The 72,089-nt window shown below is 40.8% G+C and overlaps 2 protein-coding genes across 4 annotated transcripts in view; both read right to left on the bottom strand.

Moving 5' to 3' along the window:
* Positions 1 to 14,206: 14,206 nt before the first annotated feature.
* sting1 (stimulator of interferon response cGAMP interactor 1) lies at positions 14,207 to 28,490 on the bottom strand (the record flags this gene model as incomplete). The annotated part of the gene is made up of 6 exons (XM_079557100.1): positions 14,207 to 14,493; positions 16,400 to 16,586; positions 22,224 to 22,468; positions 24,002 to 24,110; positions 26,086 to 26,269; positions 28,267 to 28,490. The coding sequence occupies 6 exons, from the start codon at positions 28,488 to 28,490 to the stop codon at positions 14,207 to 14,209; spliced, it is 1,236 nt and encodes a 411-aa protein (XP_079413226.1).
* A 26,010-nt stretch (positions 28,491 to 54,500) lies between these two features.
* Positions 54,501 to 72,089, bottom strand: part of LOC306962874 (protein phosphatase 3 catalytic subunit alpha-like) — a 95,784-nt gene continuing 78,195 nt past the window's right edge. For 2 of the 3 annotated variants that reach the window (XM_079556237.1, XM_079556238.1), the window contains exons 6-14: positions 70,477 to 70,616; positions 66,185 to 66,262; positions 64,376 to 64,470; positions 64,121 to 64,246; positions 63,865 to 63,942; positions 63,698 to 63,786; positions 60,046 to 60,139; positions 57,589 to 57,636; positions 54,501 to 54,886 (exon numbers count right to left, since the gene is read on the bottom strand). In XM_079556237.1, coding sequence (XP_079412363.1) covers positions 54,708 to 54,886; positions 57,589 to 57,636; positions 60,046 to 60,139; positions 63,698 to 63,786; positions 63,865 to 63,942; positions 64,121 to 64,246; positions 64,376 to 64,470; positions 66,185 to 66,262; positions 70,477 to 70,616 — 927 coding nt within the window. In that variant the 3' untranslated portion in view covers positions 54,501 to 54,707. The remainder of the gene's footprint in view (positions 54,887 to 57,588; positions 57,637 to 60,045; positions 60,140 to 63,697; positions 63,787 to 63,864; positions 63,943 to 64,120; positions 64,247 to 64,375; positions 64,471 to 66,184; positions 66,263 to 70,476; positions 70,617 to 72,089) is intronic. The other variant, XM_079556239.1, reaches the window with a different exon arrangement.

The following is a 72,089-nucleotide window of genomic DNA, read 5'->3' as shown; positions in this document are numbered from 1 at the left end:
TTTGACAACATGATTTATATGTTTCTCAAATTTAAATTCATTGTCTACAAACACACCGAGATTCCTTGCAAAAGGGTGACAGAAGGAAGCGAGTGGGCCAATGGCGCTGTCACAGTTGTCAAGAACATTAGAATTTCCAAATATTACAATTTCTGTCTTATCTTTGTTTAGACTTAAAAAGTTGGCCTCCATCCATATTTTAACTTCTTGAATACAATCCAACAAAGGATTCAATGATCCCTTAGAGCTAGACTTAAGTGGCATGTAGATCTGCAGATCGTCAGCATAAAAATGATAATTAACTTTGTGTTTCTCTAAAATCAGACCAAGGGGTAGAAGATACAGAGAGAATAACAGAGGGCCTAAAATGGACCCTTGAGGCACTCCACAATGAATAGGTGACACAGATGAGAAGCATGAGCAACAAAACATGTGAGAGCCGGGGTGAATATGACAAATGTATGTTTATTTATTCTTATATGCTCGAGCGTGAATTCTCCCTCCTCCCTTAAATGCAGAAGCGGGGAGGCCATGTTTGTTCTGGGAGAGCACAGAAGGGCCACCGGTCTGGCCTCTCAGTTTTCTCCTTAACCTCTTAACCGAGCTTTGCCCAAATCTAAAAGCTTAAAAGAAAAGCATCAAAATAGAGACAAAAACATGACAAAAAACTGACCAAATAAAACAATGATTAAGCAATAAAAAAGTCACAAAAAAGTAAAAAAAAAACATGACAAAAGACAACAAAAACAAGAAGGAAACGCAACAACAAAGTAATGAAAGAAAGCAATAAAAAACCAACAAAATAATGACGAAAACAACACAATAAAGCAATGAAAAAGCCACAAAAAAGTCACAAAAACACAACAAAAAAGTCACAAAAAAGTAAAAAAAAAACGTGGCGAAAAACAACAAAGAGAAGAAAACGCAACAACAAAGCAGTGAAAAAAAGCAATGAAGAACCGACAAAATAGAGACAAAACCACAACAAAAATGAGACAAAAACATGACAAAAAACTGACCAAATAAAACAATGATTAAGCAATAAAGAAAGTGACAAAAAGTGACGAAAAAGTGATGAAAAACCAACAAAAACATGACAAAAGACAACAAAAACGAGAAGAAAACGCAACAACAAAGCAATGAAAAAACAACAAAACAGTGACGAAAACACAACCAAAAGCTACAAAAAAGTAATGAAAAGGCAACAAAAAACAAGAAAATGATGCCAAAAATGCTGCGACAACGTGACAAAAAGTTACACTTTTGTGGGTCTTAGCTTTCAAATGTTGCTAGATTTGGGTCAAGCCGAACTGGAGAAAATGCACTGGGTTCCGGCGGGGGGTAAGAGGTTAAAATATGTCTTTATGGAAGCAGGGGCGGACTGGGACTGAAAAACAGCCCTAGACTCTGGTCAGCCTGGCCCAAATTAGCTTAAATGTGACAATTCCACAAATAACCTCGCTCTTACCACCTTAAAGGGGCTAGATGCAAGTTAGTCATGTTATGCTCACTACTGCCACCTCAGGTCATACGTGTAACTGCAGGTTCTATATTAAAGGAATAGGCCACCGTTTTTACATACTAAAATATGTTCTTACCTCACTTTAGACGTGTTAATATATCCCCGTCTGGTCTTTGTCCGTGCGCTCTGTCACGCAAACGGAGCACATACGCAGCCTCTCCCACATGTCACATAGCTCCGAAAAAGCTCGCGATAGAAGCTACCAAGCTCTTCCACGTGTTCCCTATTTAAATAAAGTTACGTGAAGTGTTTTCATGCGAAGTATATTTACACAGAAATGTAACATGTCGATTTTATAAGCAGATAAAAAGGGGGACTATATTGTGAGGCGTAATGATACGAGGAGTAAAACGTCTGCGCAGTAACTCCTAAAGCAGGCGTCTCAGACATGCGGCCCGGGGGCCAAATGCGGCCCGCGAGGTATTTTTTTGTGGCCCGCTAGAAGATTTCTTATTTATATTATATGCGGCCCGCCGGTAAATTGCATTGAACACATTAGAACTACATTTTCCATGAGGCACCGCGCGGTAGTGCCAATGCCGCTCTTCACTCCAAGGACTAGCATAGCGGACCGTGCGGACGTGAGAATAACAACATCAGACAGAGGAGGGAGATGCGGCGCCTCTGCTAACAACTTATCAACTTTTTGATAAGTCGTTAGCAGGACTAAAAGCAGTGGACTGAGAGAGAGGAGCTTCTGAAACAGGTGGAGACGTCAGAACGCGAGGGAGAAACTTTAGTTGTTCAATTAACATGTGCAAGAAAAGTTACAGAATGACAAAAAGCACCTTTACCATCTTTACCTTTATGACTTTACAAAGCGAACACATCGTAATTAGTGTTTAAAAGCGTCACAACAGTAAAGTAAGGAGCCTTTTCTCTCCAACTCCAAGAAGCACATCATGTTAAATCATTTACTCTTTATTAAGGACACATGTGCGACCACATGATCCATAGTTACATTAAAAATAGAGAATATGGAAATGTATAAAAAATACTGCAAATAATTACAGCAACATCCATCCATCCATCCATCCATCCATCCATTTTCTCCACATTGGTGTGTCCTGAGATCAGCCCAGTCTGTATAATGGCATTTACACATTCATTGTATTTATTTGACAAGATAATTGTAAATAAACACAGTACAAAATAAGTTTGTTGCTGATTTTCAACTCCAGTCCTTGGTTGGGCCTTTCGACACTACATTAAAATGACATCTGTAGTACATTTTGCATTCCTTAGACAGAGACTGGACCTTACTCCTGACTCACTGATGCCCAGAACCAAAACTAGATTTATTACAAAAACACTAACTGTCTGAGTCTTAGCTTAAACATGCTTAAAAAGAAGCTTAAAAATGTAATGTACCGTTTATTTTAAGATATATTATAGCAAAAAGTTGCTAAATCATGATTGGCTTAATAAAAAAAGGCTAAATCTGATGCGGCCCCCGACCAACACTGAGTTTGCATTTTTGGCCCCCGCTCCAAATGAGTTTGAGACCCCTGTCCTAAAGGTTATTGACGGAAGTGAGCGGGGGAAGTCTTTAGGAGTTACTGCGCGGACGTTTTACTCCTCGTATCATTACGCCTCACAATATAGTCCCCCTTTTTATTTGCTTATAAAATCGACATGTTACATTTCTGTGTAAATATACTTCGCATGAAAACACTTCACGTAACTTTATTTAAATAGGGAACACGTGGAAGAGCTTGGTAGCTTCTATCGTGAGCTTTTTCGGAGCTATGTGACATGTGGGAGAGGCTGCGTATGTGCTCCGTTTGCGTGACAGAGCGCACGGACAAAGACCAGACGGGGATATATTAACACGTCTAAAGTGAGGTAAGAACATATTTTAGTATGTAAAAACGGTGGCCTATTCCTTTAAGCTCGTGCATGACGGCACTCCGGACCCAAATTAACACCTTTTAAAGTGACTTGAAGTGATTTTAGAGGCAGTTGTGGTGAACAGGTCTGAGCTCATTCTACACATGAGGACATGTAGGAACATGTAGGGGGAGGAAAATACTTTTAAGTAGTTTTAACATTTTTAGACTCCTTATAGCCCCTTTAACCGAGAGCATTTTCTCCAGTTCGGCTTTACCCAAATCCAAAAGCTTCTTGACTGGAGAGCAACACTGTAACGCCTCATTTGAAAGCTAAAATCTAGAAAAGTGACGGTAACATTTTGTCACACCTGGCATTTTTGTTTGTTGATGTTCGTTTTTGTTGCTTTTTCGTTGTGTTTTCGTCTCTGGTTTTTCGTGTTTTTTTGGTCATGTTTTTGTTGCTTTTTCATTACTTTTTTTGTGGCTTTTTGGCGTGTTTTCGGCACTTTTTTCGTCACTTTTCCGTTGTGTTTTCATCTCTTGTTTTTCGGTTGTTTTTTTCATGTTATTGTTTTTTCATCGCTTTTTTCATTACTTTGTTGTCATGTTTTCGTCACATTTTGTTTTGTTTTTGTCACTTTTTTGATGATTTTCCAGCACATTTTTGTTTTTGGATGCTTTTCTTTTTAGCCTTTAGATTTGGGTAAAGCTCGGTTGCGCCCGGGGTTAGGGTACGGTAAAGTGAGGCGCCAGACCGGTGGCCCTAGAGCCAGGGGCCCTTCTGTGCTCTTCCAGAATGGACACATGGCCAGTCCGCACCTGTGTGGAAGTGCTCGTTTACACACAACACACAATGTCAAAAAGGTATAATAACGTTAAACATTAGATAAATATGTTACACGTTGGTAATAAAGCGAGATTTCTTAGTCAGGGAATTATCCTTCAAACTTTTCCACCGACTGATTATTAAACCCTGAGTGAAGTGATGATTATTCTTATGAAGTCAGTCATTATCGTTCCTCTGCTGACGTGACCTGGGCCCAGTCACGGCAGAGGAAACGTTTCTCAAACTCAGGTTAAACGCTCACTCATCAGACTCTGAGGAAATCTGCTGAGGCTGATGCCATCGCCCTCGACCAATCAGAGACCAGACCAGGCCCAGAACAGGAAGTAACTGAGAGTGGGAAAATAAAGGGGAACTGCACCAGCATTACAGTATGTCACCAGCCTGGAACTACAGTATGTTGTATATTTTATTCATGTTCTGTGTTTTAGTGGTTTAGACAAGCTTTACACACAGTTTTCACCCAATTTTAGTCTATTTTAGGTCTTTTATAGACTTTATAGAGCTTGATCCGGGCCTGGTGGCACTTTAAAGGTCAAATATTTGATCACTTTAAGAACTACTGCAGCTTTATCACTGGTGGTGGTGCAGTAATAGTAATTGCAGAGGTGGTAATCATGTACGTTGACTGTACTTTAAGGAAAGCCATTCGAATGGGCCCCGTCCAGATCATTGTTGCTCCAAAAACACGACAGTCTGACATGGTCCACAGAGATGGTCTGTACTGGAGGAACAGGCATTATGTCTGGGTCAGGGGTTCCCAAAGTGTGGGTCAGGACCCCCCAGAGCACGGGCACAGCGGGGTTGTGAGACGACAAAACAATATTATTTTTTATTTATATCATTGATGTAGTTTTGAAAGAATGTATGTTTGTGAAAATAAACCATATATCAAAATGGGTCCCAATAAACATGAATAAATCCGATTTTAGAGAGGGGGTATTCTGCTTTTTTCAATCACATAGCTCCAGTCTATATCACACTACAATGATGACCAAACCTTCTGTTGGTCTGTAAATGCAGTAAATTAGAATAACTGCCTTGTATAAAATGTCTCTCTCAAAATGGCTGTAGTGAATGTCTTGAAATAGGCCTCTGTCTCTTTAAGAACCTCTGAGCCTTTCCGACACGCCCCCTCCACACGCTGTCTGTGGCATCAGTGGGGAGGGGGTTCTGCTGAGGAGCAGTGGTTGGTTACTCGGCTGGTGACGAAAGCTCGGAGGCGTCTCCAGGAGGTGGGGGCGTTCCTAGGAGGACTCAGGCAAACCTGTCCCTAAAATGGCCGCCATCAGAGTTTTTACAGATTACTCAAACATACGTGAATGTGCCAAGGCAACACTTCAGGCATGTTTTTAATGAGGGAATGACATAATAACATGATGGAAAGCTTGAAAAAGTCCATTTTGCATAATACCCCCCTTTAGATGCAAAATGGTTAGATTTATCAGTCACCTTGAGTCTCTCTCTCTAAAACCAAAAAATCAGGTTAGAAGCTAGGAGTGATCATGGACTCAGACCTGAACTTAAACAGCCACATCAAAGCAATAACATCAGCAGCTTTTTACCATCTGAAAAACATGGCTAAGATCAGAGGAATGGTGTCAAAACTGGACTTAGAGAGACTTATCCATGTGTTTGTCTCCAGCAGGTTAGACGACTGTAACGGCTGCTCACTGTCAGAGCTGCAGAACATCCAGAACGCTGCTGCTCGAGTCCTGACAAGAACCAGGAAATACGACCATATTAGTCCAGTGCTCCGGTCTCTGCACTGGCTTCCTGTCGCTCAGAGAATAGACTTTAAAACAGCTCTGCTTGTTACAAGTCTTTTCATGGTTTAGCTCCAAAGTACATCTCTGACATGTTACAGCTGTATGAACCATCTCGGGCCCTGAGAACTTCAGGGAGGGGCCTCCTGGTGGTTCCAGAGTCAGGACTAAACACGGTGAGGCTGCGTTTCAGTTTCATTCAGCTAAAATCTGGAACAGTCTTCATGAGGATGTGAGACAGGCCTCAACTCTGACAATGTTCAAATCCAGGCTGAAAACAGTTCTTTTTCCACATACATATGACTGAAAGTATTTAATCTACACTCTTGCCTTTTACTGTAATTGATTAATTGTATGTTGATGTTTTTATTGAATCTATTTGTTTTCTTATATTTATGCAACTGTGAAGCACTTTAAAATGCCTTGTGTATGAATTGTGCTCTACAAATAAACTTGCCTTGCCTTGCCATTTAAAAATGAATCAATCAACACAGACATTTATATGGTTAGTCTGGTTATAAGTGATTTGCCTCAGGTGCTCTGTGCTTGGCTCAGACTGTTTTTAATGCAGGCTACTAGTTACCATAGACATGCACTAGCCTAGCACTAGCCTAGCACCAGAAAACTCTTCAAATAAAAGGACTGCATGAATTCATAATATCTGGTTGTTTAACGTTTCTTTCAGGATCTGCTCCTATAACATATGTGCTGTGATGTATAATGGAAATCCTCAGTGCATAATCAGTGCATGTGCCTCTATCTGCAGGTGAGAAACAGGTCAAACCAGTGTCACGTGTTTCTGCAGGAGCTGCTCAAAACCTGACCCTGAATAAACATCACGTGCAGAGGAGACACAGATCCTTATCTTATCTTTAACAGCACAAAGTCTTAAATAGACAAAAATAGCATCAAACTCTATTTCATCCTATATTCGAGCGCTTTTTGTCAGGGTAAAAACATGATCAGCAGTGAAGCCTCTGACCCCAGGTTATTATTGTGGGGCATTTTTCTACAAGTTTTGATGAAAAGTTGCAGCTTGTGGAGATTTTCATTGCATCATCAGTTTATAATAAAACAAGACTCAGGAAACACACAATAAATGTATAAATATTTAAAATTGATTGAATTCTCATCTAAATCGGGTTTAAACCAGGTCACTTTTTTTTTTTTGTCACTGTTTTGTTGACTTTTCTTGTCACTTTTTTGTCACTTTTTTGTTGAGTTTTTCCTACTTTTTTTTTGTTTAATGTTTGTCACCTTTATGTTGAATTAATATTATTTTTTTTGTCACTTTTTTGTCACTTTTTTGTTCAGTTTTCCCACTTTTTTTGTTCAATTTTTTTTTTTTGTCACTTTTTTGTCACTTTTTTTTTGTGTGCGTTTTTGCAACTTTTGTGTTGATTTTTTTTGTTTTAGTTTTTCTCACTTTTTTTTTTATTTTGTCACTTTTTTGTTGAGTTTTTTTATTTCTGTAACTTTTTGTAGAATTTTTTATTTTAGTTTTTGTCACTGTTTCGTTGACTTTTCTTGTCACTTTTTTGTATTTTTTTGTTGAGTTTTTCCCACTTTTTTGTTCAGTTGTTTAATTATTGTCACTTTTTTTGTTCGATTTTTCGTCTTATTTTTGTCACTTTTTTGTTGAGTTTTGAGATTCATCAAAGAGACTCAGGAAACACACAATAAATGTATAAATATCTAAAATGGATTGGATTCTCATCTAAATAGGGTGTAAACCATGTGTAATTTAGATGCAAACTAAGCATAAATGAAGTTATCTGTAATTAAAATGAACAATGTCTAAAATTGCAGAAGACTCTAGTGACGACCATGTGACAAGAACTGTCCGTACAACAGCTTGAAAACCACTGATATAAATTAAATGTGTAATAATATGAAATAGCAAAGATAAAACCGTCACATCCACGTGCAGTAACTCCTAAAGACTTCCCCCGCTCACTTCCGTCAATAACCTTTAGGAGTTACTGCGCGGACGTTGTGCTCCTCGTATCATTACGCCTCACAATATATTCCCCCTTTTTATATGCTTATGAAATCGACATGTTACATTTCTGTGTAAATATACTTCGCATGAAAACACTTCACGTAACTTTATTTAAATAGGGAACACGTGGAAGAGCTTGGTATCTTCTATCATGAGCTTTTTGGAGCTATGTGACATGTGGGAGAGGCTGCGTATGTGCTCCGTTTGCCTGGCAGAGCGCACGGACAAAGACCAGACGGGGATATATTAACTCGTCTAAGGTTAGGTAAGAACATATATATACGTTTTTACATACTGAGATATGTAAAAACGTAAGGCGTAAGGCGTAATAATACCAGGAGTAGTTCGAAATCCGCAGTAAAGTGAAGATTACTGCGCGGATTTCGAACTACTCCTGGTGTTATTACGCCTTACAATATAGTCCCCCCTTTTATCCACTTAGAAAATCCACATTGTTTAATTTTGTGTATTATACTTTGTAGTGGAACACTTCACGTAACCATATTTAAATAGGGAAAACGTGGAAGAGCTTGGTAGCTTCTATCTTGACCTGTTTTGGAGCTATAGAGGAGAGAGGGAGAGGCTAAATGCTAACGCCGTCTGCGCTGTGTTTACGTGACTGAAGGTACGGGGGAAGATCAGACAGGTCCTAAAGAACTCGTCAAAGCTCAGGTAAGAACATATCTCAGTATGTAAAAACGGTGGCCTATTCCTTTAAGCCTGTTTGCAATTATTATTTTTCTTTACCTTTTGTAACTGTGTTTTGTCGTCTGGACTTAAACAGTCTTGTTTTGTCTATTTGAAAACATTCAACAGGCTCATGCAAAGTCATCTGACGCAACTTCACAGAGCAAAGGAGTGTGAGCGTGAGGAGTGTGAGCGTGAGGAGTGTTCACGTGAGGAGTGTTCACGTGGGGGAGGGTACACGTGACAGACTGTATTCTTTTTTTTTTATTCAACAGTTATCTTAATGTTATAAAACATTTATGCCAGGGGTTTAACAAAAAATAAAATAATAAAGAAATAATAAAAAAAAGACACACAAATGACAGAGGCAGCCCTTAGCAGCAGCACCCAAAAAAGGTTAAAGCATCAAGAGTCTTAATCGCTTTGGGGTTTGAAGAGGAACGCATTGATTCTTTATATTGCATCATTTCGAGCAAGTAGAGTTTAAAAAGGGGATTTTTACCGGAAAATTTACATTTATGAATATGAAATTTTGCAAAAATAACATAACATTCTTTTCGTTTTGAGCCACAGGGATTGTAAAAACCAAAAAGCACATCACAGTATGTAAGTGGAAAGTTATTAAGGATATAAGTGTGTATATAACGAATAAAGTCTTTCCACAAAGCTACAGTGAAGGGGCATTTCCAAAACAGGTGGATGAGAGTTTCATTGTCCTGATGACAAAAGGAGCAGCTACAGTCCTTGTGTAGAGATTGCTTTGCTGGTAGCACCTGTGGAGCAGTTTAAAACACATATCCTGAAATGTGTTTGTAACCAGGTATTTAGAAGGTAAAGTCCATACAGTCCATTTGATATCAAGTACAAACTGTCTCCAGAATGACATACGGCACAGTAGCAATATCTTTCTGAAGTAAAGCTCTAATTTTTTTGTTACTCCTGGAAGGACCGGAGGCAAAACAGATTTTACCCACAACAGTCTCAAAGATTGACAAAGAAAAAGCAATTGGCCTCTCGATAAGTGAATGAACCCCACCCCGAAATAACATGAGGACAGACTGTACTCCGTGTGTCTGTTCAGTCAAAAATAGACATTCATTTCACGACTGTATCGAGTTGTGCGCACGAATAATAATGAACCTCTTACACCATGGTCTGGGTGAATGCTCGATTCTGATTGGCTGGTGGGTGTCGGTTAAGGCGAGACACTGCAGGTGAATAGGGAAAAAGTTTTTTTTTACAGATATCAATTTGAAAGTGTTGCTGTCGATCACTGGCATAAATGTGAGAGAAAAAAATACATTGCAAGTTTTCTGTCATTTTATCTTTTCATATAAGAACAAGGTGTTTTATGCCTAAAAATGCCCCAAATTTCCCAGCTTTTCGGCGACGAAATCTGATGGATAGAGCTACATTTAAATTCATGGTTTCATTTTATTGATAAATGAGTTGCCAAGACTTTTTCAGAGGGGATTTTGGATTTCTTGTTTAGTTTTAAGTGGAAAAATGTGTAAAAATTTAATTTTCGCCTTATTTTTTGACATTAAAAATTCAATAAACGGGGCTTAAACAATAAAAAAATCCCTCTGAAAAAATCTCCCAAATATCATTCAGTCCAAGGCTGGAAAATGTGAAGTCTTTAGGTCCGACTGACGTGGACATAGTGTCGCCACAATGACAGAAAAATGTGTTTTGAGAAAAAGGCCCTTGAAATTGTGTTCTCCCATATAAGTCTATGGGGGAACATTGAATCAGCGCAATATTTAAACATGTTATTGTGAAGATTAGGTATATTTTCTGTTTCCGGGTGAAAGCTTGTATGTTCAGAGACCAATTTGGCCCAAAACCTGAAAACTGAAAAAATTTAGTTTTGCCTGTAGTGTCTCCCCTTAAAAAGTGATGCAGTACACCTAGTCCGGCAACAGTTAAATCTAGGCATAGATACAGACGGCATCTCGTCATAGAAGGGGGCGTGGCCTCACCAAGGGAGAAAAACAGAATCTTTTGGGAAACACAGTTTTTCTCTCTTTTTAGCCATTTTCTGGCAAAATTTAAACTTGTTTATCTCACACAAATAAAAGTCAAGTGTAAATCGGGTCCATATGGATACTTTCTCACAGCAGATTGTTCTGTAGAAGTGAAAAAGACGGCAGGCGTAGCTAGTGCTAGCTAGCATTAGCATTAGCAGGGTGCAAACATGTAGCATTATGTTAGCATTCTCTGTTATTTATGTATAGAGTTCGGGAATGTCCATGGTTACCATGGAGATCCGCCATCTTTGCAGCTGTTAGCATACATTTCCATTGACTAACATTAGCAAAAAACAGTATAAAAAGTGGAGAAAAAAAGCCATGGAACAGCTCCGTTAGCTGCTGAGTTACTGCTGGTAAATACATCTAACACACTGTGGTTTCCAAGTGTTTTAATGTGAACAATAACTCCAGTATTTTAACTTTTAAAATCTCCATTTACCATGGCTGCTAATCCCATAATGCTTAGCGATATGACATCACATTCCCGAACTCTATTTATGGGCTGTTAAACCACTTTGCTTCTCTCCATGTCTTTGTATCTTTATTTAGTTGAAAACTATATTCATAATACTGGAAAGTTTAGATCTTTCTCCAAATAGTTTTCCCCCTTAACTGTTTTCAAAAATGACCATATGTGGACGATTCTTTCTCTAATTATTCAAAAAGTGCTTTAACAAATGCTGAATTATGAATATAGTTTCTACACTACAACTGCTGTTTTTTCGCTTCTACTGAACAATCTGTGAAAAAAAACAGTAGAACGACTCTGTTACGCCCTCTTTGCTCTAGGGTACAAAGGACGGAACACAGTAGATTGAAATACTAAAACTGCAGATTTTTATTCTTACGAAAAAAGGAAAAAGGGAACAAAAGGAGGCCCAACGGGTAAAACAAAAATAGCACTAACGAAAACCAAAAGATGAAAACGAACAAAATAAGAACTACTTAGAAAATTTACCAAACAAATATTCAAATTAGTTCCTAAAACAACAAAGCAACCTAAGGAACTAATAACAAACAAAGCGTCTTAACTAAACCAAACAAGTCCCTAACAAAGTGAGGCTAGCCATATAGTGACAGAAATTAAAGACGCAAAGGCGAACTGGGTTGCTCAACTCCCCAGCCGCCTCGAACAAGGGAAAAGTCCTTGGATTTAACGGGAGTGGCCGTCCAGGTGTTGTGGCCCGATTGGCAAGCTGGGTGACGGCCTGGTCTGTGGATTGGTCTGCCGTGGGGGAGGTTGTCCAATCTGTGACGAGCCGGCGGAACAGGAGCGGAACAGGAGCGGACCAATCACGCGGCGGGCCTCGCCGAGCGGTTGCGCATATACATTAAAACAAAACACAGTTTTTGAACAGAACCAACGGGAGTGCAACGGGGCTGAAAATCCCCTTCCGTAACAGACTCCATTAGCTGCTGAGTTACTGCTGGTAAATACATCTAACACACTGGTTTCCAAGCATCTTAATGTGAACAATAACTCCAGTATTTTAACTTTATTATTACAATACATAACTGAACACATTTTCTCCAGTCCGTTTTTACCCAAATCTAAAAGCTTCTTGACTGAAGCCTATAGGCCAGTTTAATGCCTCATTTGAAAGCTAAGGCCTACAAAGTTAATCGAAACTTTTTCCTTGCGTTGTTCCCATGTTGTTGTCACTTTTTAGTCGCATTTTTGACACATTTTTGTTGAGTTCTTGTTGCCTTTTCATCACTTTTAAGTTGCTTGTTTTGTTGTAAGCTCTGTGGTTTTGGTGCTACTGGACCTGACTGCTGCATTTGACACCGTGGATCATGCCATCCTCATCTCCCGACTTCAACACACTGTCGGTCTGCAGGGCATGGCTCTCAGATCGTTTTCATCATCTCACAAACAGAACTTTTTCAGTAATGCTCAATGACTGTTCCTCCTCTGCTGCTCCTCTGTCATCTGGTGTGCCTCAAGGATCCATTCTTAGCCCTATTCTGTTTTCACTGTACATGCTGCCACTTTGTCAACTTATCTCTAATCACAACGTCCACTTTCATTTCTATGCAGACGACCTCCAGATCTACCTACCTGTGATTCTGAGCAACAGTGCTGCGTTGGACCCTCTCTATAACTGCCTTCACACCATCAAACAATAGCTCTCCCAGAATTTCTTTCACCTGAATGAAGGAAAGACTGAGTACATCCTGTTCACCCCGGACTCAACTCACAGTTCCCCCAGTTTTGGTCCTCCTACACCTCAGTTTGCCCCCACCATCCGTAACCTGGGTGTTATTTCTGACAGCGGTATGACCTTTGACAAGCAGATAGGTGCAGTTGTGAAAGCGAGCTTTTACCAGCTAAGGCTCCTCAGTAAGATCAAGTCCTTCTTGTCCCGAGCTGACCTTGAAAAGGCCGTCCATGCCTTCATCAGCTCGAGGATAGACTACTGTAACGCCCTCTACACTGGACGGAACCAATCACTCCTCAATCGACTTCAACTGGTGCAAAACGCAGCAGCTCGTCTCCTCTCCAACATCACCCCAGTCCTCCGCTCTCTCCATTGGCTCCCGGTGGCGTTTAGGGTGGACTTTAAGGTCCTGATGTTTGTGTTCAAGGCCATCAATGGTCTGGCCCCGGCCGACCTCGCCGAATTAGTAACGGTCTACGAACCAGCCAGAACTCTGCGCTCTTCTGATCACACCTCCCTCGTCACTCCCAAGTTCAAATACAAAAGGTTTGGAGGCTGGACATTTGCTGTGGAACGCACTTCCGCTACAGCTTCCAAACATCACAGAGTTGACTGTTTTTAAATCACAGTTGAAGACACATCTTTTCAGAAAAGCTTTCGATACAAAGCCACTGACTCGACTGCTGTTTTTATGTGTTTTTGTATTTATTGTTGTCTACTGTGATTCTTGTTTTTATCCTGGAAAGCGCTCTGGGCACCTTCTGGTTGTTGTTGGGCGCTATACAAATACAATTTGATTGATTGATTGATTGATTGATTGTATTTTTGTAGCTTTCCCTGTGCTTTTTTCTGCTTTTTGTTGCGCTTTGTTTTCAACGCTATTTTGACGCTTTTTTTTCAAGAAGCTTTTAGAGAAAATGTCCTCAGTTCGGGTGGGGGTTAAGAGGTGAATAACATACAGTATGTCTCTGCTGTGAGTTGGCACCAACACATAAAACAAATAATCACTGACCTCTTGTGGCTGCAGTGGGTATCACAAAGCGTCACAAAAAGGACATGAGGTGAGGTATTGCAGGTAAAAAAAGTAAAAAAAAAAAAATGAACAGAGAGAGACTTTAATAATGAGCTGAAATCTATGACATAATTTAATTTAAATAGTCGATTTGATACGGAATAGAAACAGGCTGACCAAATTATTACTTCCTGAACTTAAAGAGCAGCTTCACTTTGAACATTGCACAGAGAGAAATAAAAGGAAGAACAATGAACACAACTAAACACAAGCTAAAAAAAACATGGCGTCAGGAGTCCCGGTTTACAAAGACTAAAAAGAGGCTGATTATTAACATCTTAACTGATTAGTTTAATTGAATCTTTGCCTCTCCATTGTACATCATAGGCCCCGTCCTGCAGGGGTCGGACACCTCCACTGGCCCCTTCAGAGACCTGGGTTTGTCCAGACTGAACATGAGGGTGGGGTCCCGGCTCAGAGTGTCCCCCACGCCCCCCCACCGCATCGGGGTCTGCTCCAGCTGTGGCGGGGGCGTCGTGGGAGTTAGGACCATGGGGTACTCCTCGCTGGCCTGCTGCTGGAGGTGCCTCAGGATGGACTTGGACAGGTAGTGAGGGTCGTCTTCATGTTCGTCTGAGGAGCAGAGAGGAGGAAGTGAGTGAGCGGGGCTTTGTCAGCGAGTCCACTTTCTGTTAGAATGTGGGAATGTGTGTGTGATAGTGTGTGTGAAGAGGCAAAGTCAAAGAGAACTTAGTGTTATTGCTGCACACTTTCAAAAATATTAATGTTGATTTTTTTTTTTGTGCTACTTTTTTTGTTCAGATTTTTTTCATTTTAGTCACTGTTTTTGTCACTTTTTTTTTTAGGTTTTTTAGTTTTTCTCACTTTTTTGTTGAGTTGCTTTATTTTGTCACTGTTTCGTTTACTTTTCTTGTCACTTTTTTGTAACTTTTTTGTTGAGCTTTTTTTTTTTTTTTTTTTTTTCACTTTTTTTGTTGAGTTGTTTAATTTTTGTCACTTTTTGTTGATTTTTTAAAATTATTTTTGTCACCTTCTAGTTGAATTATTATTTTTTTTAGTTTTGTCACTCTTTTGTCACTTTTTTGTTGAGTTTTTTCATGTTTGTCACGTTTTGTTGATTTTTTTTTTGTTTTTCTCACTTTTTTGTTGAGTTTTTTTTTATTTTGTCACTTTTATGGAGAATTTTTGTTTTGTTTTTGTCACTGTTTCGTTGACTTTTCTTGTCACTTTTTTGTTGAGCTGTTTAATTTGTGTCACTTTTTGTTGATTTTTTAAAGATTATTTTTGTAGCTTTTTTTTTTTTTAGTTTTTCTCACATTTTTTTTTCGTTGACTTTTCTTGTCACTTTATTGTAACTTTTTTGTTGAGTTTTTTCCAATTTTTATGTATATGTTTATTTGATAGGGACAGAACAAGAAGCATTGTTACAATAACCGATGCCATGTTCATAGGCCATATAGCTAAAAGCTAATTCGCAGACCTGGTCCCTAAGACATAAAATATTAACATTTACATAAATCATTACAAATAATACAGTACAAAATTACATTACAAATAATACAATTTAGAAAAGGTTTGCAATAAAATATTATAAACTTCTGTTGTGTCCACAAGTTTGATTCAGTTTGAGCCACTGTTTAACTTTACTTTTAAACTGGCTCAGGTCTGTTAAAGTTTTCAGATCAGCAGGTAAAGTGTTCCAGATCTGTGGCCCTTGTACCGCAAACACTGCCTGTCCAAGAGCCGGTCTGCAGTCTCCACTGACAGCGCCCCTAGTGGTGATCCCGTGAGCTGCACGTTTCAATCATTCCGGCAGCGATATCGGGAGCGAGGTTTTTGACACATTTAAAAACAAATTTAACAAAAGAGTACTTAAAGAAAACTTAAAAGATTATGCTTCTCTTGAATTCTGCAATAGTGCCACATCATGGGCTTTTTGTCAAGCACTTTTAAAGCTTGTTTGTACAGAGAGATCACACCTTTCATAGTGGACTGGTTAGCTCGGCCCCACACAGTGATGCAGTATGAAAAATGAGACAGGATCATTGCGTGAAAGTACAACTTGGCTGCACTTATTGACAGGCAAGATCTTATTAAACAAATAGGTAGAGTTGTTTAATTTTTGTCACTTTTTGTTTTATTATTTTTTGTTTTTTAGTTTTTGTCACTTTTTTGTTGAGTTTTAAAATGTTTTTTTGCTTTTGGTTGTTGCGTTTTCTTCTTATTTTTTGTCGCTTTTTCAACAAGAAGGCTTTAGATTTGGAGGTTAATTGTGGCACAAAATGTTCTTCACTCACTCATTTTTCAAAGGGTAAAAATCAGTTCTTTGGTCGTTTTGGATCATTTGAATTGTACAAAGTTGTGCCTTTAACGATCACGTCTTGGATCAAATGAGCTTATCTGAGGTCATAAAAACACGATATAAAAATGAGTCTTTTGACATGAACGGCAAAGTTTCTGCTCGCATTAAAGATCCATAAATGAGATGTTGAGAGGAAGTGAAGCATAAAGTCCTCACTGTCGAGCAGGATGAGGGTGTATCTGTTCCTGCACTCCAGAGAGCGGTCCAGGACGTCCCGCAGCGTCCTGTAGAAGAGCAGGACCTGCTGCCTCCTCTGGGGCTCGCTGAACCCCGCGCTGCAGTCCTGGGACATGTTGTAGAGGGTCAGGAGGGGCGTGGCATATTCCACCACGCAGTCATGGGCCTGAGGGAAACACGGCCACAGGGGAAAACGTTATCTTCAATCTGGACACAACAAGGTGCTCAAGTGAAACATCGTCTTTTACCAGCAGATGGCGCTCACGTCGCACATAAACACAGTACATTTCCACATGTGTAAAGTCAACATACTTTCAACTGAATGACGAAGGCATTAGAAGGATCATGCACAAAGAAGAGGTGCTCAATTTATCCTAAAGGACATCGTTTTGTCACTGTTTTAACCTCTTAACCCCTGCCTGAACCGAGCACATTTCCTCCAGTTTGGCTTTACCCAAATCGAAAAGCTTCTTGAAAAAAAAAGCATCTTCTTCTTCTTTTGTTGAACTTTTTTTTATTTATTTTTTATTTTTTCACTTTTTTGTAGAATTTTTTAAAAAGTTTTTGTCACTGTTTCATTGACTTTTCTTGTCACTTTTTTGTCACTTTTTTGTTGAGTTTTTCCCACTTTTTTGTTGAGTTGTTTAATTTTTGTCACTTTTTGTTGATTTTTTACAATAATTTGTCACCCTGCATTCTGGAATCTGAGGACTGGACGGTCTGTGATTCAGTTCCGTTTTCATCCTCGGTTTTGCACATTTTTGACGCCTTTCTTCCAAGCGTTTCGATTTGGGTAAAGCCCGGTGAAGGAGAGAATCGAGAACGGACATATGGCGAGTCCTACACAAAACAAATATCTGTCATTTCTGTATAAATTGCTTTTGTTTGTCGTTTACTTCCGCTCAAGGCCGTGGGAACCCAGGGTGCTGAGGGCGCTGCAGCACCCCCTGGTGGATAGTTTGTGAACTGCAGGCAATATTGACCCCTTAATTCCCACCTGAACCGAGCACATTTTCCAAAAGCTTCTGGAAAAAAAAAAAGCTGGAAAAATCGCAACAGAACTGAGACGAAAACAAGGATGGAAATGTGAAAAAAGTGAGAAAACATTGACAAAAATTGACAAAAAATGTAGAAAAAAATGACAAAAATGGACAAAAGTTTGACAAAAAAGTGAGAACAATGACGAAAAATTGACAAAAAATGGCTGAAAAAGTGATAGCAATTTGACAAAAAAAATGCGAAAAATTTGACGAAAAAGTGACAAAAAAATTACAAAAAATGACAAAAATTTGACAAAAAAGTGAGAACAAATTTACAAAAAATGACAAAAAATTGACGAAAAAGTGAGAAAAAATTGACAAAAAATAAAAAAAAAATTGACAAAAAAGTGAGAAAAATTTGACGAAAAATTGAGAAAAAATGGCAAAAAAAGTGATAGGAATTTGACCAAAAAAATGCGAAAAATTTGACGAAAAAGTGACAAAAAATGACAAAAAATTGACAAAAAAGTGTGAAAAAATTGACAAAAAATGACAAAAAAGTGAGAAAAATTGGACGAAAAAGTGACAAAAAAATGACAAAAAATTGACAAAAAAGTGAGATAAATTTGCCGAAAAATTGCGAAAAAATTTGACGAAAAATTGAGAAAAAATGGACGAAAAAGTGACAAAAAAAGTCACGAAAATTTGACAAAAATGAGACCAACAAAAAAAGTGATGAAAAAAAATCTGATGTGAGGAAAAAGGTCTTGTAGGTCTTGTAGGTCTTTCCAATGAGGCGTGACACTGGCCTACAGGATTTGGGTAAAGCTGAACTGGAGAAAATGCTCTCGGTTCAGGCGGGAGTTTAATAAATAGGATTTATGCACAGAAAAAGTATTTTGGGGGTACATTTTGTCCCTTCTCTAATGTCATCAAAAGCGTCTGCAGAGTTTTCAATGATAATCGCATCATTCGGAGCGGCTTCAATAAGGACCAAACCACCGGGGGCTGCGGCGAAATCAAATATAGATCCACAGAGTTATGAAAGTTGAAATTATAATGAAAGTTGGTGACTCTGCTTTTTCTGGCTGAAGTTTGGTGGCGGCACTTCCTCTATGCTTTGCCAAATCAGTGTTTTTGCTCAAGGGGAAACGTCATAAAAACATATTGGATTTCCCCTAACGACATCAAAGGGTTTTTCTCATAAAGTATTGGATAACTTTATACAGAGGTTAAGACAAGTCATGTACGTACTATGAGAGGTAATGTTGTTTTATACCATGGTCTGGGTGAATACTCGATTCTGATTGGCTGGTGCATTATTTTGGTGTAACCGCACACATAGTCCGGTAGTTAAATCACTGGGATATCACTCCGCTGTGGCGTCGCCATAGCAACGCATGACACAGCTGAATCAGATAAAGGCGTAATTAGTGACTGACAGGAATGTATGAGATGGATTTTGTGTTTGCTAAATGTTTGTAGAGGAGAGTGAGCAGCTAGGTTAGCTACTGTTAATAACATATGAGCTTTACATTTCTATTGGAAACGGTTAAGGCTATTCATCATTTTCAGGCGTACATAAAATGATCCTGCATTGAAGCATATTTGTCTGGATTAGTAAAGTCAAACATAAAAGTTTCAGTTGGGGGGGCCCAGGTGTGAGCGACTCCACCGCAGCTGTTTCCATAAACAGTTGAGCTGGTTGAGCTAGCTAGCTTTAGCTTCAGGTTAAACAGCGTAAAAGTGAAATAACTCCTGCCCACGAGTGCCGCATATCGGTGTTTACTTCCAGGGAAAAGTGTTTCCGGGTTAGTCCTGTTGTGTTGTGATTCTGTGCTGATGTTGTGTCGTTGAGCCTGACTGAGATCCTCGTAATAGCTGCGGAGAATGACTCGCTCTGAGACCAGCCTTCAGTGACCGGCTAATAACCCACACAAAATAGTCCCGTAGTCTGGCAGATTTAGTGACTTTAGTCAATGAAAAAAACATTTATTATAAATGTTCCGTTTGTGGGACCCTGGTATAAGCGGATTAAACAACTCGGAGCCGCATTAGACGTGGAGGAACAACACTGCACGTCGTTGTGTTCTTGACTCCGCGTCGTGCATTAAAACCGTCTAATGCGGCTCCGAGTTGTTTAATCCTTACCTAACCTGATCCAGTCCTGACTAGTGCTAGTGCAGGCCTCCATGAGTTAAAACTCTTTCAAATAAAGAGTAACTTGTCCACAAACTTGTTTTTTCCAGGGGCGAGGCCAGGCCTATTGAATAAAAATGATTCACGCACCCCTAAAAATGTCAGGCCAAAAAAAAAGAAAAAGAAAAATTAAATCCACACTAAGATGTGTTGTGATGGCTCCACCCCCTCCTCACAGCGCTGTCGCCTCAGACTCTGCTCTATCGTCCCTCCACTATAGCTCCAAAACAGGTCAAGATAGAAGCTACCAAGCTCTTCCATGTTTTCCCTATTTAAATATGGTTACGTGAAGTGTTCAACTACAAAGTATAATTACACAAAATTAAACAATGTGGATTTTCTAAGCGGATAAAAGGGGGGACTATATTGTAAGGCGTAATAATACCAGGAGTAGTTCGAAATCCACGCAGTAACTTTCACTTTCACTTTACTGCGCGGATGCCAAACTACTCCTGGTATTACTTCTATCTTGACCTGTTTTGGAGCAATAGAGGAGAGAGGGAGAGGCTAAATGCTAACGCCGTCTGCGCTGTGTTTACGTGACTGAAGGCACGGGTGAAGATCAGACAGGTCCTAAAGAACTCGTCAAAGCTAAGGTAAGAACATATCTCAGCGTGTAAAAACGGTGGCCTGTTCCTTTAAGCTGCATCGGCTGCATCAACTCAGGGAGAGGGGGCGGAGTTAACTGAATCCAATCGTCTTGTCTTCCAGGTTTGAAAAATACCTCCAGAAAAATATTTATCACAAAAATGAGTTCTCCATAGTGGTAGAGGTACAATGATATCATATAAATGCCTGTACTTTACTTTGGAATGGCTAAAATAGCATGAGACAGATCCTTTAAAGTGGGGGTTAATGTGGGGGTCATGTTCTTTCTTTTCCCTTAGCAGATCTTTTTAACTTATCTTTGTCCACCTGTGAAGTGCCTTCTGATTGGAAATGTGCAAGAGTTATTCCCCTTCACAAAGGGGGCGACCCCTGCAATATGAACAACTACAGACCTATATCTATTATTAATTGCATTGTCAAAGTCTTTGAGAAATTAATTTTTAATCAATTATCTGATTATTTGTCTGACTACAGTCTCTTATCTCGTTTTCAATCTGGATTTAGACCATTTTTTTCAACAACCTCGGCTCTACTTAAGTTCACAAATGATATTTTCACTGGCTTTGACAACAATTTGCTCACTGGTGCACTATTTCTTGACCTCTCCAAGGCATTTGATATGGTTGATCACTATCTTTTGTTAGACAAACTACATTCCATTGGTCTTGACAGGTCCTCTCTTCTCTGGTTTAACTCGTATCTTCATTTTCGCCAACAATGTGTTTTTTTTAAAGGCAATTATTCTGATTTTCAAATTATAGATCGAGGTGTGCCTCAGGGTTCATCACTTGGTCCTCTATTATTCTCAATTTTCATCAATGATCTCCCCCTCACCTGCACAGACTGCAATATTCAACTTTATGCCGATGATACTATTATTTATTGCTCGAAACCCAATATTATTGATATTCAGCACTCTCTTCAACATGACTTTGATACAGTACAACTTTGGTTTCAAGCTAACAAGTTACTTCTTAATAAATCCAAATCACACTCAATGGTATTCCAGGACAAAACTAAACGTATAAAAGCTGGTGCACTTGATCTTGTTTTTCTGGATGCAGCGCCAATCACACCAGTTGAGAAGTATAAATATTTGGGTTTATGGCTTGACTCAAACCTTTCTTTTAACTCTCACATACATTCTGTTGTTAATAAAATTGCATATCGTTTGAAAGTCCTTTACCAGTCAATTAATTGCTTTAGTTTCTCAGTGAGAAAAAGGATAGTCACTCAATTGTTGCTCCCTATTCTCGATTACTGCGATGTAGTCTATCAAAATACCACTGGCAATAATCTTCAACCACTTAATATAATCTATAATAGTCTGTGTAGGTTCATTCTCCGTTGTCCCTTCAGAACTCATCATTGCTTGTTGTATGAGCAACTCTCTTGGCTCACTCCATCTTCCAGACGCCAGTTTCATTGGTTATTATTTATATTCAAATGCATTAATCTGAGTTATCCTGATTATTTAAGGCAATATTTAATACCATTTGGTACTTCTTATAATTTAAGGCACTCAATTCAAATCTTTTTTGTTGTTCCTCGTATTCATAAAGAAATAGGAAAATGTTCATTTAATTACAAAGCACCTTTCGACTGGAATAATCTACCTGCCTCTATCCGCTCATTAACTTGCTTTCAAATGTATAAAAATGCACTTTTGCAATATTTACAAATAACCTGTAATTGCTTTTGAAATTTATAGTTTACAGTATCCTGTTGTAACTGATTGTTTACTGTAGAGAGCTCTATGTGTGTGTGTGTGTGTGTGTGTGTGTGTGTGTGTGTGTGTGTTTGTGTGTGTTGAGATTTATTTGTATGTTTGTTTTGTTTTGTATGTTTTGCTTTTATGCCTGTACTGCTGTATCTGTCTCTGTGCTTTGCTTTCTTTGGTGATTTTTGAGGACCCTCTCGAAAACGAGATGATGCATCTCAAGAGGTTATCCTCTCAAATGAATAAATTTGAAATTTGAAATATTAAGAGGTTAAAAAGAGTCCTCAGTCCTCACCATCCCCTTGTGGTCCAGGACCCTGTAGACGCTGTGTTTGTAGACCCGGCCCCGGACCCCCCCGCGGTCCAGCTGACTGTTGTGGAGGCTGTCGTAGAACTGGACCCGCTCGTCCTCGTCCTCCAGTTTGTGGCTGACGATGGCGTTGACCGGGACCAGGATGAGCAGCCGCTTTGACCCCCGGCTCCACATGGGGGCGCTGCTGTGGTGGGACTTGCAGAAGATGGAGATGGAGCTTTCCAGATCTGAGCAAACACAGGCAGCGAATGAGTTCAGTTTAGAGTCCAATATGACAGGAAGTGACGTAGAAAAGGGGGGAATTCAGGCACAATTTTTTTGTTTCAGAAGCTGCAAAGTTGTTTTTCCTTTGAACAGACTTGTACTTTCTACTTTGAATACTGAACCTCTTAACTCCCGTCTGAACCGAGAGCATTTTCTCCAGTTCAGCTTTACCCAAATCCTGTAGGCCAGTGTAACACCTCATTTGAAAGCTAAGATCTTCAAAACTCTAAATGGATCTTTTTCCTCACGTCATCAGATTTCTTCTTTTTTTGGTGGGGGGATATTCAACTCATTTTTGTAACTTTTTTGTCATTTTTTTGTCATTTTTTTGGTCATTTTTGTCCATTTTTTGTCACTTTTTGTCACTTTTTTTGTCAATTTTTTGTCACATTTTTGTCACATTTTTTTGTCTTTTTTTTGTCTTTTCTTGTCAATTGTTTGTCCTTTCTTTGGCTTTTTTGTCACATTTTTTGGGTCATTTTTTTAGTCTTTTTGTCAATTTTTTGTCTTTTTTGTCATTTGTTTTTCGCTTTTTTGTCACATTTTTTTGGTCATTTTTTCTTATTTTTTTGTCACATTTTTGTCACATTTTTGTCACATTTTTGTCACATTTTTTGTCATTTTTTTTGTCTTTTTTTGTCTTTTTTTGTCACATTTTTGTCACATTTTTTGTCACATTTTTTGTCTTTTTTGTCACATTTTTTGTAAATGTTTTGTCTTTTTTTGTCTTTTTTTGTCTTTATTTGTCTTTTTTTTGTCACATTTTTTGTCATTTTTTTGGCTTTTTTGTCACACATTTTTTTGGTCATTTTTTGTTATTTTTTGTCACATTTTTGTCATTTTTTTGTCACATTTTTTGTCATTTTTTTGTAAATTTTTTGTCATTTTTTTGGCTTTTTTTAAATCATTTTTTGTCACATTTTTGTCACAGTTTTCTCACTTTTTTGTCACATCTTCATCATTGTTTTCCTCTCAGTTCTGTTGCTATTTTCACACCTTTTTTCCAGAAGCTTTTGGATTGGGGTGAAGCCAAACTGTAGAAAATGTGCTCGGTTCAGGTGGGAGTTAAGAGGTTAAAGGGATATTTCAGGATTTTTGACATAGGGCTCATTTCCTAGTTATCCAGAGTGTTGCTGATTTCTGGAGATATTTTTTTGTAATTCATGCAGTTCTTGTTTGGAGAGTTACGTGGTGCTAGGCTAATGCAAGGCTAGTGCATTTCTATGGTATCAGCTAGCCTGCATTAAAAACAGTCTGACCCGCTCCACAGAGCACCTGAGGCAAATCACTTATAACACCAGACTAACCATATAAATGTCTGCTGCATTATGAACCTTTTTATGCGAGAAAAAACAGCTTGAGGGTCCGTCAGTGGAGAAAACTCTAACAATAGTTGTCTTTGAACCGACAGGAGCTCATTTGACTCCGCCTGAATCATTTGCATAGAGGATTTGCACATGTGAGTTGCCAGAAGGGCGGAGTGCGGAGTTACTGACTTGGCAGCACCAGTTTGAGGTATCCCAGGTAGAAGGACCAGGCCAGACCGTGAGCCACGTTCATCTTCCGGCTCTCGCAGATGTCCGACAGCTCCACCTCTGAGGGACCCTGCACACACACCACAAACGCTACATCTTAGTGTCTATTTCTGTTCACATGCAAAGTAAAGAATAAGGATGCAGTTTCATACTAGAGGCTGACAATGTTTGAGTAACGCTTTTCTCAACGTACCAATTGTAGTTTTGTGATTCCGAGTCCTTTATTGATGGATATTTGGAGATTGGTTGAGTAAATAATCTGGGGCTTCACAAAACTATAGCTATTTCACATGTGACAAAAGCGATTCGTAATTGTTTTGGTGAGTCATGTGACAAACACTTGGATAACTTGGCTATTAGATAAAACGCACATAATGTCAAACTGAACCCTTAAATCACAACACTTTTTTTTTGTCGTCACAGCAGAAAGCCAACAGGAATCCCTACAACTACGGGGTAATGTGCGATGTTGCAACTTTCCCGCAACTGTTCCAATAATCTGCGAACGTTTCCATATCTCTGCAGCTTATGCGCAACTTCAGTTAGTTTCTGATCAGTTAAAGGAATAGGCCACCGTTTTTACATACTAAAATATGTTCTTACCTCACTTTAGTCGAGTTAATATATCCCCGTCTGGTCTTTGTCCGTGCGCTCTGTCAGGCAAACGGAGCACATACGCAGCCTCTCCCACATGTCACATAGCTCCGAAAAAGCTCACGATAGAAGCTACCAAGCTCTTCCACGTGTTCCCTATTTAAATAAAGTTACGTGAAGTGTTTTCATGCGAAGTATATTTACACAGAAATGTAACGTGTCGATGTTATAAGCAAATAAAGAGGGGGACTATATTGTGAGGCGTAATGATACGAGGAGTAAAACGTCCGCGCAGTAACTCCTAAAGGTTATTGACGGAAGTGAGCGGGGGAAGTCTTTAGGAGTTACTGCGCGGACGTTTTACTCCTCGTATCATTACGCCTCACAATATAGTCCCCCTCTTTATTTGCTTATAACATCGACACGTTACATTTCTGTGTAAATATACTTCGCATGAAAACACTTCACGTAACTTTATTTAAATAGGGAACACGTGGAAGAGCTTGGTAGCTTCTATCGTGAGCTTTTTCGGAGCTATGTGACATGTGGGAGAGGCTGCGTATGTGCTCCGTTTGCCTGACAGAGCGCACGGACAAAGACCAGACGGGGATATATTAACACGTCTAAAGTGAGCTAAGAACATATCTTAGTATGTAAAAACGGTGGCCTATTCCTTTAAATCCATTTGACTTGTTATATTTTCGTGTCCTCTCACTCGCCTGGATCCGCTGAGTGCTCTGTCCAAGATGCTTTTCTCTGCTACTGGATCTGCCGATGAAGGCTTTATGTGACAGATAAAAGCTGCGTTTGCATTCAGATCGCTTCTTTCCTCCATGATGCGAAGGTGTCTGTTTGAGGGGCTGGTGCTTTCTTTGCTGTGTGAGCTTTAATTAAGCTCCAGTGCTTAATTTGACCCCCCGTTTTTCAGTTTTCAGGGTAAAGGATCCGGAAAATGTTTTGACCTGTTCCCTGAATCCAACACATCAGACCAAAACTTCCTGAAAATACAAATTTACAAAGGAAGCACTGCGAAGCTCGATGTCGATGCACAAAATAAACAGATATTTGTCCTTTCGTGAGGTCTCCTTTGCTTCTCATTCATGGCTCTATTATCTCAGATTTGTCTGGAATCAGGTGCCTGTTTGCTCCACCCACTGTCCACAGCGGTGCAGAGGGGGCGAGAGGGGAGGGGGCGCCACATGATGCTGCTTTTTGGATGATACAACTATTTCAAATAGCGCCTATTTTAAGTCTTTTCTTCCCCAGAGTCTCCTTGGTCGATGTAAAATGCTGAGAAAAGTCTAATTTTGATGTAATAATACATTGTTTTAAGCTGTTGTTCGCAGCTTTTGGAAAAATGGCCTCCGTTCTCCACACTTGCAGCGTTGAGTTTGATACTGATCAGTTTATCTTCAGCTGCCTGTTATCTGTTAGATATAATTATCATTTACCAACACTCCCAGGCTCCTGTAGAGCGCGTACAGGACCGGGCAGACCCAGACCAGGGTCCCCAGGAGGGGCAGGGGCAGTGGACTCCCCGAGAGGTACAGCAGGAGACCGGACAGTAACGCAGGGAGGACGGACTTCCCCAAACCACAGGCTGAGAGCGGGGCCAGAGAAGAGCGCCCCCTGTACCTGCAAACACACACAGCACGTTAGGAGAGGTTTACAGTAAGTACAAGAAAAGAGAAAATATATATTCAGGTCCACAAATATTAGGACATCGACTCGTTTCTTATGTTTTGGCCCTATAAACTGCAGACTTTCAGCTTTAATTTGAGGCTTTTTACATCAAAATCAGATGAATGGTGTAGGAAGTACAGCCGTTTGTATGTGAGCCTCACACTTTTCGAGGGCCCAAAAGTACTGGGACAGAGTAACAATTATACATCAAAGTTTTACTATTTTACTACTTTACTATTTTGTTTCAAATCCATCCTGAAGTCTAGAAGGCTTAGACGAGACGCTGGGTTTCATCCCTGGTGATGTCCTGCCAGGCCTCTACTGCAAATGTCTTCAGTTCCTGCTTGTTAGGGACATTTTCCCTTCAGTTTTGTCCTAAAAAGCTCTTTGGAGGCTTTTGCAGTAGCTCCGGGTCATTGTCCATCTGCACTGTGAAGCAGCGTCCAAGCATTCGGCTGAATATGAGAATATCACACTTGGAATGAACTCTGGACGTCTCACCTGTTCCTCATGAATGGGATAATGAGGGAAAAGCCTCTGGCCATGGAACAGCTGAGCAGCCACTCGTCCCATTACTCAGTCCCGGCGTCAAGAGGGGGCGTGAGGCTACGCCCCCTCACGCGTACATTCCCGCCCCCTCAGTCAAAATGTAGTGTTTTCATTTTTGTATATATTGTTTTCAGTCTATGATGTGTTCAAAACAACCTAAAACTCAGGGGAAACTCCACTGACTAATGAACTGTTTTGGAAATTCAAACTCTCTAGTGGTCCTTGAACCCATCGCGCAACTGCTTACAAGGTCATCAGTGCATCATCCCGCCATAAGGAGTAGCCTGTAGCTATCTATTTTTGCGTTCAAAATGGACATTCGCAAATGGCTGAAACGGCGTCGGCGTCCTTGCAGCCTGGCAGCAGCAACAGGAGAACCGGAGAAGCCGAGGAGCACCTGCCGAGGCCAAACTGGGAGAAGGAGCAGTGCATTCAACCGCACATGGAGGACTACTATTACTATCAATCAATCAATCAAAGTTTATTTATATAGCACTTTACAGCAACACCAGGAGGACCAAAGTGCTTCACAGAAAGATAAAACACATTTAAAAACACCAAATAATTGCAACCTAGACACAATTCAGTGCTCAAGTATTACTATTACTGAGCACAGACGCAGCATGTTGCGTGACGGAAAGCTCATCTCATCCAGCTGGCCTTTGAGATTGACCAGTCGGAAATTCAACATGAATGCAAGGAGATGCTGTTAAGGAGGTTCCACTCATCAGGAAAGAGGGGACTACAACTCTACTGAAGGCAAGAGCTGGTTATCTGATCATCTGTACTGTTGATGCTACTGTTTGTGTTGCCAATGTGGATATTTATCATACGCTGTTGGACATCACGTGTTTGATCTGCGGAGTCTGTTTTTGTGTTGCTCTGGGTTACCTGGCTTGTGTGTTGCTTCTGATTGGCTAATGCGATTAATCAAGTTTTCGTCTGTTTCTCAATGGTCGGGCTAGAATGAGCGTTGTGTTAAAGCAGGCATCTTTACTTGTGGCAGTGTGTTATTGTAGCTTGTTATCACGTTTCTATGTGGCTTATATTAAACACTTGGGCTGCATACGTTTTCTCATACTATGCACACGTCATCGCCCCCCTCGGTTTTCAGCTGCCCCCCCTTCTTTACTGAGCTGGCGCCAGGACTGCCATTACTTATGGTCCTTTAAAAGTGTGAGGCTCTTGTAACGCTTGTAATTCCTGCACCATTCATGCAAATTGGATGTAAATACTGTCAGCTCTGCAGTTTAAGTACATCTTTGGTGTTTCATTTGAAATGGTGGTTTAAAGAGCCAAAAGCCCTTCCAAAAGTTTCAAATGGACATCTCCACGTGGCACTCTTCCATTCTCACCTTTCCGTCTTAAAGAAGAAGAACCTGGTGCAGATGTTTACAGACCTGTTCCTGTGGTTGAGCGCCTCCTCCAGCAGCAGGAACAACCCGCGTAGCGCCGGGCCCGACGTCAACAACAGCGTCGCCATGGAGACCCAGCCCAGGAACCTCTCCTGAAACAAGATGAGCCCCGCTGCCATGGAGACGACAGCCACGCCCACCGCCAGCAGCCTGGGCAGAGCGGTCCGGGGAGCCGGGACCAGCGCGGACTGGGCTCTGAGGGAGTCCATCTGAGGGCAGCAGAGACGGAGACATGAAGGACTATTCATGGGTTTCAGGCGCGGCTTATGAAGATGACAGCGCCATGACTGGACTGATGCTGCAGTGAGCCGGGGAAACAGACTCCAGCAAAGCTCACATTTTGTTTTTGTTGTGTAATAATAATTTGAACACACAGGTCAAATCTAACATATGACAAAGAGACGATCTCGCTTTTGGGTAATTTAGTGATAAACTCTGATCAGAGGGACACATACAGACACAGTCAAACTTCTGCACTAAACAATAAACACCACAGGGTTTTTACACACTGACCTCGACCTCAGAAGAAGCACTTTGAGATTGTTTGGCAAATGTAAACTGCATTATAAACAAAATATATTATTATGATTAGAAGAACTGCAGCATCTCAGCGCTGTGATTGGTCCACAGTGATGTCATCTCACATGGATTTCTCACAAAAAGCCTGATGTTATCAAATCTTCTTTCTTTCTTTCTTTCTTTTTTATTTGAGCAGCCGAGTATTCAGCAGATGACATGACAAAACAAACAAACAAACAAACAAACAAACAAACAAACAAACAAACAGCTAACAGGTAAGATGCCCAAAAGGAGTAGGCAGAAGCAAGGCGCTTGTACACCAGTGTTAATTTTGACAACATATTTTATTTTACTTTAGTTTTAGTCTTAGTCTTTCGACTAAAATGTAATTTAATTTTAGTCGAGATTTACTCGAAAAAATCTTTTCAATTTTAGTCTAGTTTGAGTCGACTAAATTTAAGACTAATTTAGTCGACTTTGCTTTGATAATATTCATTATAATCATATTTAATCTTGTTCCTCTGCCTCATGGAGCTGCTCCTCATGAACAAAGCTCAGAGCTGATCCTTTGGCAGAGAATTTACATGATCTGAGGCTCTTTCAGACGCTCAATAGAAGTTTGGATGATTTTAGTCTCTCCTTTTCATTTTTATTTAGTCTTATTTTAGTCGACATTTTAGTCATAGTTTTATAATGCATCGGTTTTATATAGCGCTTTTCTGGACACTCAAAGACGCTTAACATTGCATTATTCATTCATTCCATACTCGGTGGTGGTAAGCTACTATTGTAGCCACAGCTGCCCTGGGGTAGACTGACAGAAGCGAGGCAACCAGTCTGCGCCATCGGCCCCTCCGACCACCACCAACCACTCATTCACTCACTACATTCGCTAGGCTTCCTGGTGTTACTAAACGGTCTCCCATCCAAGTACCGACCAAGCCCTTCCCTGCTGAGCTTCCAAGGTCTGACGGGATTGGGCATCGCAAAGGCGGTATGACATGAACAACTTTTAATTTAGTTTTAGTCCAATTTTAGTCGTGAAAAATATCACTTTGACTAAAATGAAGACTAAATATTTTAGTCGACATAATTAACACGCTTGTACACGCCCACCCCCTTCCAAATTGACATAGTTAAAGGTAAACATTAGCAGTTAGCTCCATAGTAAAGTTTCGAAACCATGTTAACTAAGTGCATCCAGTACCTTATCATGAACATAAGACGTCATACATACGATATTGTTGACATAGAACAAAAAAATATATATATATATATGCTCATATATACATGTATGCAGTCCATTTAGGCACATATTGTTTACATATACATGTTTATATACGTATACAGCAATATAAATATCATTAATGTGCATAGTCCTTCAGAGAACATTGTCTTTTTCCATCTTTCTCGCTTCTTGAATATCTTTTCCAGCGCATTGATGCAGTAAATCCTGCTTGAACCTAACTTTGAACAGCTCTAAGGAAGTGCTGCTCTTCATTTCCTGATCCAGGTCGTTCCATAGATCTGCTCCACACCAAGAGATACGTCATAAATATGCACAAGACTCAAGGCTTTTATCCTGATCATTAAAATATATAAGAGCGTATAAGTATATTTATACCCTGGTCTGGGTGAATACTGGATTCTGATTGGCTGGTGCATTATTTTGGTATAACCGCACACGTAGTCCGGTAGTTAAATCACTGGGATATCACTCCGCTGTGGCATCGCCATAGCAACGCATGACACAGCTGAATCAGATAAAGGCGTAATTAGTGACTGACAGGAACGTATGAGATGGATTTTGTGTTAATTTCAACGTTTTTGGCCAAAACAAAACGTTTGCTAAATGTTTGTAGAGGAGAGTGAGCAGCTAGGTTAGCTACTGTTAATAACATACGAGCTTTACATTTCTATTGAAAACGGTTAAGGCTATTCATCATTTTCAGGCGTACATAAAATGATCCTGCATTGAAGCATCTTTGTCTGGATTAGTAAAGTCAAACATAAAAGTTTCAGTTGGGGGGGCCCAGGTGTGAGCGACTCCACCGCAGCTGTTTCCATAAACAGTTGAGCTGGTTGAGCTAGCTAGCTTTAGCTTCAGGTTAAACGTGGTAAAAGTGAAATAACTCCTGCCCACGAGTGCCGCATATCGGTGTTTACTTCCAGGGAAAAGTGTTTCCGGGTTAGTCCTGTTGTGTTGTGATTCTGTGCTGATGTTGTGTCGTTGAGCCTGACTGAGATCCTCGTAATAGCTGCGGAGAATGACTCGCTCTGAGACCAGCCTTCAGTGACCGGCTAATAACCCACACAAAATAGTCCCGTAGTCTGGCAGATTTAGTGAGTTCTTGACTCCGCGTCGTGCATTAGAACCGTCTAATGCGGCTCCGAGTTGTTTAATCCTTTCTTATATACACATGTTTTCTGTCTTAAGTTTGAGGAGCCACTTCCTTGAACCAGAGCGATTTATTTGAAGGAATCTATTGCACTTCAAAGCCATTATACAATGATAATGACGGTTTGGGAGCAATTATTTACGACATGACTCATTTTCTGCGCCACGACTTCAACAATATAATTGCAAAATAACATAACACTGTAATTACTGCAAGTGTCTCCGAGCGAACACAGGCCGCTCCTGTTGTCCAGCTGAGTAAACACACCTGCTGCACGACTCACCACAATCACATCAAGCTTTATTTATAAAGCACAATAAAAGATTACATCACCGCTGTTAGCAGCATCGTTCTCTGAAGTCAAACATCTACCTGGATGTGAATGCGCTCATATTCAAGAGTCTTTATCAACAATGTGTGTGACATCGACAGTTACGGCTGAGGAAGTGATTGTCTGGTCCTGTTTATGACATACAATAACTACACTTTATTGTCTCTCTTTTTTTTATTTACCGCTTTAGAAATTCATCTTCCAGTTTTCTCTCGACAAGCTTTTGCGATTGGGTCGATTTCTGAACTGAATTAGTGTTTTATTTCTTTAATGATTTTGCTGTGGGATTATAAAATCATTTTCTTTGTCAGTGATGAGAGATGAACTGAAGACGACGCCTCGGGCTCCAGACTCTTGTGCACACAAACTATTGTGAAACTAAAAACCCTGAATGAAACCACAAAAGTCAGAGCAAGGAGCAGATCAAATCAGGTCACTGGCCCCTCTAAACACTGCTGCTCGATATTAGTCCAGTGCTCAGGTCTCTGCACTGGCTTCCTGTGGAGAATAGACTTTGAAACATTTCTGCTCGTTACAAGTGTCTTCATGGTCCACACCTCTGAGACGACAGCTCACTCTTTCCTACCGTTCTATTATTTTTCGATACCGGTACTTTAACAATCCTTTTTTCCGATACCTTTACTAAAATATTTGTCATATAGAACCAGAAAACAAATGAATAATGTTCATTTATTCCTTTTCCTTCTATTTTATTTCTTTTGCATCTACTTTGTTTGAGATGAAACAACCAAGAAACTTCCTTTAACGACAAAAGGGCAGAAAAAACACTTTCCAAATGTTTTATATTAACTTTCCCCATATTTTCAAATGTGTACGTGAACCACACTGGTGTTGCAAGTACACAGTGTGCCAGAGATTTTCAGCACCTGCTTTCGATACTTTTATATTGTCGATACCAGTAATACCTACACCTTTTTTGTTTCCGATACCAGACTGGAATCGTTTAACGGTCCTAATCCTACTCTTTCCTGCTCCTGTTTTATTACAGTGACACCAGGCTTTAAAGCAGCCCTGAGTAACTCTTGCCCCTAGAGGCCATGAGCACAACTGCAGGTGTCGTAGCAAGTTACGATTGTTTAACTTATTGTCTTGGAGAGTAAATACTGCGCTGACAGAAAATTATTTCCATTGTTGGTAAGGCCTCCAATTATACAACGGAAATATTTTTTTTCACTCAAACTTGGCTGTAAATACTGTTTAAAGTAACGCTATCCTGCAGTTAGCTTTGCCCGTTAGCATGTCTTCGTGATTCTATTAGCCAGGGTTGCCAGGTCCGCGGTTAAAAACGAGGAATTGGGCGGTTTCTAAAGCCATTCCGCGGGTGAAAAAAACTGTCTTGCTGTTATCAATGTCAAATTGTCTATTTCTATCTTATTTTTAATCCAAATCACTATCTCGAAGGCAAATCCAAGGCTCTGTAAGCTGCTTTTTCAATAAGGGAGGGAGGTAGGGGCGGTTTCTCATCATCGCAGGAGCACATGGGCTCTGTTAACTAGTAAACAATATTGAAAATTCCAGCCGCGCCGTATGTCTGCGGGTTTTCTGCGGGTTTCAGATTATTATTATTATTATATTTTTGGGTGGGTTTGGCTGCCCAGACCTGGCAACCCTGCTATTAGTGTGTATTGGTGGCTCCGGCCCGGTGGCAGTCAAGTTGCAAACATGGTTTTCTGTCCAGAGACACCAGGGGGAGATGAAAGGCCCTCCAATCATCCCATAAACACTCGTATCACCCCCACAGGGACTACGGAAAGGATTTATTAAGCTAAACACGTTACTTAGTACTGCTTTAAAGGGGGGGTATTATGCAAAATCGTGATTGAAAAAAGCATAATACCCCCTCTTTAAGTTTCACTAACCATTAAACAGTTGCCATAGTAACGTTGCGCAGCATCACCGTGCCTGGTTACTAAAGGGTGTGCCGATCATTCAGAAAGTACAGATTGATATCTAAGAAAGAAATGTGCTCGAAATTCTGCAACAATTACGTCAAACTCACATCTTCCTCCTGTAAAACACCGCTCGAGTCGCTTTAATTTGAAAAACTGTTGAAACACCGTCCAGTTTGTGCTATTCAGATGCATATAAGTTACTAGAAAAGGTTTGCAGGTTTTTTTTACAGTGTGCAGTACTTGTATAAAGTGACCTCATTATTACCAAATGCATTATTAGCGACACAATCAATGTGCAGAAACATGCCTAAAAACAAAAGCCAAGCCAACAAGTGAATAAATAAGCCAAATAGAATAAGTGCTCTCACCTCTTGTGCCAAGGAAAAAGTGAAAAACTCGGCACCGTCTTGTCTCCTTTTGTCTCTGTCAAACTCTTTCACTTTCAATTCACCATCACCGGCTGAGTGAGAGGGAGTGGCCTTTCGAGGGGGAGGAAATCCATATGTGGTGCTTCCTTGTTGTTCTTTGTGCTTATTCATAACTGGATGGCAGAAAAACAGCGATAAAATGTGGACGGACTAGTTTTTACTCATGAGTTTCAGTCACTTCGTCAAACGTTTTCCTCATTGGTTCTGGTTGGTTAGAAAGAGAGCTCTACAAGTACGTCATCATCACCTGTGTTTAAACCTGCGGGCGAATCCGGGTACGTGAACCACAACAGGGCCAGAAATAAACAACAGGAATCCCCGTCTAAATATATGTACAATATGTGAAACGTCTAAACTGGGGCTAAAAGAAGAAGAACAAAGAACAAAGATACTGCATGACTAGATCTGATTAAGTAGATTTAGTGTTGGTTCTCATAATCTTTGTAAACATTTCATTAAAAACGTTTTGGCTTTTTACAAATAAGAATATACGAGATGATGAAATTGGCTCTTTGCGTCCAAAAGGCAGGAGTGATTTTCAAACTTCTCAAAGTACCGGATCATAAACTAAACCTTCCAAGTAGTTTCCGGTCACCGTGAAGTAAATGTATCAAGATACAGTCACACAACAGTAAAATGCTGCTTCGTTGTGAAATAAAACTGCATTTTGTAAAGTATTGATGATGGAAAACTTTGACTCTTCTTGGACATAAAATAGAGAAGCAAAAAAAATGTATATACGAATACCAACAAATGAGACGAGTCCAGGGGCCGGACTGGGACTGAAAAACAGCCCTGGACTCTGACCAGCCTGGCCCAAATTAGCATAATTGTGACTTCCACAAATACATATTTTAACCTGCCTTAACATTAACGAGTGCATTTTCCCCAGGTCGACTTTTTATTTTTATTTTTTTTCAGCAAAAAGAGCGGGAAAGGTGGTCGTAGAAACAGAAGCAAAATCATTAATATAAATAATAAATAATAACGGTCCCAAAATTGAACCTTGTGGTACACCATACTCCACGGAATTCCTTTTAGATTCATGTTTTTTTATACTGGACTTTACCCAAATCTAAAAGCTTTTCGACTGGAGAGCAACAATGTAGCGCCTCATTTGAAAGCTAAGACCTACAAAAGTGATGGAAACTTTTTGTCATTTTTGTCATATTTTTGTCCGTGTTTTTCTCATGTTTTTGTTGCCTTTTCATCACATTTTTTGTCACTTTTTTGTTGCTTTTCCAGCACTTTTTTGTTTTGTTGTCATCCTCTTTTTCTCGCTATTTTGATGCTTTTTTTTTTTGCTTTTAGATTTGGGTAAAGCTCAGTTGAGGCGGGACCGGTGGCCCTAGAGCCAGTGGCCCTTCTGTGCTCTTCCAGAATGGACATATGGCCAGTACCTTAGAGCAAATCATTAGTCCATGTAAGTAAAGTGCCTTATTGTCGAGGTAGTGTTCAGGTGTTAGCTCCTCTGAAAAGTCCACCAGGTTTGTCCCTGTTTCAGAGCGTGGTGTCCTGCACTGGTCAGCTCCTCCACCTTCTCCTCCCTCTTCCTCCTGTGCAGCTGTTAGCATTCACAACCATTACGCTAGTTTATTGTCAATGATTGTACCAAAGTATTTACCATCTTTTTCAATTTAAATTTGAGTGTAATTTAACAAGAGCATGTTCAGATTTTGACCTAAAATCTTGGATCATTCCCTTGTTCTGATTAGTGTTTAAAATCAGGGGTAAATTATAACTTCAACCTACTCCTTTTGATTGCACAAGTTCATTCCTTTTCCTGTTTCTTTTTTGCTGCTCAAATAAACTAAACAAACTAACTAAACTAAAATCAAAGCGTTTTCAGTGCACCAAATGGAGATAAGTTATCTTCTTCTCTCTCGGGCCAACACGGAGACGCTCATGCATGCTTTTATCACCAGTCGTATCCACTACTGTAATGCCCTGCTCTCTGGTCTTCCCAAAAAGAGGATCTCAGGTTTACAGCGGCTCGTGTCCTGACGAAGACCAGGAGGCGGGACCACATTACACCGGTTTGAGAATCGCTGCATTGGCTCCCGTGTGTTTCAGGATCGATTTTAAAGTTCTTTTAATGGTTTTTAAATGTCTTCATGGTCTTGGTCCTTCTTATCTTTCAGAACTGCTTTTACCTTACGAACCTTCACGGCCCCTTCGCTCCTCCGGCAGGGGTCTCCTAGTTATTCCTGAAGTCAACAAAAAGACTCATGGTGAGGCGTCTTTCCAATATTACGGCTAATATATAAAATATATATATGGGAGGTTGTGCAGGCGCATTGTTTTAAATGTTGTAATCTGTAAAGCACTTTGTGATGCCTTTCGTTATGAAAAGCGCTTTATAAATAAAGTTTGATTGATTGATCTTACGTTCTGGAGCAGGACCACACCTCACTTAGCCCTTTCAGGTCTATAAACCTCCCTGTCCCTCTCCTCAGTGTTTCCCCCCTCCACCCTTTTTGCATTACTTTTCATTCTTTCCATCTTTTAGGTCAGTGGAGATGAAAGCCCAAGCAGTGTTAATTTTGACAACATATTTAGTTTTAGTCTAAGTCTTTTGACTAAAATGTAATTTAATTTTAGTCTAGTTTTAGTCGACTAAATTGAAGACGAATTTAGTCGACTTTGCATTGATAATATTCATTCTAATCCTATTTAATGTTGTTCCTCTGCTTCATGGAGCTGCTCCACATGAACAAAGCTCAGAGCTGATCCTTTGGCAGAGAATTTACATGATCTGAGGCTCTTTCAGACGGTCAATACAAGTTTGGATGGTTTTAGTCTCTTCTTTTCATTTTTATTTAGTCTTATTTTAGTCGACTAAAATATCTGGACATTTTAGTCATAGTTTTAGACTCATGAACAACTTTTAATTTAGTTTTAGTCCAATTTTAGTCGTCACAAATAACACTTTGACTAAAATTAAGACAAAATATTTTAGTTGACGAAATTAACACTGAGCCCAAGAACTCGTTGTTGTTTTCTACGAAGCCCCAAAACGACAACATAACATCATTCGCCTCCGTCATCTTGCTTGTTCAATAAAGTTATTTTACTTCAATTCGGTCCTTGTGAGTGAATTATGAAAAATACTTAATCCAATTCTGTAGTCTGATTCATATATATTTAAAAATGACTCCCGCAGTCATGGTGTAAACTATAGGGGAGAAAATGCAGCCCTGTGGCGTTCCTGCGTGAGTGCAGTTTAAGCCTAAAGCAAAACTGCAAAATGCTCAAAAGTGTCACATGAGTCCGGGCCTGTGACAGAAGATTCTAAAAGGGTAAATTTAGCTTTAGAGAAGTTACATTTCTTCATAAGTGTAAGTTGTGACCTCAGCGGTTTTCTGTGGGCAGATTCCCAACAGCAGCAGGTCAGTGCTGTTCACGAGAAGTTATATCACGTGTTGCAGAGGCCGACTTCTAACTGGAACGGGACAATCTGAATAGACATAAAGTAAAACGAAATAAAAAACAGCAGTCTCTTCCATTTGACCTGCACAGTTCTACATAAAATAAAGCACATTTAAGTCTGTCAAAAGGTTTTCAACATTTTTATGAAGGTCCTAAGTACAAATCTCAGTCCAGACGGGCCTTTTCTGATTGGGGTTTGCAGTTTTGCCGACAAAAACAAGCAGCCGTATGAACCATCTCGGGCCCTGAGAACCTCAGGGAGGGGCCTCCTGGTGGTTCCCAGAGTCAATAATAAACATGGTGAGGCTGCGTTTCAGTTTCATGCAGCTAAACTCTGGAACAGTCTTCATGAGGATGTGAGACAGGCCTCAACTCTGACAATGTTCAAATCCAGTTCTTTTTACCGATGCATATGACTGAAAGTATTTTATCTGCACTCTCGCCTTTTACTGTAATTGATTAATTTTATGTTGATGTTTTTTATTGATTCTATTTCCTTTCTTGTATTTATGCAACTGTGAAGCACTTTGAATTGCCTTGTGTATGAATGGTGCTCTACAAATAAACTTGCCTTGCCAGCTCTAATGCCTCATATCGGCCCGATGTGGCGACACGCACAAACTCAGCCCAGGCTCAGGGCAAATCGAGGTCAAAGTCAGCTTTGTTGTCAATCCTTTAATACGGAGAATTTAAATGTGGTTACTCTGTGAAAAGGATAAGTGAAGACAATACAGCAATATCTTAAAGAGGGGGCATTAAGCAAAATCAACTTTTAGAGCATTTAACCATTACAATGTTGTTCAAAGCTAGAGACGGATTACTCTAAGACACATCTTAGAGCAGTGTTTTTCAACCTCTGTTGAGCCAAGGCACATTGTTTACATTGAAATAATCACGAGGCACCGCCAGCAGAAAATGTTCTCATCAAAGTGTCTTGGCCAGGAACGCAGTGCACTAGCCACAATGCCTCAATACATCATTAATTCTCTTGTCTCAAATAAATTAATTACCTGATATGGAAGAGTATAATATGGTTACTCTGCCGATCACTAGACAGCACAGACACTCGAAAACGGTACATTATTGGTGGATAATAATGCTTGTTAGGGATGGGCGGATCGATACCAAAGTATTGATATATCGATACCAAACGGCTACTTTTTAAGTATCCATATTGGGCAAAAAGTATCGATACCAATTTGCATATGTAAAAAGAAGGCGGGGCAGCAATTATCAACACAAAAGGACGATTTATTTCTTTGTTCTGAGCCAAAACAGTCACAACAGCAAAGGATTGAACTGAGCCAGGCATATCATTCTGTTAGGTTCTGTTTGTCATTTAAGTATTAATTTAAAATGTTGTTTATGTATTTAATTTCACATTAGTATTGTTTAATTAACCAGTTAAAGTAATATCATTTTAATTGACCAGTTAATTATATAAAATAACCAGTTTTAGAAATATAGAAGTATATTGATTGAAATACATTCACCCATATGAAATGACCAGTATCGGTATCGACAAAAATGACCCCAAAAGTATCGGTATCGTAACGATTCCAAAAAATGTGGTATCGCCCATCCCTAATGCTTGTTAAAAAACAAACAAAAAACAACTAGGTGAGATTGGATAATTTCCCAAGGCACACCAGACAATATCTCACGGCACAGTGGTTGAAAAATACTGTCTAGAGTAATCTGTGAATCAGTGGCAGCTCCCAAAAAGCTCCTCTGAGCTTTTATGTATTCAGGAAATGCTCTCCTCACCTCTGGATCTTGTGCTAAGGTTAATCTTTTCATTGCTAAGTAAAAACACTTACGTAGCTTCACTAGAGCCACCAGGGCCGGCCCTGGGCAAAGGCGACTGCTTAAGGACTGCTGGAGGGGGCACCGAAGTGGCTCGGGCTGGCCCGACAGCCACAAGCGCTGCGTTGTTTGTTTGTTTATTTATCAGGAAAGTGCACAATTACATTTTGACCATACCAGACCATACCAGACTGTAGCTTCTCAAGCTAATTTCCATCTGTGATCCTTAGGGGAAAGTGCCATATATATATATACAGTGCAGTCAGGGGTCGTTCATCAGCATCACATCCAGAACAGATCACTCAGTCTCTTATTACATTTTATCACCATCTTCACTGATGCTCCCTTTCTTTTAATTGAAACAGCTGCCCTGCAGACGGGAGCAAGTGAATGGGGGAGTGGGAGGTGCTAAGATCACTTGACCAACCACAAAGCAAAACTACAACATATTTAGTTTCGCTGTTTCAGATCCATCAGTCTTATGCAGACACGTGATCAGCGGTGTTTGGCATATTGAGCACCAGTCATGTGACATAGCTTAGGTTACTCACCATCACCTCGCTGGCCATACTGGGGGGGCTTGCTGGGGGCTAACAATATTGCATTTTCTAACCAACAAAGCATAAGATGGTGATTGTTGCAGATTGTAGTGATGAAGTGCTTGAGCTTATCACCAAGTGTCTGCAAAAAACAGGCATTTTTAAAACATCTAAAATTAATGAATAAAATGGATCTAAGCATTTTTCTGACCTGAACCCAGACCATGTTCTACTTCAAATCCAGTTAAAATATTTTTGTATTATATCATTGTGTTATTGGCAAAAATCCTGATCTGTAAAGCGTAAGTAAAGTAAGAAACAAACAAATCTGTCAGCACTTGTTCTACTTTGTTCCACTGTTACTATTAATAATCATTTTCCAGACTTTTACTTTCGGTGGTTCCCTCCTGGTTAAACTTGCATCATCGATTCCCGTGGGTTAATCATCCTTTGTTGATCGTTCACAAACTTTCGGTTCGGAAGTGTCTCCGGATGAGGGAGACTCACCGACCCGACAGGTTTCACTGGCTCTTCAATATTGCGCCACGTTTTCCACAATCCTCTTGATTCTGCAACGCATTTCCACTCCACTCCTAAAACTGCAATAATCAGGAGGCACGGGAACAAGAGAAGGGCATAATTAACATGCAATTATCTGAAAGAATTTTAAAGGGTTTGTCGTTTAGATATTACACAGCAAAAAGTGCCCGACTAAAAACAAGAAAAAAAATCTTAAAAATAAGACATTTTGTCTTGTTTTAAGGAAAAACTTCTGCCAATGGGGTCAGCATTTTTTTCATGCTGTTTTTCAAGAACTCTTATTTCTAGAATATTTTTCTTATCATAAAACAAGAAAGAAACACTAAATTTAAGCAAATAAGTAGCTAGAATTAAGCAAAATGTCCTCAGAAAATGGAATAATTTAAGGAAAACTTTCTTATTTAGTGAAAAATTGTGGGATATTTTACTTAAATGTTGCTTGATTTAAGTAAAATGTTCTAAATTACACACATTTTTGAGCAAAATGTTCTTAATAAATACTAATATTTAAGGAAAGTATTGCCCGGAGACCCACCTCCATGATGTGGAGCCAGGCTGATGGTCAGAATCACCTGGCTGGAGGATTCACCTATTGTACATGTTTTTAGTGGTAGACACAGGGAGAACATGCTCCACACAGAAAGGCCCCGTCCTGGTGGGAATCCAACCCAGGACCTTCGAGCTGTGAAGCTGAGGCTCTAACCTCTCTGTGAGAATCAATTCTTACATTAAGAGTTGTGATCTTAGTTTTTCTTAAAATAAGAAAAAATATTCTTTGTCTAAAACTGAAGAAGATTCAAAAAGTTTTTCTTTCTTGTTACAAGAAAAATTGGCATGTTTTTAGCAAATTTATCTGAACAAGAAATGGCTAGATTTTATTTCCTAAAACAAGAAAACTTTGCTAGTCAAGACATTTTGGGCCAGATCTTGTGACGGGCGCAGTCCGTGCGCAACTCTAAACGCAACATAATACATGTGTGATCTTGCATGTGGCGCAGGGTTTGCTGCGCCACCAGGGAGAGGGCGTTATTTAAGAAAAAGAGGCACTCACTTTTCTATGGCAACCGTCACATTATGTTCACCTTTACATCGCGCAGCCTTGTCTTATTCCTTAGAATCGACGTCAAATTGAAAACAAAAGCGAAATTGCCTTGAAAAGTCTGTTTGAGAGTCGGTTACGCACGGGTTTACTTTGATACAGTAGATCAACGCGCACACCCGTAACACCAAAACAACAACAGTTTTCCATAAATAAACCACACACGCCTTCAAGTGCCACAACACCAGGTCTGATCTGAGTTTTAAGGAGACATTTCCATCATGTGTCAGTGTTTACCTCCTGATGATGCTCCTTGTGGAGCCACAGCTCAGTCCAAAAGAAAGAAGCGCATTTTACAGGGAGCAGAGCAACTTTTTATTTAATTCAGCCGCTCCAAGAATCCTGCAGCTGTAGCGCAAATGTTCCAATACGCTACAGTTTTCTTGCAACTGCTGCGTAACTCTGCAACTCCTCTACAGCCGATGTGACAGTTTCTGATCAATTCAATCCTGTACATTTCGTAACTTTGCGCATTCGAACGGTGTCCAGCGCGAGGCCTCTCTGTCCCGCCCGCTCAGCTTGGATCTGCAGTGAGTGGCTGCAGCAGCGGAGGGACACTTTTATTTCTTTTATTTTTATTAAACATTGCGCGCTGCATCATGCATGTTGAGCGAGGGGGGGTCCCTCGCAACCCACCGCCTTCCTCAGGTCTGGGGAAAGCATGGGGAGGGGGCGGCACCACAACATCACAATGCGAGTCTGTCCCCCCCTCCTGTCCTGCCCACTTTTTGCGCCAGGTATGACACTGAAGATTGTAAGGAGCGCCACCCGTCTGCGCAGTCGTCTTCTCTACAGCCTGCGCTTTGAACCACAACATCTGGCCCTATTACTTTTTAGGGAAAAAATAAGAACTTATTTCTTAAAGACATTTTTTACTTGCTTAGAATCCACTTTTTGCAGTGTAGTAAATAAATAATAAAACTGAACAAAACCAGTGGAGCCGATTTCAAAAGCGATTGCTCTTCTCTCTGCTCTTTTTTATTCAGACCACGTTCATTTAACTTATGTTTATTATATGTTTTTATGTCACATATGAATGGAATTTTGTAGTATTGTCTGTACTTGATGGGCAAAGTTTATAAAGACACATTTTGAATACAGGGAACATGAACTCTTAAACCTCACACTGGCGGCTCCCGATACCACTTAGCACCTACAAAGAGCAACAAACTGGAGAATTCTTCAGGGAAATACAATATTTCACATAGAGCGGACTTTATTACAGACTACACTCCTGAATCAGAGTCTGTGCTGGATTTAACCAGTGCTAAATGTTGTCTTGTACCCAGTGCTTAATTTGTAAAGTAGTATTTTCAGGAACACCTTTGGTCTGATGTGATGGATTCAGGGAACAGGCCAAAACATTTGCCGGAACACTCTCATTAAACAACATTATATCAGATACATTTTTTGGCGGATCCTTCTAGATATTTCCCGGATCCATTACCCTGAAAAAAATGTGGGGGTTCAAATTAAGCACTGCTTGTACCTCAGAGCTGGGTCTGCAGTGTCAGACCAGCCGCTAATGTAGCTAACTGGCAATTCTGAACCGTTAAAGCCGGCTTTCTCTGTAAAACTAACCCAGTGACTAAAAAGTGCTCAGAAAATGCAAAATAAAGAGATGCACATGTCTGAGCAAAATTTAGCTGCAGCAAAAATACTCAAAATGCTGTAGGCTATTTGCTAAGGTGCTCTGGTCCAGGGGTTCTCAACCTGGGGGTCGGGACACCCAAGGGGGTCGCAAGACAGATTTGGGGGGTCGCCAGAGCATATAGATAAAAATATATATTATTATTATGGTATCGTAGCATGCATGCTATTTTACCAGGGTGCTATTATTTGTTCTAAATTTTATTAATTTTATTTTAGCCATTGTTTTTTCTTTGTTTTTTAATAATTATGTATAGGCTAATGATCCGATTCCTCACGGTGTGACCCGAGCGGGGGGTCACGAACCCCTTTAACTGTTATAATGGGGGTCGCGGCTTCAAAAGGTTGAAGAACCACTGCTCTAGTCTACAAAGCACATGTAGCCTACGGGCATATAGGCGGCGACCCCACTCAAATCTCCGGGCACCCAGGCGAATTTGCCAAAATGATTCATTAAATATAGCTTAACTTGTAAAGCTGCAACTCTGTTTTCTGCAAAGGAACAAACACGATTCAGGATGGTGGCAGTTTGTTGTTCTGCTCATTTAGCTCCACAGGTCGAGCGCCGGGCTCATAACCATGAGTTTGTAAGATCGATCCTGCTCTGTCCTTTTTTTGCCTACGGACATATCCACACAGAGTTGTAGTAAAGCAAAAAGAGGCCAATTAGCAGTCGTAACAAGGAACCATCTTAACACTATTATTACATTTTAAAAACGAATGCCGCACAGGCACTGAGTAACTTTTGGACATGGACTGTTCTGTCTGTGATGGACAGAGCAATACAAATTCCAAATGATGTTAAATGAAAAATAGGTCAAATAAAATGGCATATGTTCCAACTTCTCTTAAAGGGGAAGCCTACGTTACACAAGGAAATGTAAATGAGTAAATGTAACTAACCAATCTGCTGTAAAAAAAAAAAAAAAACTCTAAGTATGTTTGAGAAAAATGCACTGCAAGTACTCAAATCAAAGTACTCATACTCGTAGGTTTTAATATTTGTGTTTACCTATGTTACTACTTTTTATTCTTGTGTTTTGTGAAAAAACTCAGTACATAATGTGTGAAACTGGTGGTTTACGCCAACATGTGCTTCTTTGATCTGGTAAAGAAGAAAAACATCCTGGTTCATCCTGGCCGTTATGGCTCTAGCCTAGACTTGTCTTGGGGAAGCCTCGGTTGATGCGGGGCGGGAGGCATCTCTGAGCCAGAACAAAAATAGACTTGACAAAAAAAAGACTTGAAAATCCCGTACTACTTCAATTCAACCTGCCCCAACATGAGCTTTTCAACAGACACTTAAGAATTCACACTCTTCGGAAAGTTGACACACTCCTTGGAAAGTTGTTTTGGTAGTTGATGGTGGTTTCCCCACCGCCCACTCCACTATCCTTAAAGAGTAACTAAACGGGCGTGGCAGAGCCGTTCCCCACCCACAAACTAAAGTCAAAAATTGCTGAGAAAGGGGTGGTCTCGGAGGCTTTGGGGGAGACGAGGGGGGAGTGTGTGGGCGGGGTCTGCTCTGTTGACCGTCTCAGACCAAGCCCCTACATCTGACAGGACTGACAGACTGACAGGACTGACAGACTGACAGACTGCTGTTACCGCTGTCACGACTGTGCGCAAGGTTGATTTTTTCGTAGGATAGTTGGTGCACTGTCATGACGTGTGATTGCTTGATGTAGCAACTATCCTACGAAAAAAAAAAGATGGCCGCCGGTAGACTACTCGCTCGCTGTCAGTGACTGCGAACAGAGAGAGAGCATCGCACAGTCGCTTTTCTGAGGGATTTATTCCTCTACACCCCCTCAGCCGAAGTGTGAGCATCGCAGGGGCGCCATCTACTGGTTTGACTCATGAGCTCAGGCGGTGCGTGCGCGACGCGTGTCCTGGTTGCTACGTGACGGAGGCGTGTGTGGGCGGGGCCACAGAGGCACAGAGGCAGAACCACGGGCAGAACTGATGACGTTTTCTGGACGCCGTGGACACACTCTCCTCCAACCGCAAAATATCAAATGTAGTTGCTGCGTGAAACCAGTAGAGGCGCTAACCCTGCGGTTTTAGACACAAAAGTGAGATTTTGAACAAGTTTGCACAAAGAAAAGGAGCACCAGTGATGTCAGCGGCTGGGGGCGTGGCTCTCTCCTCCAACAAACAATCAATATTAGTTAGTTTGTGCTCAGAACTTCCTGGAGAAGCCAAAACAGTCTCTGTGGAGGAAACTGTTGTTTTGCTTTATGCTCTTCAGCTAAAACAAGAGTTAGAAAGAAGAAATCAAAATGTTAACGGCTGCTGTGACAGAAACATAAACTTATTTTTCTGTATTTTATAACCAGAAGTGGCTGTACTAAGATGTTACTATCCATTTTTGATGTTGACTTCCCAAAGCGTTGCTATGACAATAGGCACAGCTCTCATTTTGGTGGGAAACCAAGTCAGTATGGAACCAACCCGGCACCAGAACCAGCTCTGAACCAGCCCAGAACCAGCACCTTGGTGGAAAAGCCCTATCAGTCCCCACATCACAGAGACGCTCTCCTGGACCATGCACACGACATCACTGGTCAAGAAAATGTATCAGTAAATGAGTAATTTCTTCGCAAGCTGAGAATAGCTAGAGTCACAGCTCATTATCTAATTATTCTGTTCTGAGGATTTGAATAATGAAATAGGCGTAATATTAATGTTTTTGGTAGGCCATAACTTTACATTTGAGATTTACCTAGACAATGTGCAAAACAAACCTTGAAAATGACACTCTTAAACACATGCAGAAAACTATAACACATTAGCTTATTGCAGGTCTTGGGGGCAACAGCGGCGCAGACGGTGGAGCAGGTCGTCTCATGATCGAAAGGTCGGGGGTTTCAATCCCAAATCCTGAAGATGCACACTGTCGTTCTGTCCATGGGCAAAACACTTCACCCACGTTACCTCCAGTGTACGTTGGTGTATGAATGAGTGTGGATGGGTGACTGGTTACTTGCTGTTACTTTACTCTTCAGATGAAACTTTGATAAAGCACAAGTGGCTTCATGTTTTTATGGCACTGAAACTGATGAAGAATAATGAAAAACATATCTAGGCCTTTACATGGATACGTTGAGTTTTTTCAATGGCACTTGTCTGTTTTTGCAAATGACCTCTTCCATTGTTCTGTCAGTTTTTTATTGTGCGGCCTGATACTTTTGGACGTATGCTTAGATACCTGTGAAGATATCATGGTTATTTGATATTACATCGTTCTCACACTCTGAAGGAAAGTGAACGGATGTATTATATTATTTTTTATTAAAGGAATAGGCCACCGTTTTTACATACTGAGATATGTTCTTACCTAACCTTAGCCGAGTTAATATATCCCCGTCTGGTCTTTGTCCGTGCGCTCTGTCAGGCAAACACAGCACAGCCTCTCCCACATGTCATATAGCTCCAAAAAAGCTCACGATAGAAGCTACCAAGCTCTTCCACGTGTTCCCTATTTAAATAAAGTTACGTGAAGGAGCACAACGTCCGCGCAGTAACTCCTAAAGGCTATTGACGGAAGTGAGCGGGGAAGTCTTTAGGAGTTACTGCGCGGACGTTTTGCTCCTCGTATCATTACGCCTTACAATATAGTCCCCCTTTTTATCTGCTTATAAAATCGACATGCTACATTTCTGTGTAAATATACTTCGCATGAAAACACTTCACGTAACTTTATTTAAATAGGGAACACGACCAGACGGGGATATATTAACTCGGCTAAGGTTAGGTAAGAACATATCTTAGTATGTAAAAACGGTGGCCTATTCCTTTAATATATTGTATTGTATTATAACCCCAGGAAGAATAGCATCAGCTTTGGTGCAGCTAAACACTTTCAGAAACAGAAGATTCTGACTCCAAACTCACAGTTGGGTTTAACAACAATCACGCCACACTGCAAAAAGTATTTAACCAGATCAGTATAAACATCTCAATTTGAGCATAATAATCCAAATTTTAGTTGTTTTGACTAGTTAAGAAGTTCTTGGGCATTTGTCATAGATTAATTCACTTGTTCTGAGATGTTTCTGACTCGTTTCGATACATTTCGTCCTTATTTCAGGTCATTTTCTTTGCCACTGGGGTAAGAAAATTGGTCTTGTCTCATTGGCAGTTTTACTTTCTTATTTCAAGCGAGATTTACCCTAGAACTGGTCTGAAATGTCCTCAAACAAGCAAAGTAAACTTGGTCCGATCAGGAAAAGTGTCTAAATGAGTGAAAACCGCTCAAAACAAGAAACATTTCCTCAATTCAAGTCAATTAAGCCAATGCTTGATATTTACTTTTTGTAGTGCAAGTTTAAAGCAAATCAGGCTTAGATCTAGATTAAACCGGGCTTAGTCTGGTTTTAAATTACTCCCTGCTTTGTCCTACTCAGTGCTTGGTGATACAAGTGTAAAAATCTCATAACATTGAAGCTTTCTTCAGTGGAACTCTCTTGAGACCAGCTGTTTCCGTACGCTGTAAATCATCCCGGGTTTGCGTTCGATAGAAATGAAATAAACTCTCCGGAATCCAAAGCTTCATGCATATTTTATTCAAGAGTAAAAAAGTGAATCGTCCCGTGGGGGGCATGCGTACAGTGTTAGTGACTCGGAACCGTATGGAAAAACAGAGGTAAACAAGTCGAATGAAAGCAGAAGAAAGAGATTAATGGGCCTGTATCATGCTAAATCAAGTTGCCATGTTAACAAATACAGACCTGGAGTGGTGTTTTGTTCCATTCGTGCACGTTTGAGTCATCCTGGATGTTCATTTACCCCCAAAACGTGTGCCCCCCCCACCTGCTGATGTCACGACGTGGTGCTTCGGTGTGTTTGCAAAGTCCAGGCAGCTTCACCGCACTCTCAGCGACCACTTCAGCCCTCTATGGTAGCCCTGTTAGGAGTCTTTCTGTGTTACTTAAAGCCACACTGCGGAACATTCCAGGTTATATCGTCCTGTGAGCGACTGCACTGGTGTAAAACTCGATGCCAGTGATTTTTTGAAGGGGTCCTAGTGTATCTGAACATCATATTTGGCTTCTCAGTCAAAGGAAAGCAGCAACATCTCCAGGAAAACATGTCAAATGTTAGCATTAGCCATTAAACATCACAAAAGACCCAGATGTTTTCAGCTGTTGTCAACACATCGACCACATTTAGGTGATGTGAAAGCCTAGTTAGGAATCTTTAATGAATGCGCAGTACGTTTAAGATTTTACTTTACATAAGTATTAGCGTATAAAAGTGGCCCAATGCTAAATCGTATTCAGTTTCTGCTTGTTGTGGGTCGGATACAGAGCCGTGGGAAGATATTTTAGTATACTTTTTCTGTGCATAAATCCTATTTATTAACCTCTTAACTCCCACCTGAACCAAGAGCATTTTCTCCAGTTCAGCTTTACCCAAATCCTGTAGGTCAGTGTAACGCCTCATTTGAAAGACCTACAAAACTAAATTGATCTTTTTCCTCACATCAGATTTTTTTTCATCACTTTTTTTTTGTTGGGCAGTCGTCTCATTTTTGTCAAAATTTTGTGACTTTTTTGTCACTTTTTCGTCAAATTATTCAAATTTTTTTGTACATTTTTTGTCACTTTTTTCACATTTCCATCCTTGTTTTCGTCTCAATTTTGTTGCTATTTTCACACCTTTTTTCCAGAAGCTTTTGGACTGGGGTAAAGCTGGAGAAAATGTACTCGGTTCAGGCGGGAGTTAAGGGGTTAATATTGCCTGCAGTTCACAAACTGTCCACCAGGGGGTGCGGCAGTGCCCTCAGCACCCTGGGTTCCCACGGCCTTGGTCGGATACACATCCAGTGACCTCTAAACATCATCTTATAATAAATATAGAAAAAAACCCCACAGAAATTGTATAAATACCATGACACAGACATGTCATACCTCGCCATTCTTGTAGAGATACTGACGGCGATGGAGGGGGCGTGGCCAATTTTTTACATGTTTTCTGGTGGACTATAAACTTATGTATCACACACAGATAAGTCAAGCCAAAATCGGGTCCATATGGATGTTTTTTTCACAGCAAATGGCTGAGGAGAAGCGAAAAATGCCACTCGTTGCTAACGTTAGCATATGCAGCATGAAGCTAATGTTAGATTCCGGGTTAGAATTGTCTGTTTTTTAAAGGGGGGGTATTATGCAAAATTGACTTTTTCAAGCTTTACATCATGTTGTTATGTCATTCCCTCATTAAAAACATGCCTGAAGTGTTGCCTTGGCACATTCACGTATTTTTGAGTAATCTGTAAAAACTCTGATGGCGGCCATTTTAGGGATAGGTTTGCCTGAGTCCTCCTAGGAACGCCCCCACCTCCTGGAGACGCCTCCGAGCTTTCGTCACCAGCCGAGTAACCAACCACTGCTCCTCAGCAGAACTCCCTCCCCACTGATGCCACAGACAGCGTGTGGAGGGGGCGTGTCGGAAAGGAGGTTCTTAAAGAGACAGAGGCCTATTTCAAGACATTCACTACAGCCATTTTGAGAGAGACATTTTATACAAGGCAGTTATTCTAATTTACTGCATTTACAGACCAACAGAAGGTTTGCTCATCATTGTAGTGTGATATAGACTGGTGCTATGGGACTGAAAAAAGCAGAATACCCCCTCTTTAAGTATTCATGGGCTGTTGAACCACTCTGCTCCACTCCATGTCTCTATCTTTATTTAGTAGATAAAACTTATTCATAATTGAGCATCTGGTAAAGTAGTGGTGGATCTCAGTCGTTCCTCTACTTATGGGCCATATGGGAAGGTCCAAAGTATCTATAGGGCCTGGCATCCCCATTCATGAGCCACAGGCTAACAAAAGTAGAGATTTCAAGGATAGCTCATGACATTTCTGTGATTTCAATGGAAAACACCTCGCATTTGGCTAACCTAGTCAAAAGATCGGGTCCTCCATGGAGACGAATACACTTTAGATTATGTATTGGAGCGAAATGTTGCGCAGTGTGGCTTTACACGGCTTCACTTCTCTTTAAATCTGCAGAATATGGTTTTCTACGCTCGGAAACGCAACCTGAATGACCTTAACTTAACTTCTAAGATTGTAATATATGCGATGACGCTACAAACGCCTGGATAAAGCATAATAAAGGCCCTTGGAAAGAAATGCAAAAGATCGTGGCACAGTTTCTATGGCACAGGGCTTCGCGTAGAGAGTAAGTGTTAGATATCGGAGAAAACGTCCAAATAGTTTTATAATAAATACGATAATGGGGTAAAAAAGGGGGAATCGTCAGAACAGCATTGACCAGCTCTCAGAGCCGTGGGAAGATATTTTAGCTAGGGGGCGCTGAGGGACAAAATTTACCCCCAAAATACTTTTTCTGTGCATAAATCCTATTTATTAACCTCTTAACTCCCGCCTGAACCAAGAGCATTTTCTCCAGTTCAGCTTTACCCAAATCCTGTAGGCCTGTAGGCCAGTGAATTGATCTTTTTCCTCACATCAGATTTTTTTTCATCACTTTTCATGTCGTTTTTGTCAAATTTTTGTGACTTTTTTGTCACTTTTTCGTCAAATTATTCGCATTTTTTGGTCAAATTCTTATCACTTTTTCGTCCATTTTTTCTAAATTTTTCGTCAATTTTTTCTCACTTTTTGGTCAAATTTTTGTCAATTTTTGTCACTTTTTCATCAATGTTTTCGTCTCAGTTTTGTTGCTATTTTCACACCTTTTTCCCAGAAGCTTTTGGACCGGGGTAAAGCCAGAGTTAAGGGGTTAATATTGCCTGCAGTTCACAAACTATCCACCAGGGGGTGCTGCAGCGCCGTCAGCACCCTGGGTTCCCACGGCCTTGCCAGCTCTTGCAACTTTCAAGTTTTCGACCATGCAGTCATGCGTACGGCCGCCCAAAACACCACCCCCTCTTGAATTTCATATATCATTCGTTAAGATAGTAATATAGATATAGTTAATCGATATTTTTTTAAAAACAAAGTCCTGTACAAAGATTAGAGGAAACAGTGTAGGTATAGGAGAACAACCGAAGCATACAGTCAAGGCTATACAGCGTCCAATGGTTATAGAAACACAAAATGGATACAAAAAAATAACTCATCGAATGTTATGTACAAAATAAATAAGTCGATTCGTATAAATAAATCCTTATCGGAGAAATCACGCAGCACAAACGAAAAATAACTTCACTTTTTTTTTTTTTCATCGAAGAACTCAAAGGTCATGCATGCACCGAGGCGTCTTTAAATGCTTCACAAACAAAGATCGTTTCGCTCCGAGTCGTCTCTGTTTGAATCTAAGGTCGGCCTAAAGACAGAGAGAGAGAGAGAGAGAGAAAGAGAGAGGAGGAGGGGGAGTCCCAGCCGTGGTCAGTGTCGTGTGAGCGGATGGCGCCACCTACGGGCCGCAGAGGAGGAGGAGGAGGAGGAGGATGGAGAGATGCATGGAAACAGGCGCGTTCAGGGGGGTTAAAGTTACAGCGTGGTAACTGCATATTCGGTCGTGTGCAAGAAAAAAGCTAGTTACGCTCGCTCGGGCTTCAGGGCAGGCCGGTCCAGGGACAGGCTACGAGGTTTTTGTGAGTTTTGTGGGGCAGCGGTAAAATAAAACTACCTAAAAACTGCATTTCAGGCTCCAGCTCGGTAATCCTGACCTGGCTGGAAAGGAAACGCCTAACAAAAAAGATTAAAAACCAACAAAAACAAGATGGTTTCTCTGGAGTTTGCATGTTTTCCTTGTGTCTCTGGTACTCCTCAACCCAAAACATGCACAATAGATTAATCCTTCTGCAATATTGTCCCTTAAACGCTATTCAGTGCAGAGCTAAAACAATAGGTTGCGTTCACAAACTATGATTTGATAATGTCATAATCTCAGACGGAGGGTCAATACAACTCTATGGGAGAGAAGGAGTTGGTATTACATAAAGGCGTGCTTGTTAAGTATTAATAAGGTATTAATAAGCGTAATCTGCTTAAGGGTGGGCCATGAGTAAACATTATTATTCATGGCCAACCCTTGAGCAGATATTAATAGATATTAATTTATTGTGTTTTTATCTATTAAGACACTAATAGATAATAGCACAACAAGCAGCTCATTAATATCTATACAAGCATATTATTCATGATCTCTTATTTACTAATGCTTATTAATACCTTAATAATACTTAACAAACACCCCCGAATATAAAGCGACGCCAAAGAGTTTTTCAAAGAAATCTAAAAAAAAAAAAAAATTGGCAAAAGTTGTACTCGATTATTATTATTATTTTTTTATGGGAAACATCACGGATATGTTTTTACCCAGACCTCACGCTGTGTCACCGGGAAATGTAAAAGTATATTACAATGATTATGGGGTTAGCATAAAACAGGCGTTCTTGCTTCAGGCTTCTCCTTTTGAGCTAACTGTGATGTGAATGTTGTAAAAAGTGAAGAATGTAAACTGCTCAAATAAACTAAACTATGGGCAAAATAAACCATTTCTGGATGCCTTTATGAGAAAATAACTGGACCTCAGTTCAGTTAGCGCAGATAGTGGAGATGTTGAACTTTGTGACCATTAGATACACTGCAAAAAGTGGATTCTAAGCAAGTAAAAAATGTCTTACTTTAAGAAATAAGTTCTTATTTTTTCCCCTAAAAAGTAATAATGTTTTGCCGAGCAAAGTTTTCTTGAGAAAAACATTCTTATTTTCGGAAATAAAATCGAGCCATTTCTTGTTCAGATAAATTTACGGAAAACATGCTAGTTTATGTTGTAACAAGAAAGAAAAACTTTTTGAATCTTCTTCAGCTCAAGACAAAGAATATTTTTTCTTATTTTAGGAAAAACTAAGATAACTAAGAAGCTCGAAGGTCTCGGGTTCAATTCCCACCAGGACGAGGCCTTTCTGTGTGGAGCATGTTCCCCCCGTGTCTGCATACGTTTCCCCTACCACTAAAAACATGTACAATAGGTGAATCCTCCAGCAGGTGATTCTGACCATCAGCCTGGCTCCACATCATGGAGGTGGGTCTCCGGGCGCAGGCAATATTTTCCTTAAATATTAGTATTTATTAAGAACATTTTGCTCAAAAATGTGAGTCATTTAGAACATTTTACTTAAATCAAGCAACATTTAAGTAAAATATCCACATTTTTCACTAAACAAGAATGTTTTCCTTAAATTATTCCATTTTCTGAGGACATTTCGCTTAATTCTAGCTATTTGTTTGCTTAAATTTAGTGTTTCTTTCTTGTTTTATGATGAGAAAAATATTCTAGAAATACAAATTCTTAGCAAGAAAAAAATGCTGACCCCATTGGCAGAATTTTTTGTTTTTAGTCGGGTACTTTTTGCAGTGTATTGGCTATAAAAGAAAAAAAAAAGGTTAACCGTGTCATTTTCAGCTGCCCAGCAAATAAATCTTGAGAGCGTTGTGATGTCACGTGAACGCAACCTACTGCAATATTTTAGTTTAAGGTGACTCTGTAAAAGACTAGAATGAGTTTGATCAAAACTATACACCCATCTGTTAAAATGATAAGAAGCAATAATACTAATAAAGCTTTGTTTGTGTCTTAATGCCACAATTAATTAGTTTTCCTCAAATACAAAGTTTGCATATCTTTAGTAAAATGTAAACATTCGTGACCTCTGGCTTTGTGCCGCTCCGGACTCTCCTCTTAGGCCTTTTCCACGGTCTCTACGCGGCTCTACACGGCTCTACACAGACCAGGTAGTGCTACACGAAGTAAATGTAACACAGATCTCCCTCTGGCCCTTCTGCCTCTGACTAAACGTGACGTAAACAGTCAGAGGAGAGACGGGCAGGCATAGCAAATATGCGGTTTCATATTTAACAGCAAAAGCGGTGAGTTTCACAGGCTACTGGACGCTAACGCTAGCCACCATTAGCTTCCCTTCACGCGTCGCCTCGCGCTTTTAGCTTTGCACTTCGGATTAACTTTCAAACTCCCTAAAAAAAAAGCAGAATCTGCCCACAGCGTTCTCCTCGTGGCCCGCAGACGTCCTTCGCTTCATCTTTAGGGCGATAAAGCTTCAGCGCAAACATGAAAACAGCCGTTCGTTGACGTAGCGGTGTTAGCGTGGCTGAGGTATGTCAAATAAAGCTCGATTTGCTGCGGGAAAAGCCTGGCTGAGACTGTCCCTGGACCAGCGCGGGTCTAAATGAGGCCTGAATGGGGACTAAATTGGGGTCTAAAAGTGTGGGGGGGGGGGTCCACTCGCTTCAAAGTGGGTCCAGTGTCCCGCTACAAAAAACAAAAGCACGTCCTCCCCCCAACGTTATTAAAACAACAGGCTCAGATTGAGATAGTCCGCACGTCTCTCTCCTCGCGCGCAGGCGAGAGTTAAAAAAACCCAAACGGAAACAAAACACATTTCCAAATATATATATATATATAATATGTATATGTATAACTGCACAGACATACTTACATTGTTAAGCATTTGCACGCACGCAGGCAGGAAGTTAACCCACAGTCGGTCCTCTTTTTAGGGACACGCCCCCCCTCCCCTTCCCCACATGATCCCACACGCCACACATTCACCCAAAAGTCATGCCACACAACGTCCCGCCGACAAACAGGTGAGCCCTCGCCCCGCTGGGAGTCGTCCTCTGGGGTTTGTAGTCCGCTAGTAAAGCCCGTACAGAGGTCCATCAGAGCTCGTATCTTTTACAATGAGGGAGGGCGATATTCTCAAGTGTAGCCTATAGTTTATGTGTTGTATGCCTATGTACACTACAGCGCGACCTGGGGCCCCATCACTGTATATTGCTGTTGTTGTCCGTCCCGTTGGGCTCCCCCATGTTCATGCGGCCCATGGACAGACCCACGGAGTTGACGCCGTCTCTCCGCGGGGGCATCCTCTCGTTGATCCGGTCCAAGCCTTTGGCCTCCTCGAAGCTGCTGATCCGGTGCTGGGGAGAGAAGCCCCGGATGGCTGCAGGAAGACACAGACGCTGAGAGTTAATCTTTTAAGATATAATAAAAACGTGATCCGGTGCCGCATCGTGCTAAAAAAAGAACCCCCTCGAGAGCAGGAGGAAATGTTCAGGGCGCGACTGAAATTTCCGAAACCACATTTGATTAATTAATGAAATGTGGGAGTGTTTTTAAAGCTTCAGTGGGCGGCAAAAAAACAACTTTATAATATGAAAAATGAAAAGTGTCTGTGAGGAAAACTACTGTACTGTTACTGTAGGTGCTGTAGATGCAGGTGTTGTTGTTTTTTTACATTTTGCACTAAATTGCTACAAGACAAAACTATGCTTTTGCCATAGTTAGCATTTGTTTTAATATAGCATGTTATTTGCATAGATAGAATCAAATGCAAACGTAATTTGCTTATGTTATACGTGTTTCGTGCTTGACATCGCCGTGTTTGGCCCGCGACTCACAGGCACTTGTTCCTTTTGGCCCTCGGAGACAAAAAGTTTGGGCGCCCCTGATATAGACTCTATGTATTTATTGTGCCCACTGAAGCTTTAGATGCATCGAACACACGGAGGGACAGAACTGTTTTACGACGCACACAGAAGCAGCTCATTAAACACTGTTTCCTGAAGCAATTACCGCCGAATGTGGAGATCTGAACACATTTGTCAAACTTCGGTTTCACTTCAGCTCACAATTTCTGTGTTTTTTTTTGTTGCAATTAATATTCTCACCCAAGCTAAAGAAAGTTTGACAGATGTGTTTAAAGTTACACGTCGTGATTTGGCCGCTGTGTGCGCGCACAGCCACAGCGGTCTTTAAAAAACAGCTACAGAAAGCGACGTTATACACGTTAAAGCGACAGTTTCACCCATAATTTATTTTCATGAACAAATTATGGTTCTGGCCGGAGGAAGCGACAGACAGAACGGTCGAGGACGAGGAAACTACACACACGACGCCGCGGACGCGATCTGTTTGGGCACAGAGCTGGACTGAGCTGTGTCGTCGTTTGTCCCAGGCGGGCTGCCGTAGCTTGTGCAGAAACAGATCGGTGCGAGCGCCTTCAAGAGAAACAGGACTGACACAGAGACCGGGTTTAAGGGACTTTTTGAGGGCCACGGCTTTGGTGCTGCTACAATGTGTTGGTTTAAACCTCGTGTCGCCTTCGCGGGTCTTTTTGACCCGCTGTCATGTTCCAGGCATTTGGATGCAAGGTGACACAAGGGGGCGCCCTTCCAACCTTCTCAGTGTGAATGTGAGTTGACTTTCTTCAGAGTGAGACTTTAGGTCAGACATGAGTGACAGTAACATGAGGCTAAATACAGTGAGCTCTTTGTTTGCTGTAAAAAGGCTGAGGCCTCATTGCTCTTCAGTCACAGACTGAGAAGTGAAGAAGGAAGTCATGGAGCTTCTGCTTTAGACAGAACTTCAGACTTATGCTGCATGTAAGAGTCATATCTTATTCTGAAACTCAAATCTGTAGTAAAGACATATTATATGGAAAATTATTATTACAATTATAAAAAGAAAAATATTTGAAAATCCGGTATCTTATCAAGAAAACCCAAACAAACCCTCACCCTTTGTATCTGCTGTAAAGTCATGTGTGTCCCAGTTCCTCTGAGTCCTGGTGGACCATGACAGATGTGGACAGGACTGTGGTAGATCTACTTATACTTTGGAGAAAATAGTTACTATAGAAACTGTTGAAGAAATGAACCTCATGAGCTTCTTCTGTAACATCTGTCCACATCAGTCCTGCTGCACCACGACTCAGAGAAACTGGGACAAACATGACTCTACAGCAGATACAAATGACCTGGGTTTGTTTTGGGGTTTTTTTTAGAATGAGAGTAAATAAAAAAAAACATTTTTTTTGATTAGATAAATGATTTTCAAATATTTTTCTTTTTGTAGGTGTAATAATAATTTTCCATATATTATGTTTTTACTACACATTTCAGTTTCAGAATATGATATGACTCTTACCTGCAGCAGAAGTCTGAAGTTCTGTCTAAAGCAGAAGCTCCACGACTTCCTTCTTCACTTCTCAGTCTGTGACTGAAGAGCAATGAGGCCTCAGCCTTTTTACTGCAAACAAAGAGCTCACTGTATTTAGCCTCATGTTACTGTCACTCATGTCTGACCTAAAGTCTCACTCTGAAGAAAGTCAACTCACATTTACACTGAGAAGGTTGGAAGGGCGCCCCCTTGTGTCACTTTGCATCCAAATGCCCGGAACATGACAGCGGGTCAAAGTGACCCGCGAAGGCGACACAAGGACTAGTGAATGTGTGAACTGTTGACAATAATGCGCTAAAAAGTAATCTGGAAATGAGTAAGAAATGTGACAGCCATCCTCGATCCAGGCAGAAAACCTTAAGTAGGATGGAAGCGATCTAAAGCTTGAATACAGTGAAAGGCAGAGATGAAGTAGCTCTCGTGTAAGTGTTTCTGCATGAGTATGAGACTGCTCTCTTCAGCATATGGTCAAATACTCCCATGACTGTAATACTACAGTAAAGCCTGATGAATTCTGTTCTGCTGAGAGAAAACCACAGTATTCACGTGAAAATAGAAGTGAAGAGTGAGAAAGTGAGGCATGTTTGATGCTATGGCTGCAGCAGGGTCGGTGTTAGCGTAGTCAGCTGGGTGCATTGTGGGTAAAGTCTATGGGCTCATGGTCGACACGCGGGTGACGTTTACCTTCAGGGTCCTTCACTGTCTCGATGGCTTCAATGGCCTCAATGGTGGCTGAAGGATGGAGAGAAGAGACGGAGAGAGAGAAGAGGAGGAGTCCAGAAAGATGAAAGAGAGAGAGGAGCGGAGCTGAAACATGCTTCTGTAACAGCCTGGGGTCAACACCAGGGGGCAGTGTGGAGCATTTAACATTGAATCACACAAAAAAACAACCCATGCTGAAGGTTTTTAGGAACAGACAGAAGGATAATTGGACCAGTGGGCACTGATCATTGAACCCACAAAAGACTGAACAACAGGAAAAAGATTGGGGAAGACCATAAATGACCAGAAGAGTCTGTAACTGTAGAAAAGATCATTAGTTTTGAGGGAATATGGAGAAAAATATATCACCAGCCTCATGGACGGATTTGGCAGAGAACGCCTGTTATGGACAATGTATGTGCTCATGAGTGTTTTCTGTTTTGTCCCCTTAGAATTATAAGATCCTATCAGCATTCAGAGTTGCTCTGAGATATTTATTAAATCGCTATTTATCATACTGGGTCAAGCTGTACAGTCGTCCTATCTCTGTCATAGCCTTGACTGTGGGGCTCAGACTCTTGTGTATCAGTCTGACGCTCTGAGAGGGAATTTATCCCTTTTCTGTGGAAGCATAGTCAGACTTGAATGGTAGGACTAGAGCAATGTCTCGAGTTCATGTCTCCGGGTCCAACACCGAGGGTAAATAAACTTCTCCTGTATAAGACATCCAGACTGCTGCCTGTTCTTCATCTGTCCTCTCGAACACCATTGTTAATTCTCTAACAAAAAGCAGGCTGGGTATAGATACAGGCGCATCTCGTCATAGAAGGGGGCGTGGCTTCACCGAGGGGGAAAATAGAATCTTTAGAGAAACACAATTTTCCACTCTTTTTTGCCATTTTCTGGAGGAATATCAACTTATTTATCACATACAAATAAAGTCAAGTGTAAATCAGGCCCATATGGATATTTTCTCACAGCAGATTGTTCAGTAGAAGTGAAAAAACGGCAGTTGTAGCAAGCGTTAGCTAACCGTTAGCATTAGCCCGATGCTAACATGTAGCATCAAGTTAGCATTCTCCGTTATTCATGTATTTATGGGCTGTTGAACCACTTTGCTCCTCTCCACGTCTTTGTATCTTTATTTAGTAGAAACTATGTTCATATTTCAGCATTTGTTAAAGTAGTTTTTGAATAATTAGAGAACATTTTAACTTTGAACTTAAATTTCTTAACTGTTTTAAAAAAAGGCCATATATGGGCGATTCCAGAGATGCGTCTGTATCTATTGCCAACATCTTCACGATATGATACGTATCACGATACAGAGTCCACGATTGTGATACGTAACGCAATTCAAGTGTATTGTGATAGAGTTTTAAGAAAAAGGGATCTTATAGCTGCACAAAATAGGTTTTCGTGTAATCTAAGCCTTGTGTAGTGCATGCTGTGATGCATACAGAATAAAGATTACGGTTAGACAAACTTACTGTATTTGTGCATCACGATAAAGACGCCTCGATGCGATATGCGTATCGTAACGATCGTAACGATATATTGCCGATACGATATATTGAGCACAGCCCTAGTTTTAAGTTTGAAATTGAATGGAAATGTGATGGTTCATAATAAACTCAAAAGTGCACCAAAATCTTCAAAACTTTGATACATGAATAAAATGCAAATAACTAAATGTCCTTTTCTGAAACCTAATCTGTAGGAGGAGACTGAGCTGTATCATGGAATCCCTCGAATGGAATAACTCATGTAAATGGACAGGAGTCAGCACAAGAGGTCTACGGATAGAACCTTATAATTCTATGGGGACAATTTAGAAATCACTCAATTCAACAAGATACTGGAAGATTGGTGGATAAACCTCAACTTGCAGCATAGGCTCTGTGCACCTGTTGTTGTGACTAACTTCCTGTGGGACAACGACTGTTTCCTGTTCTTGTTTTAACATAAAAACTTATAAAATGTTAATAAAAGGTGAGGTCAATCGTTTTAAAGCCATTTACTTTTGATTGTGGGACTATTTTAACATTTATCAAGCATCATATTAAGTTTAACCTTTAGATTCAAGACCAAAACACTTGCTGTTAGCTGGTTGCCCCCGTTAGTATGACCGACATAAAGCATAATGAGCCTAATTTGAGTGTAAAGAGTCCACGTTTGTTTCACTCTTCACTCACTCCTAAAAGCATGTTTCAGCTGTCTGTCATGAGGCCGTGTTTAACGTTAGCAGGAGTTAGCATTAGCTAGCACAGTCACACCGAATCCAGGCTCTACATGTTGTGGGTTAGTCCCCCCCGGCGTGTGAGGTGGAGCTGTCAGCAGGAACAGGATGGCCCCCGGGTTAGACCTCATGAGTGGGTTAATGGGCTTGGATTCGGATCGGGACCGGGATCGGGACCGGTTTTCGGAGTGTGGACTCACCGCTCTGCAGGGTCTGTTTGCCTCCGGCCAGGACTCCGCTCGGCAGCATCCCGGTCGGGGTCAGGCCTTTCAGGGTCAGCACGTTCTCACTCTCCTCCCTGAGAAAACACAGAGAAGAAGCACCGTGTACGAGGAGGTTTATTTCTAGAGTGTTGCAAATCCGGAAGACATTTACTCGTTGTTCTTTCCCTGATTCTCTGTTTGGTTACCGTAAATGCTCTAATATAGGCCCGGGCCTTTATTTACTCAAGGGCATCTAGGACCAGGCCTTTATTGGAACCAGGCCACAATTAGAGACTGGCCTTTATTTCCATTTGAGCAAAACGGACGACCAGGAAAATGAAGAAAAACGAGATTTGTGTCCATTTGCGCCTAAAATATTAGGTTCATTTATTAATTAACATTTGAAACCCTCTCCCAGCGGCTGGAACATTGACGCCTTTTATTTTGTCGGGACAACAGGAAGTGTTTTGTTGCTGTTAGCGGAGCTTTGACATCAATGTCACTGCAGGTTTCTGTTTCGTTTTTACCGCGGACCGGATTATTTGTTGTTATCTCGTGTAAAAGGCGAGTTTAGACGGAGCGTTTGTGTTTGTGATCGATCATGAGACTGACCTGAGAGAAGACGAGACGCTCGCGCTGATGGGAGGAGTTATTTTGAGGCGTGGGACTGACCTGCACACGGAGCAGCTGGACGTGCTTTGAAGACGCGATGGTGACTTTATTAAAACCCTGGAGGGTCACACAACATTTGTTGCCCTGTTTCCAAATATCGTCACAGGAGGTTTGAAAAGTGGCTAAATCTGTGTCAAAGTTACGCTCGGATCAGCTCCTCTGCAGCGTCCCCCTCGGCCCGGGCTCCTGTTTGTTACTTCCTGCGCGTGAGTTTTCATTTACACCAGTATGAGACAAATTCCTAACATGGGGAATATTTCTACCGCTATAGTTTCTAATAAAAGCCCCGGCCTGTTTTAGAGACCGGCTTTAATTTGCCTCCGCCAGTCGCGAACCCGGCCACTGTCAGAGACCCGGCCGCTAATGGAACACAGGCCAGTATTAAAGAACCATCATCATCAGAAAAGAAGAAAGGAGTTGACAGACCACATTTGGAGAACAATGAAATGTTTACTCTAATAAAAGCAAACTTGAAAACCAGAATTGAATGAACGTGACTCATGATGTGACGTCATAGAACTAAGAACTTATGTTTTTTACCTGGAAAAATCAACCCAGACACGAGCATCTCTGGGTGACAACAACAACTAAACCTGAAGCAAGGACTGGCTGTTGGTTCAGTCTTCAGCCCTGTCTGCAGAGGGACTCCCATCAGCCCTGGATCTATCTATTCTAAAGCCTCTTCGTCCATGGGTTTGGCTCGCTCCTTCTTGTGTTTCTCCCCAACTTTCTCCTTCTCCCACTGTTATTTTTTGTTTTTCCTTGCCACGTAGGAGGATCTATGGACGCCGGACACCCTGGCATTACATCTTCAAGGTCACCTGTTCAACTTCGGAGACCACACTGGTAATCAAAGTTGGACAAATGAGTGTGAAGAAGCTTCTTAGATGCGAAGCGCTACGTCATCAACTCAGAAAACCCAGTCCAGGCCTCTTCAACCCTGAACTAAACGATTGAGTCTAGGTGGTGTCATTTTATCTCTGTCCAATGCATGCCTACCTATTCCTTCGCAACACAAAACAAAGTATCACTCATTAGCTTAACGCTCTTCACATCATCCAACCCATGTATCCCGTGTCTGTGCTCTGTCCCACCAGTCGACAGCCCCTTTTTCCTCTCATGCTGTGGGACCCTGCAGCTTTAGGCCCCCGAAAGAGCCTGAGAACCCGCTCCCCTCTGTCTCCCCTCATGGCTCCAACATCAGATACATTTGCCTTACAGGGCTGTGCTGTCTATGACCAATTTAGGCAGAAATGTGAGATATTCCAAAGCGTTCGCATGTATTTTCCTCCCACTGTGAATACATTGGTTGTTTTCTCAGTGTTTTGATGTTTGGTGCCGCCCTGTGAAGCACCTCCTGTTGTGATGTTGGGCTGCACAAAAACAATTTGATTTAAGTGGCGTTCGGAAGCGTGCTGTCAAATCGTTAAGTTAACCCTGGCTTTCTCCGTGGAGTTGTTCACAGAATCTCGTGGAAGAGGTTGAGTTAGGGGCAAATCACCAGAATTTTTTTGGGGGGATATTATTGATAACAAATCCACACTAAAGACAGAGAAAGATTATGTTCATGATCTTTCTTATAGGTTTATATATGTCATCTAAAGGTCAGCACACACTACACGACTTTTCTAGTCGTAAACGATTTTATATAGAATGGGGGGTCCACACTACACGACTGGATCCAGTGCGATTTTCGAACGTCTGGGGGTTCACACTTAACGACTGAGAATCGTAAGAGCGACTCACGACACGATTCTGACAAACAGCTGATGTTTTATAACACAGCGCGTCTGTCCTCTCTACGGCTTCCAAAACTGACCCCAAATCCACAAAGACAGGCCTGTGTTTGTGAGCGTGGGATAACGTGTGTGTCCCGATTGGTCAACGGTGTCAACAATGTCACAACAACGCAGCGCTAGGCTAATGCTACTACGAAGCTTCAACTTGGCTATAGTTCTGTCAAATGGAGATAAAAGTTGGCGACAGGAAGAAGCGGGACGTATTTCAGTGGATTTAATAAGAAAAGGAGACGGGCGTCAGCCTCGAGATGGAGGAGACAGCGGAGGAGATAGCGGGGAGGCTAGCCGCCGTTAGCCGCGAGGTGAAGCTAAACAGTTTGTCTCCAAACACAGTAAGTGCCGCTAAACTCTGTTCGTGGTTGAAATGTAGCGGGAAAAGGTGGTTGTCGTGAACCTTTGGTGATATAAAGTTGTGCTGTTTCGTGTGTGGGGCTGTGGCCATGAAATGACTTGTTTGTGCCGCTGGTTTAACAGAGAAGTGAAAAAAAGGAGGCGCGGCGGTGTTTTTCTGTCTTTATATCACTCTGTCATTCACATTTGTGTCGGTAAAATCACCCACGTTTCTCCCGTGCGTCCAAAATCGGGCTTAAAAATCAAACATGTTCCTACGACTGAAGTCTAGTCGCGTCTTTCTGCCGCCCACACTACACGATTCGAACGTCAGTCCAGTCGTGACCCCCCCACACTACACGACCCGACTCTGTGTGACCGCCTTCGACTAGACGCGACTCGATTAGACTCGGCACGACTGAGAATTAGAGCGAAATCGGGAATAAAAGTCGTGTAGTGTGTGCTGACCTTTACACAAACGTTGCAGTACAATAACAAGGTGGTGGACCCACCACCTGCAAGAGGAGCCATAGGGGGCTCATGACCTGACAACGGACAAGTGGAAGAAAATGGATGGATGGAGAACCTTAACTTGTTCCAGAGCAGGTTATCGTAGCGATGTACCGAGATAGAAAGTCATCCAGCATCGTAGAACCAGGGTGAACCTTGAAGTTACCTTGTTAACAGTCTGATATGAGTTCCAGTGCCAAAACGTTTATTATTTCCAACAAATGTTCTTCTTTAACCTCCCGTGCAGAAAGACGGGGGCGAGCGTGTTGGGTGAGAGAATTTCCGTGCACATCTTTTACTTGATGAGCAACGGGTAAGAAAATAAAATTCATCAACACTTGCCGTAGGACTGAGAACATCTTGGCCATCTTTCCAATGGCTCTGATCTTGTTTTTGATCACTTCTTTCCTGGCGGCCGCTGCACTGGCTGAAAACAGACGCACGGCGCACGTCAGTCACAGAAACCCACCGTGTCACGCAGTTGCTTTATTTAGAGGTTTAATACCGTCATAAATCTCCTCTCCATCGTTCGTGAGCTCATCGTCCGAACAGATACTGAGGACGTTCACCAGCATCTCCGTCACTGCAGACAGACACCATGTTCACACTTTCAAAAGACATTGTCCCATTGGTTAATCTGCATCAGTCAGTCAGTCAGTCAGTCAGTCAGTCAGTCATCCATCCATCCATCCATCCATCATTCTATCCATCCATCCATCCATCCATCCATCCATCCATCCATCCATCCATCCATTGCTCACCCTTCTCTCCGACGAAAGGTAGGGACCATGTGAAGACGTCCATGAAGTTGGGGAGCCAGTATGGATGAGGAGAGCAGTTGAACTGACGGATGTTCATCACGTTGTTCTCGTACTTTAACACGGCGGCTGCGGAGTTCAACAACAGACCGGGTTTAACAGCGACTAAACCATGAAACTGCATAACACAAAACTAAAACTTTCTTTGGGAATGCATTGTCCCTATGAATAAAAAATGAATAAAACGTGAGTAAATACCTTTGTTGTTGTAGACGTCTAGGTAGTTTGGAGCAGAGAAGATGGTGATGAGTGAAGGGAAACCTGTGGTCTGACTCTTCCTGTACATGCGATACCTGAGAAGAATGGACGTTACATTATACTGATGTGAAGGAGATGGTGGACCACAGCATATCAGACCTTTCTCGTAAAGGTGCACCTATGCAGTGTTCATTTTGACAACATGTTTTATTTTAGTTTTAGTCTTTGTCTTTTGACTAAAATGTAATTTAATTTTAGTCAAGATTTAGTTAAAAAAAAAACATTTCAATTTTAGTCTAGTTTTAGTCGACTAAAACTGCATGTCAATTTAGTCGACTTATATTTATAATATTTATTATATCCATCCATCCATCCATTTTCTTCCGCTTTATCCGGGGCCGGGTCGCGGGGGCAGCAGTCTCAGCAGAGATGTCCAGACATCCCGATCCACGCACACCTCCTCCAGCTGTTCTGACCCCAAGGCGACACCAGGCCAGCTCGGAGACATAGTCCCACCACCGTGTCCTGGGTCTTCCACGAGGCCTTGTCCCACTAGGACATGCCTGGAACACCGGGAGGCGACCAGGAGGCATCCGGAACAGATGCCCTAGCCACCTCAGCTGCTCCTTTCGACGCGAAGGAGCAGTAACTCTACTCCGAGCTCCTCCCGGGTAACTGAGCTCCTCACCCGATCTCGAAGGGTGCGCCCAGACACCCTGCGGAGGAAACTATATATACTATATTTATTATAATCATATTTAATCTTGTTCCTCTGTTTCATGGAGCTGCTCCACATGAACAAAGCTCAGAGCTGATCCTTTAACAGAGAATTTACATGATCTGAGGCTCTTTCAGACGCTCAATAGAAGTTTGGATGATTTTAGTCTCTCCCTTTCATTTTTATTTAGTCTTATTTTAGTCATCAAAAATAACACTTTGACTAAAATTAAGACTAAATATTTTAGTCGACGAAAATTAACACGGCACCTATGTTTATTATAAGAACTGGACAGTTTACTTGGAATTAGGGCCAATACTTTAGTAATAAGTGAAACATGGACAAAATGTTGCAGTAAGCAGAGTTAATTTTGTCGACTATAATATTTAGTCTTAATTTTAGTCAAAGTGATATTTTTGACGACTAAAATTGGACTAAAACTAAATTAAACATTTTTCATGAGACTAAAACTATGACTAAAATGTCCTGATATTTTAGTCGACTAAAGTAAGACTAAATAAAAATGAAAAGGAGAGACTAAAATCAGCCAAACTTCTATTGACCGACTGAAAGAGCCTCAGATCATGTAAATTCTCTGCCAAAGGATCAGCTCTGAGCTTTGTTCATGTGGAGCAGCTCCATGAAGCAGAGGAACAAGATTAAATATGATTATAATGAATATTATCAATATAAGTCGACTAAATTTGTCTTCATTTTAGTCGACTAAAACTAGACTAAAATTGAAACTTTTTTTTTGACTAAATCTTGCCTAAAATCAAATGACATTTTAGTCAAAAAACTAAGACTAAAACTAAAATGAAATATGTTGTCAAAATTAACACTGGCAATAAGTCCAGCTGCTTTGTCCCTAAACCTTACACAGTACTTTCCTTTAAATGAAACAAAAAAAAGAACTGTGTCAAAAAAAAGAGTAATACACACTAAGAAAATACTAACTCTGGACCAAAACAAGGCTAAAATGTAGGTTAATTTTGGAGAATCATGACTAAAACAGGTTCAAGCACATTTTCATGGACATTGTTTCACCTGATGTTGTAAAAATGGGCGAAAAAGACTTTTGGAAGTTTTACCCGGCGTCCTGAGCCTCGTGCGCCCTGATGATGGACAGGAGGTTGTTCGTTTGAAGAAATTCACACACGGCCGGGTAACTGGGGAGAGAGAGAGGAGTAGTTAGAAGAAGAAGCCTTTTCATCATCGTTTTCCTTTTGTTGTTAGCATTTATTCAAGGAGCTTTTCGATTTGAGTAATGTTAAATTGGAGAAAATGTGCTCGGTTCAGGCGGGGGTTAAGAGGTTAATCCGCTCCTTTAGGACACGTATCAAAATGCACATATTACACATCACTGACGTTTGCAGTATTATTATAAGTGTAGTGTTATCAGAGTGTCCAGCAGGGGGCGTGAACGAGCCGTACCTCCTGCCACAGCAGATACAGTATGTGGGGGCCGAACAGGCTACTCTACACAGTGATTTCTCTCATAACTTCACCCTTCAACAAAAACTTATCGTTTAAACTTTTACAACCACTCCTTCTATCAAGTTTGTTAAAAAAAAAATCAGTTTTTTTTCTTTTCTTACGTTGCTCTTCACTGTATCTTCATATCACTTCATATCAGAGAGTCGTCATGGCAACAGCAGCCCAGGTCCCGGAGGATTGTGGGTAATCGTTTCATGCTCTAAGTGCTGCTGTGGTGTTAGTGTTGTGTGTGAGGGTTTGTATCTTTCTTTTTCCCTTTCGCTCTCTCACTGGGAAGAAAGGCTACAGCACAAGTTCTTCCCATTGATTGTTTCACGATTGGGCTTTTAAGCTTTAAAAGGATAAACGGTTCGTAGGCCAGGGCGTTTTTTGTATCTGACTCAAATCTGTCAGATAAGTATGGCGATTGTGGTTGGAATTGCAATAGAAGTTGACTTTTTCGCTGCACCATGATGAGAAAACGCCATATTGAATAACGTGTTACATTAAATCCATATAAAAAACGCAAGCTATGGGTTTTTCATCAAATTGTGTCAAAACAAGACTTGAAAAATCAACAAATCAGGACTAGGCTAAAATGGGACTAAATACTGACTTTCTTTACACTTTTTTTTCTCCAAATATGATCCCAGAGTAATGCTGTGTAATCTTTTCAATAGCTTTAAAGGCACACTGCGTAACATTTTGGACTATACTGTTGCCATCAGTACAAAACATGCTCCTAATGACCAGCTCTGTAGATACAGATACAGTCGGCGTCTCTGGAATCGCCCATATGGTCATGTTTGAAAACAGTTAAGGGGGAAAACAATTTGGAGAAAAATCTACATTTTCTCTAATTATTCAAAAACTGCTTTAACAAATGCTGAATTATGAATATAGTTTTCAAATAAAGATACAAAGACATGGAGAGGAGCAAAGTGGTTCAACAGCCCATAAATACATAAAAAACGGATATCGTGCTAATGCTAACGGCTAGCTAACGCGAGCTACAACTGCCGTTTTTTCACTTTTACTGAACAATCTGCTGTGAGAAAATATCCATATGGGCCTGATTTACACTTGACTTTATTTATGTGATAAATAAGTTCATTTTCCACCATAAAATGGCTAAAAAGAGTGGAAATTGTGTTCCCCAAAAGATTCTATTTCCCCCCCTCGGCAAAGCCATGCCCCCTTATATGAGGCTACAGAAAATGTTACTATGGCAGTGGGTCATCAAAGAATGGATTTCGATGAGAACCTAAACTATTTAATCTGAAATTGACTCTTCAAATCTTATCAACTGTGACTTCCTGTTTTGATCCAGCACACCAAAATAAAAGCACACAGCTCGTCTCATTTATTAGTTCTGCAGGTACTTGCAACATTACAAGAGTATAATTAAATACACACATTTTAAGTGTTTTGTCTGTTAATAGTTAGGCAGAAAGAAAGTTGAACTAATGGATAAGACGGTGCTTTTACTTTGGTGTGCTGGATCGAAACAGGAAGTCACTTCTTGGGCGGTGTTGTTATGATTTGAAGTTATGCACAGAGTCAATAGATACAGACGGCATCTCTGGAATCGCCCATATATGGTCACGTTTGAAAACAGTTAAGGAGGAAAACAATTTTGAAGAAAATCTAAACTTTCTCTAATTATTCCAAAACTACTTTAACAAATGCTGAATTGTGAATATAGTTTCTACTAAATAAAGATACAAAGACATGGAGAGGAGCAAAGTGGCTCAACAGCCCATAAATACATAAATAATGGAGAATGCTAACTTGATGCTACATGTTAGCATTGGGCTAATGCTAACGGTTCGCTAGCGCTAGCTACAACTGCCGTTTATTCACTTCTACTGAACAATCTGCTGTGAGAAAATATCCATATGGACCTGATTTACACTTGACTTTATTTATGTGATAAACAAGTTCATATTCCACCAGAAAATGGCTAAAAAGAGTGAAAATTTGTGTTTCCCAAAAGATTCTATTTTCCCCCTCGGCGAAGCCACGCCCCCTTCTATGACGAGATGCCGTCTGTATCTATTCTGCTGACTTTAGTCGACATCTCCATGGAGACGAGCTGGAGACGAACCCACTCCCGGTAAAGTCACAGTCATGTCTCAGGAGAGCTGGGCCGCAAAAGCAAAAGCTCATGTTGGTTTTTACATTTATGAGGGATTTTTCAATGATGAGAATATCTGTCATGAAATAAATGCTTGTTTTTCAACTTTATTTATTGGGTAAAAGCTACGCGGTGTGGCTTTAAACAACCACTTTCACAATTTACAGAGTTATTTTATCAAACAGATAGATACAGACGGCATCTCGTCATAGAAGGGGGCGTGGCCTCGCCGAGGGGGAAAATAGAGTCTTTAGGGAAACACAATTTTCCCTCTTTTTAGACATTTTCTGGTGGAATATGAACTTATTTATCACATGCAAATAAAGTCAAGTGTAAATCAGGCCCATATCGATATTTTCTCACAGCAGATTGTTCAGTAGAAGTGAAAAAACGGCAGTTGTAGCTTGCGCTAGCTAACCGTTAGCATTAGCCCGATGCTAACATGTAGCATCATGTTAGCATTCTCCGTTTTTTATGTATTTATGGGCTGTTGAACCACTTTGCTCCTCTCCATGTCTTTGTATCTTTATTTAGTAGAAACTGTTCATAATTCAGCGTTTGTTAAAGTAGTTTTTGAATAATTAGAGAAAGTTTAGATTTTTTCAAAATTGTTTTCACCCTTAACTGTTTTCAAAAATGACCATATATGGGCAATTCCAGAGATGCCGTCTGTATCTATGCATCACATTTATTTAGCTCATAATAATCCTAATATCACAAGATAGATTTGTCCCTATTTTTTTAAAACTTGAAACGCCCGGTTAGCGGGAGGAAACACATCACACGCACACGCCGCACACGCCGCACTCGCCGCACGCGCCGCACACGCCGCACACGCCGCACTCGCCGCGCACTTTTCAAAGCGTTTTGTGATCAGCGTCTGTCAGGGACTTGAGACAGTTTTGTTACAACGAGCCTCTATTTTTAGTCGCGTTCAGACTGGCCTCAAAAGTGGCCCAGATTTTGAGGTATTTGTGGTTTCTTTGAGCGTGAACCGAGACAGGTGAATGATCTGCACGGGGGGTGTTGGGCTTCTCTATTGGTTTACAGTGTCGTCTTTGCAAATATGGCAGCAATTTCTTCATTTCCAGTGGGTTTTGTTCTTTAGAGACTTTTTAAGCCGCCCGCCCCTCACTTGTCCACATTCTACAGCTACGGTTTCCACATAGTTTACACCCAATTTAGATATAATTCAGTCCCATTTAGATTCATTTGTGACCCTGTTTAGGTCTGATTTGATCCAGATATGACCTAAAAAGCATTAAGTTGGATTCAAACTGGCATTAAATTTAAGTTTCCTGCAAATTATAACATCGCTTAAAGGAATAGGCCACCGTAAAGTGAAGATTACTGCGCAGATTTCGAACTACTCCTGGTATTATTACGCCTTACAATATAGTTCCCCCTTTTATCCGCTTAGAAAATCCATATTGTTGAATTTTGTGTAATTATACTTTGTAGTGGAACACTTCACGTAACCATATTTAAATAGGGAAAACGTGGAAGAGCTTGGTAGCTTCTATCTTGACCAGTTTTAGAGCTATAGAGGAGAGAGGGAGAGGCTAAATGCTAACGCCGTCTGCGCTATGTTTACGTGACTGAAGGCACGGGGGAAGATCAGACAGGTCCTAAAGAACTCGTCAAAGCTCAGGTAAGAACATATCTCAGTATGTAAAAACGGTGGCCTATTCCTTTAAACTTATCTAGAAATAAAGACAGTTTTATTAAAGCAGCGCTCCAGGAAAGACATGATTGTTTTCTCACTGTTACCTGTAGAAGTACGAGCAGCCTCTGACCGTGTTGTGTCCGAAATACTCCTGAGTTTTCTCGTTCCCGAAGTCCTCCAGCGGGTCGGCCCAGAGCAGGTCACACATGGGCCCGAAGGCCGGGGGCTCCTTAAACCGGTCCAGCTGAAGAAACACACACAAAGCACAATGAAAGCCACAATGTGTAATAACTGACCAAAGTGGACAGAGCATCCTGCATAATACTGACGAATAAAACCTCAGCATTGATATTTTATGACTCAGGATGAAAAATGATCCGTCAGGACAGTGTTGGTTTGGTTAGAGCATTAAAGCGTGGTTAAAAGTAGGGATGTACGAAACCCGCCTGTTCACTTTCAGTGTGATTCCAGTTGATTCAGATTTTTTTTAATTGTAAGTTATTGTCATTTTTAAAAGTTATGTACATTCAATTTGATTATAAATGTTATTTGTGTCAATGGAGCAGTAGAACTAAACACATTGTAAGTAAAAACCCCATGTACAGAACACAGGTGAATTAAAACAGAGGAAACAACATAAAATAGATGAAAGAAGTAAAATCCATTAGCCCAAAACATTTCGAAACAATGATAAGTCTTCAAATGCTTTTTAAAAGAGTCCACAGAGTCGAGCTCACAGAGGAGCTGGGGCAGAGTCTGGGGGCTTCAGCCTGAAACGCCTGATCTGCCGGTTTGTAGGATCTTCAGGAGCCCCTGGCCCATGAGGAGCACGGGCACAACAAGTCAGCGATTTACTGAGGGGCCGGACCACGAAACGGCCGCAAAGTCAGCACGAGGAGGCCAGTGGGGACCTGGAGGGAGGTGGGCTGTTCTGGGTCTCGCGGCTGCATTTTGTGATGTCGGTTCAGAGAAGAGAATTAAAAGCAGCAACTATCCTTTTACCATGGATCTACTGTAATAACTATCTACAGCTGCAGCACAGTGGAGGCCCTACAGGAAACTATTCACAAAACAGGGTGTTGTAACCACCTTTTCTGGTCGCGGGTGATTGTTGCTTTTGTGCATTTTTAAAGAGCTTTAGCTCAGCAGTGGAAACATGTATAGGACCATCTTTTGGTTTGTGCCGTGTCTACTAAAATATTTCCTGGAACAATCATCAAAAATGTGCTAGATTGTAAAATTTTGGATTTATAGCCAGTGTATTGAGTGTTTGTTCATTTTCATGTTCTAGATTTTAGTTCAATAGGATATAACCTTACTGCAGCAGGAGCAGGATGTTGATCTGATAAAGGGTCTTTGAGTTATAACGTCACAAAAATGGTGTCTACTCAGAAAATCTCAAAAATGGCCCTCTAGTCCAGTGTTTTTCAACCAATTTTAAACAAGTTGATTTTTTGAAAACAAGTTCATTATTATCCGCAAATAATGTACCATTTTCGAGTGTCTGTGCTGTCTAGTGATCGGCAGAGTAACCATGTAAACTCTATATCAGGTCGCTAATTTCTTTGAGACAAGAGCATGAGTGACGGTGGTGAGTGGCTGTGACTGTGACTGTGGCATTGTGGCTCGCGAGACTATACGGTGATCCTATTCAAGACACTTTGATGAGATTGACTGAATACAGGCTACAGAGTTAATTTTTTTTTTAACATTTTCT

Source organism: Gobius niger, assembly GCF_951799975.1.
Source record: "Gobius niger genome assembly, chromosome: 5".
NCBI lineage: Eukaryota > Metazoa > Chordata > Actinopteri > Gobiiformes > Gobiidae > Gobius > Gobius niger.
This window is presented reverse-complemented; position numbering and strand designations above follow the sequence as displayed.